This window comes from Cornus florida, unplaced genomic scaffold (genome assembly GCF_030987335.1).
Source record: "Cornus florida cultivar Cherokee Brave unplaced genomic scaffold, ASM3098733v1 CherokeeBrave_3.0.0_Hap2_Chr02, whole genome shotgun sequence".
NCBI lineage: Eukaryota > Viridiplantae > Streptophyta > Magnoliopsida > Cornales > Cornaceae > Cornus > Cornus florida.
In genome coordinates, this window is record NW_026775572.1 from 87,291,163 (window position 1) to 87,363,251 (window position 72,089).

Genomic DNA, 72,089 nt, shown 5'->3' on the forward strand with positions numbered 1-72,089 from the left:
CCATATGAATGCGGTGCATACAAATGGAGGGGTCAATTCCCTTCAAGTCAGCCACTGCCCAGCCAATAACTTCTTTGTGCTTTTGTAGCACCGCTAAAAGGTTGGTTTCTTGGTCCTTTAGAAGATCCGATGCAATGATGACCGGGAGAGTTTGATTTGAACCAAGGAATACATACTTGAGATGGGCCGGGAGCGGCTTAAGCTCAAGTAGTGGTGGAGATTTCAGAGACGGAACTGGAGGAGTAGTGGAAAGCTGAGGAAGCGGCTCTCTTGGAATTTTCCAAGGGGGAATATCCCTAATAGCGTCAACATCAAGCAGAGAATTAACTTCTTGGATGGATTGGTCAATATCAAAGTTTAAGAAGTTGAAATGAGACATGCAAGTTTCAAGGGGGTCCTTGCTTAGAATGAAGGGGAGAGATTCTTCAAGCACTTCATCAATGACATTAACAAGAAAACAATCATCCTCATTGGAAGGATGTTGAGTTGCATGAAAGATATGGAGTTTGACTTGCATGTTTCCAAAAGCAATGTCCATCACCTCGGTTCGGCAATTAATTGATGCATTAGCCGTAGCTAAGAATGGCCTACCAAGGGTCACCGGAATATGCTTTTTTGGATCGTGGACCGGTTCCGTGTCAAGAACCACAAAGTCTATCTGGAAGTAGAATTTGTCCACTTGGATGATAACATCCTCAAGAATGCCTCGTGGATGCTTGACCGATCTATCGGCAAGTTGCAAAATCACGGAAGTCGGCTTCAAATCTCCCAGGCCAAGCTGTAAGTAAACTGAGTATGGAATTAAATTCACACTAGATCCTAAGTCAAGGAGGGCCCTCTCGATTTTGTTGTCACCAATAACACAAGTGATTGTGGGGGCACCCGGATCCTTATACTTTGGAGGAGTGCTATGCTGAATGATAGCACTAACATTTTCAGTTAACCTCACTTTCTTTGGCAAATGAATTTTAGAAGTGCGCTTTTGAGTGCACAAGTCTTTGAGAAATTTCGCATAGGGAGGGATTTGCTTGATAGCATCCAAGAGGGGCAAGTTGATCTTCACTTGCTTGAAAACTTCCCACATGTCTTGAATTTTATAATTCTTGTTCCTAATATGTGTTGACTCTTGAAGACGTTGCGGAAACGGAGCTTTTAGCTCATAAGTAGTTTCCATATTTGGGTTAACATGTGTGGGATTTCCGTGAATGGTATTTGGACGAGAAGAGCTTGGAATTTGATTGGAAGAGCTTGAATTTGGATTTCTCAAAGGAGGTTCTTTTCCATTTTTGTCTCCATCAACCTTGTTGTCAACCACTCTACCACTCTTACGGGTGGTGATTGCTTGAACATGCTCATGACTCGGCCTACTCGATGGAGGGGTTTCATCAATCGCATGCATCCCTCTAGGATTTTCAAATGGTTGAGCGGGAAGCTTACTCTTGTCCTTTTGAAGCAATTGGTTCACAGAGTTAGCTATTTGGCCCACTTGATTTTCGAGCTTAGCTATGGATTGAGTATGAGAGTGAACCATTTGAAGAGTAGGCTGCAAAGATGTCAAGAGTTGCTTGTTGGAGTCCATGATTTGCTTGTTTAATGACTCCATCATTTGCTTGTTTGCAGCCACAATTTCATCAGTTGGGTACACCGGAGGTTGATTAGAGACATTTGGATTATACGGAGGACGGTAGCTTGAGGAGGCTGGAAATTGCCTATTTTGAAATTGAGGAGGGGGCTAATTTTGATGCCCTTGATTTTGGAATTGGGAATTTTGCGGGGCTTGTTGCCGCCACGAAAAATTAGGGTGATCTCGCCATCCCGGATTATAGGTATTGGAATAGGGATTATTCCCGGATCTTGAGAACATGGCATTAGCTTGCTCTTCATTCGGATTGGAATATTGCTCCGGTGTGGGGCAATTTTCCGTGAGATGGAATGGACTAGTACGTAATGAGCATACCGAACTTGACGAATTTTGAGATAATGAAGGAGAGAGATGTGGTGCCATCAATTGATAGAATTTATGAGCTATGGCATCCACTTGGGATGATTCCTCCCTTATTGATTTTGGTTGACACGGGTTGGTGTTCTTTGCATTGGTTGAGGTCGGAGCCCTACGAGAATTACGTTGAAGTGAATTTTCGCTTAAATTCTCTAGTAGGGTGCAAGCCTCATCTACATTCTTGGACATGAACATCCCACCACAAGAAGAGTCAACCATAAATCTATGGGGTTCGGTTAAGCCAGCATAGAAAGCTTGCACTAATTGCCATTTTGGAATCAAATGATGCGGACATTTTCTAAGAAGGTCTTGTAGCCTTTCCCAAGTCTCGTAGAGTTGTTCTCCATCTGTTTGAGAAAAGCTAAGAATGGAACGCCTCATTTGGTTGGTTTTACTCACCAGATAATACTTCTTAAGGAATTCTTGCTGTAATTGAGCCCAAGAAGTGATGGAATTTGGAGTGAGTGAGTTTAACCAATACTTTGCCCTATCTTTTAAAGAAAATGGGAAAAGATGCAGATGGAGTGCATTCTCAGGAAAACCTCTCAACCGGATGGTCGAACAGATTTCAAGGAATTCATCAAGATGCTTATACGGATCTTCATTATCAAGGCCATGGAAAGATGGAAGCATTTGAATGGTACTTGATTTGATCTCATATTGAGCCGCATCAATGTTTGGCATCCCTATGCATGAAGGTGAAGCATATGTAGTAGGGATGAAATGGTCCCTGAGAGTCATTGGCTCTTCATTTAGAATTTCGGCCCTAATTCCCTCATTTCTAACATCTCCTACATTTTCAGCCATTGTGTTAAATTTAGTTTCAAGCTCTCTTACGCTAGAAGATTCCCTAAGGTTTCGTCTAAGAGTTCTTTCAAGTGAATTTATGTCAACTGGCGAGTTAAGAGTTGGTAGGGAGAGCGATCTACGGCCAAACATCAACAATACATAATGCTATCAATGCTACTATTCATCATTCACAACTCCACATACGATGTTCCCATTCTCCTCAATTATCAAGACAGAATTTAAATGGCCATGACAAGGACCGATGCTTGTACACGAAATTTAAACAAGATAATAGCCTCAACTAGGGCTTTAAAACTAAATTATCACTAAGGTTAACACATGCACAATATATTACAAATTCGAAACTAGAAGGTCAAGAAACTTACCTGGAGTCCCCTAGACTTACAAATTTGCTAGCGTTCCCTCAATGAGCCCCGAGTTCCTAGAATCTCACACAACTTACAACAACAGAATTGTCAAAACCACACAACAAATATTCACAAATCATAATATTAACAATCAAACCAAAGTTAACCCTAGAACTTCGGTTGCTAAACCGTTTGCAGTCCCCGGCAACGACGCCAAAAATTGATCGGTTGAGTCGATTACAATTATAAATCAACCTTCGCAATAGCACGAATCATTGTAAAATAGGGCTATTGGTCGGGTAAGTCGAACCACTGGGACTGCACTAATCTATGGCAACCTAAGTGTCTAGAGTCTTTTTAGAATGATACAGGGTGTTCATAGAGGATTTGTTGGTTGTCACTTAAGATATGAAATTAAGGTGCATAAATTAGAAGTTTACAAAAGTTTAAGAGAGATGAAATACAAGTACAGAGGACTAGGGAAGTGAATCCGCCTCCATCCCTATACACATGCTAGATTAGAGCTAAATTGGGGAAAACAATATATATTATGGTCATGATACATAGCAACACTTGGTTGCCATAATATCCTCAAGAAGTTCATTAAATCTGAAGCAAGTATGATCCATCAAAGGTTAACATGTTTAGACTACCTAACTAAGGTGCATCTTAACCACATTTACTTGAATGAAAGACTATCAAGCCCTAGATAAAATGGTGAAGCACATAAAGGTAAGAAATAAGCATAAATCATCAAAGGTTTCACCTAAGCAATGATCTATCAAAGTCCTTATCAACATGCCATTAAACCATTTCATAACCTTGCTTCCATTCTCACCATGAAAACTTAAGCAATATGATTAATATAAGACATCATCTAAAACAAGATAATCAACTTAAAGAAATCATCCATACATATATCAACATTCATTACAAGAAATGAAGTGCTCTTGGTTATGAAAAGACCATAAAAATATACATTGTAATCCCCAAAATATAACCTAAATTAGAACATGCTTACAAGGGAGGGGCCTCATCACCTCTCTAGATGGAGGTTTAGTTACCCATGGGAGCCTTAGAAGAAGGAAGAAGCTTGGTTGCAACCTCCATTTTCGAGCTCCCTTTCCTTGGCTTCAAGAACTCTATCTTTTTCCTCCTCTTTCTCTCTCCACAAATCTTGCTAAGATGAGATATGATGTTATGTGTGGTCCTCTTCCTTTTGTAGACATTCCTCTCCACCAAACAAGGCTCAAAACCCCACCAAAAGACATCTCCAACCAACCCATAAAGATGGAAATCAGAGATGAGGGAAACAAGGTGCAAGTGGGCTGAAGTGATGGTTCTCGGAGAGTAGTCTGCCCATAGTTCGAGCGCTCGAACTAAGCACTTCAAGCGCTCGAAGTTAGACCAGTATACTCCTTCCTCTTGACCTGTTTTGCACTACTTTGGTAGAATAGCCATAACTTTCTGCTCCGAACTCCAAATGATAAACTGTTTGAAGATTTGGAAAGTTAATTCAAAGCTCTAAATATGTCATGTTTAATGGAAGTCCAGTTCTCAAGTTTGATTGGTAAAAAATGGCGAGCAAAGTCAGATTCCACTGCTGCCAAAACTTAGCCTTGAGCACATTGCTATTCAAAGATTGAATAAAACACCATTTTTGCTCCTTTTTGGCCAATGAACCTGAAAATATATAAAAACGTGCAAATAAAGATAATTTATAAAGAATAATCAAATAATGGATTTAACTAATGCAGCTAAAGGCGCTTGAATATGCAATATTCGGCGCTTATCAAGCCTCACCAGTTTCAAGAGAGGGAAAGACAGCGTCCTACGCTAAAGGAGTTAGAGAAGAAGGAATACCCCTTCCCTGATTCCGATGTCCCTGGCATCTTGGAATGTTTACTCGAAAGTAAAGTTATAGAACTCCCTGAATGCAAACGCCCTCAAGAAATGGGACGTGTCAATGATCCAAAATACTGCAAATACCACCGTATTATCAGTCATCCAATTGAGAAGTGTTTTATCTTCAAAGAGGTGGTGATGAATCTAGCAAAACAGGGAAAAATCTTGTTGGACACGGATGAAGTTGTAACTTCAAATCATACTACTACTACTGTGACAACCTCTGTCGTGGGGAGTGCTCATTCTCAACCTTCAACTTCTGAGATGTATTGCACAACCATCCAGTTTGGGTCATTGGAACCAATCCCCATCTCTCTTGGCAAAGGGAGTGCACTTGACGTTTCAACCTTTGGAAGGGTCTTTCCTCAAGACGATGAAGAAGGATGGACTTTGGTGACAAGAAAGAAACCACGGAAGTAACGAGCTGACATTTTTCAGACTAGTTATTCTGACAGGGGGCAAAGGAAGAAGAAACATCAATATCGCCATAAGCAGTCTGGCCATAAAAAAAAAATGGGTCAAGAAGACACAGTCAACCAAACACGCCTCTATAAGCCAAAGGATCCATAAGCCTATTACTTTACAAGAGTTCTTTCCAGAAGGATATCTAGATGACAAAGTTGTGACAGCTTACATGGTTTCAATTAAAACGAGCCTTGATGGTGAGAATAGCAAGGATCAAGATAAAACCCAAACTGTGGAGAATCATGCAAAGGACACTGCCATAATTGAAAAGTTCGATGATGATGAAGTAGTTGGAGGTACACTGGATTCATGTTATGCACCAATTATTTTCACTGACGAAGATCTTCAGTTGGGTTCGAAGCCGCACAATTGTGCTCTTTTCGTTTCCAGTTACATAAAGGAACAAAGAATTACTCGAATTCTTGTTGATGGTGGATCAGCGGTGAATCTCATACCAAAATTTATGATGAAAAATCTTGGCATCACAGTCGACGAGTTATCTCATAGCCGTCTTATTATTCAAGGTTTTAACCAAGGAGGACAGAGAGCTATTGGCATGATTCGGGCAAAACTAATTATTGGTGAGCTCCAACCTAAAACCTTATTCCATGTTATTGATGCAAAGACATCCTATAATTTGTTGTTAGGAAGGCCTTGGATACATGGTAATGGTGTCATTCTGTCGACTTTTCATCAGTGCTTCAAATTTTACAAGAATGGCGTACAAACAATTATGGCGGACCATAAACCATTTACAGAAGCAGAATCTCATTTTGCCGATGCCAAGTTCTATATTGATCCTGATACACCTTCGGAAGTACCCATCCCAAGCCATCCATCTACACAAGAGGTTCAATCTACAAAAACAAAAGAAGCGTTAAGTGATCCATTAGATGTTTCAGTGACAGACATTGTAAAGGTAGCTAAAACAAGAGAAGTCTCGATAAAAGCACATCGGACGAAACCTATTTTAAAGTATGTTCCAAAATCTCAATGACAAGAAGGGCAGTCACCTGTCATTGAGATACTTGAAACCAAGGAATTTAAATTGAAGATGACACAAACCAAAGAGAAAGAAGATATGCAAAAGCTGAAAGGAGAGTTAACCTTTCCTCTCACCAAGATTCAAATGTCTTCGCCTTCCAAGCCTCCGTTAAAAGGGTTCATGCGGCCTTCTCAATCTCTGGTCAATCATGGATCACTTCCAAAACAAAGGATTGATGAAGGATTCGATCCTAAAGCATACCAACTCATGGCTAAGTCGGGGTATGATTTTACAAATCCTGCAAACCTTGGAAAACTAAATTCAGAGGTCACCGGTGAGAAAATGCATGGCCTCAATGAGACACAGAAGAAGTTGAAAGATCAAGGGCATAAAATCATTCCACCCAAATCGGTCTTCGACTGTATTGGAGCTCCATATAATCGAATATCTGTATTCAATAGGTTGTCAAGCCAAGAATCAAATATTTCAAGTTCTCATGTCAGTAGTTTGCCTTGTGCCTCTGTTTTTAATAGAATGAGCTTTCATGACCAAGGAAGAAAATCTCCACAACCTCAACCTCGAAAGTCAGTATTTTCTCGAATTGGTACTATCAATGATGCACCGCTAAAAAGGAGCAAGAGTGGGAAATCAGAGGAAACAAGCATTGACATGGTGAACAATAGTGAAGTTCAGAGCCTAGTGCCCTTGCGAATGAAACGTAAGATAGAGGTAGATGTCACCAATGATGTTACATTAAAAGCTAGAAGGCGAACCGTTGTATTCACTAATCAAGCAAAAGAAGTGGAAGACATTGGCGAATCATCTTGTGTTACTTCATACCACATCACTATTGAAGAGGAACCTGACGCTGAACAACTAGATGACATCGAGAAAGCTCCATCAACACTAGAAGACGGGGGGCAGGCTACCGTTGATCAACTCAAAGAAATCAACTTAGGGACTGATGATCAACCCAGACCAGTTTTCATTAGTGCATTCCTAAGCCCCTCAGAAGAAAATGATTACTTTCAATTGTTGTCTGAGTACAAGGATTTCTTTGCTTGGACATACAAAGAGATGCCCAGTCTTGATCCTAAAATTACAGTGCATAATCTCGCTGTCAAACATGGGACACGTCCGATTAAGCAGTCTCAACGTTTCTTCCGTCCAGAGTTAGTTCCGAGGATAGAGGAAGAACTCAACAAATTGATTGAAGTAGGGTTCATTTGTGAGGTCAAATATCCAACATGGATTTCGAGCATTGTTCCAGTGAAGAAGAAAAATGGACAGATTCGAATTTGTGTGGACGTTCGTGATTTGAATGAGGCATGCCCAAAAGATGATTTTCCTCTTCCCATCCCCGAGCTCACTGTAGATGTAACCACGGGGCATGAAGCTCTCTCATTTATGGATTGTTATTCCGGGTACAATCAGATAAGGATGACTCTGAAAGATGAGGAGCTAATTGCTTTTCGCACTCCTAAAGGTATATATTGCTACGAAGTTATGCCCTTCGGACTCAAAAATGCGGGAGCAACATACCAGCGTGCCATGTAAAGGATCTTCGATGACATACTCCACAAGATTGTTGAATGTTATGTTGATGACTTGGTGGTAAAGACGAAAGAGCGAAGAAATCATTTACAGGATCTACGTACAGTTTTTAATCGCCTCCGAAAATATCAGCTCAAGATGAATCCCCTTAAATGTGCATTTGGTGTGACTTCAGGAAAATTCCTGGGATACGTTGTACGTCATCGTGGTATTGAGATTGATCCTAATAAAGTTAAGGCCATTCAAAAGATGCTGCCACCAAAGAATTTGCGTGAGCTTCGAAGTTTACAAGGTCAACTTGCGTTCATTCGTCGGTTCATCTCAAATTTGGCTGGCCGTTGTCAGCCTTTTAACCGACTCATGAAGAAAGACGCCCCATTCATCTGGGACAAAATCTTGCCAAAATGCTTTTAATAGCATCAAAAAGTACCTTCTCAATTCTCCGGTATTGGGAGCACCTGTACCTGGAAAGTCGCTCATACTTTACATTGTTGCGCAAAAAGAATCGTTAGGTGCCTTACTTACTCAGAATAATGAAGAACATAAAGAAAAGGCATTGTATTACTTAAGTCGCAGACTCACCCCAACGGAGCGAAATTATCCTCCAATTGAAAAAACATGCCTCGCACTTGTCTTTGCCTCTAAGAAATTGAGGCATTATTTCTTGGCTCATACGATACATCTTATTGCAAGAGCTGATCCTTTCAAATATGTCATGTCTAAACCGGTCCTTTCCGGACGCTTAGCGAGGTGGTTAATTTTGTTTAATGAATTTGAAATTGTTTATGTGCCACGAAAAGTAGTGAAAGGACAAGTCTTAGCAGATTTCTTAGCTGACCATCCTATTCCAGCCGATTGGGAAATTTCTGAAGATTTTCCCGATGAAGAAGTCTTCCTTGTGGATATCCTCCCTCCATGGATGATGTTTTTCAATGGGGCAGCACGATTAGAAGGGGCTGGAGCAGGCGTAGTTTGTGTTTCTCCATAAAGACATGTTATTCCACACTCTTTTGCACTCGCTGAAAACTGCTCAAATAATGTAGCTAAATATCAAGCCTTGATCATCGGCCTTCAAATGGCAAATGAGATGAAGATCACGGATCTCGAAATATATGGAAACTCTAAGTTGGTGATTAACCAACTTCTTCAAGAATATGAGGTTAAGAAAGATGATCTAGTGCCGTACCATCATTATGCCTCTTGTTTGTTGAAACGGTTTGATAGTGTCATGTTAGAACACATTCCGAGGAAAGAAAATCGGATAGCGGATGCTTTGGCAAATTTAGCTACAACATTAACATTAATTTATGAGGACCTAGTTGATGTTCTTGTATGTCAACGATAGGTCTTGTCACAAGTCTTGGAAGATAAATGTGAAGAAAGTAATTTGGTTTCTTGCTGGACACAAGAGGAAGAAGACTGGAGGCTCCCTATCATTGATTATCTGGAACATGGAAAGCTTCTCGAAGACATACGCCACAAGACTGAAATACGAAGACGAGTACCTCGATTCATCTATTACAATGATACGTTGTATAGGCGTTCATATGAGGGCCTTTTCCTTCGCTACCTCGCAAATAATGAAGCCACCCATGTAATGAAGGAAGCACATTCTGGGATTTGTGGAGCCCATCAGTCTGGACCAAAACTTCATTTTCGCGTCAAAAGAATGGGTTATTATTGGCCCACCATGGTCAAAGACTGCTTGGAGTATGCGAGGAGGTGTCAAGCCTATCAATTCTATGCTAACTTCATACACCAACCACCGGAGCCGTTACACCCTACTGTGACGTCATAGCCATTCGATGCATGGGGTTTAGATGTAGTGGGTCCTCTAGAAAAGTCTTCAAAGGGCCACTTGTATATCTTGGCTGCCACTGATTATTTTTCCAAATGGGCGGAAGCTGCACCCTATAAGCATGTGAAAAAGGAAACAGTGGTTGATTTCATTAAATCTAACATTATCTATCGATATGGTGTTCCTCGATACATTATCATTTATAATGGGACGAATTTCAAAAATAGTTGGGTAACTGACCTTTGTGAGAAGTTTGGTTTCAAACAATGTAAATCGTCCATGTACAATGCCCCTGTAAATGGTCTCGCGGAAGCATTCAATAAAACTCTTTGTGAGTTATTGAAGAAAGTAGTCAACCAGACAAAGAGAGATTGGCATAAGTGAATGGAAGAAGCATTGTGGGCATACCGCATTACACATCGTACACCTACTCAAGCGACTCCGTATTCTCTTGTCTATGGCATAGAAGCGGTTCTTCCATTGGAACAACAGATCCCTTCGTTAAGGATTGTCATACAGGAAGGCCTTACAAGTGAAGAAAATGCCATCTTACGTCTTCAAGAACTGGAAGCATTGGATGGGAAGAGATTAGAAGCTCAACAACAGTTAGAGTGTTATCAAGCTCGACTTTCTAAAGCATTCAATAAGAAAGTTCGACCTCGGTCATTTCAAGTTTGAGACTTAGTATTAGCTGTTCGGAGACCAATTATCATGAATCGCAAGGGAAGTAAATTTATATCTAAATGTGATGGACCATATGTTGTTCGTGAAGTTTATACTAATGGCGCATATCTCATTATTGATGAAGACAGAGTAAGAGTGGGGCCCATTAATTGCAAATTCTTGAAGCGCTACTACCCATAAAGGCTATGCTCCTGATCGTATGAGCTTAAACTGCACTATGCTCCTGACCCGCATGAGCTAAAACTGTGTACGGCCCCAAAAAAAAAAAAAAAAAAAAAAAAAATTTCATATCCCTTTTGAACTACGTGATGACTTGATCCCTCATTTTGGGGTACGTAGGCAGCTTAGAATTTCATTCTAAGTTCAGTATGATATATATATATATATATATATATATATATATATATATATATAAATATATATAATATAAAAAAAAAACTCACTCCTGGCCCGCAAGAGTATAAACTGTGAATGGCAAAATAAACAAATCAAATTCATTACTTTGTCATAATAAAATGATATTTTATTACAAGGTATGTGAAAAAAAAAAAAAAAAAAAAAAAAAAAAAAAAAAAAAAAAAAAAACTTCTCATTAAGGCAACAAAGGGAGATCCTCAATTTCAGTTTGAGTATTTTGTAACAGTTTCTCCATGAAATTCAAGGCTTTTATATCATCATCAGTGACAACGGAGGTCTCTTCGATTGAATGTTGTTCCTCCTTGAATTTTGCAATGTTAGTTTTTCTATGGAGAATTCGGTTATTAGCTTCTTCAATGGTAGCTTTATGTCTTTCCATACAAGCATGCAAAAGTTCGATTTCTCTCTCACAATTATGCAGAGCTTCTTGAGCTGATTGAACTTGTTTCACGTCTGCACAATCTAAAGCAAGAGTTTCTTTAAGGTGAGAACCAACATCGGCTAAACATCGAGAGCGTACTTCTTCAGATAAGGCATGATCATGCTTGAATCGAACTTTGTTATATTCTTCACCATTCTGAATGTATGCATCAATTCTATGGCGGAACTCTGGAAAATCCACACATTGTTTAGAAATTTCAAGAAAGATCTCATCAAACTTTGGTTTAAGAGATGGAATCTTCGAAAGTGGTGTACACCTCACTTTACTCTTAATGATATTCCCAAATGCTTTGGCTGCCGTGTGCTTAATCTCATAAATGGCACTCCTCGGGTCAAAAGTAGTTGCAGAGGGTGTGATTCGGTGAGATGTCTGGGCATCCCTAAGGTGATGACTCTTAGTCGATAATGCAGTAGCAGTTACAGGAATCTCTTCAACATTCATAATCATTTGTTGGCTTTGTACATCCTTTTCAGTCAAAGAGGCTTGGGGTTGTGACTGCGTTTCAAGGGACTCCACCTCTTGTAAGAGAGGGTCGTTCTCATCTTGAGTAATTGCACAGTTTCTTTTAGCTGCTAAATCAAATGCATATGGTCCATAAATAGATTCCTCACTGTATACAGGATTAGTAACCATAACAACATCTTCTCCAAGAAATCCTTCATTGCCTTTTGTCTGAAAAAAATTGAGATAATGAAAAAGAAAAACAAATAAATAAATAAAATAAAAAAATTCGTTACTTGGATGGGTTCCGAACTGCTATTAACTCCTTTAAACAAGCGGTCTAAATTATGAGGAATAACAACCCGATCATATGGGAAGTTATTTACACCTACATGTTTCCAGTTACGGTCTTCATTGTCAGTTTCTTTATCTGAATGGACTAACAATTGAGAATGTTGTCGAAATTCTACTGGTGACAGAAATTACTCCGTTGGTGGGTCTGCATTGATATTGTTGATCTTGTGAGTTTCAATGGCTTCTTGTCTGCAATGAGAGTTCGATTTGAGTCTACTAATAATGACTTTTCTAACTTTGGCTGGCGATTCCTTTGGAGAGATTGTACACTTAGTCGACAATGAAACCAGTTTTTTAAATGGATCAACGTATACGTTGGACCACCATTTAGCATATACTTTGGTAATTGAGGACTTCTGGTGACTAGATGTTGAAGGAAGCAACGCGTCGCAACCAGAAGAGTAATGAACGGAGGAAGTCCAACACTTTAAGAGTTCTTCTAAGGTACAATTACGAATATCATTCTTCAATTTTCCAGGAACATCTTGGTGGTATCCAAATTGTCGACTAAATCTATGTGGACTATATGGCTCAATGATAAGACGGTCTTCTTGGCGCAATGTCAAATAACATGATTGAAGACTGATTAGGTAGTCAGAGTCAAGCTTTATCATTTGGCCATTATCCACAATGAGTCGCTGTTTTAAAGATCTTTTAGACAGATTAGTTAAAATTACTCCTTCATATGATCTGAATAAATTTTGTGCTTCAAAAACGTCAAAATATTTTGCTCCTCCTACTCCTGCATATAATGTCATTCGAGGCCAGTATTTGGTATGGGGAACGGTGAAATTAGTTTGAAAATAATCACTCAACCATCCGAATACATAGTGTACAGGAAATATCGCAGAGCAATGTCCAGGATCTGGTGAGGAAACAATCTCGTTCAAACCTCTATAAATACTGGCCAAAACTGGGATGGAAAGACAAATATTGCAGCCATCTGCTAACATGCTGGCAACTTTGAAGGTTCCAGGACGAATCACGTTACCAGGGTGTGCAAGCAAGGTGAATTTACAGAGCCAACATGCTAAAAAAGCGGCTAGATAAGTGGTGTCTCTCGATGCTTCATCTACACCAAGGTTAATAAATACTTCATTCTCTTTGGTGGACATTGGCCGAACAGGAGGGATTGCACCAGAAGGGTTCTGAGTTTCCTTTGGATGATAAACTTTATTTTTTTTTCATTCTCTTTAAGGGATTAGCATGCCTTGATGTACCTTGAAACCAGAAACTAATCCAGTCAGATATCTTCACATTCTGTTCTCCTTTGTACTTTTTGCGGAGTCTGTGGAGAGCCAAAAATAGATATTGACAACTCAAGGGGAGAGAACGTTTGGTGTTGCCAGCTCTCGAGAGTTCATCTGCACACGGAATGACTTCATCATAAATTCTTCCTTGATGGGGGAGACCGCCTAGCTCATATAAATCTCGAAGGGGAATAGATAGCTCGCCAATAGAACAATGAAGAGTATTAATGGCTGGGCACCAACATTCGAGGAATGCTTTGAATACCTCTTCATGGTGATTATATTAAAACAGGGAGGTGAATAGAGCACCATATAGATTTTGTTTTAATAAGAAGTCATTGAAACGCTCCAAGACATCTTCTAACCATTCCCAATATAGTTCGGTGTGCGGCAATTCAGCAGAAGGTGTACAGGGAATACTCCATGACACTTTCTTCGCTTGAACATTGTGACCCAATAGTGAAAACTGGTTCTCCTCAACTATTCTGTCATGAAGTGGAGAATTTAATATCAAGGCCTCCGAGACAAGGGATTCTTCATTAATGTGATCAAGACCAAAGTTGGTAAGGTCGCCCGTAGCCTTGCGTGTCCAATGAGAAGAACATTGTTCATTGTCGGGATTAGGCATTTGAATGCATGTCCAATGAAAAGAATAATGTTTATTCTCGGGATCAGGCATATGAATGGCATCGCGACCGAGAAGTGAATCGAATACGCTTAATGTGGTTCCTTGGCTTCTTCGACAATTTTCGCTCTCTAGGATAGTCACCTTTTGTTTCATAAAACACTTGAATGCCACCATGATGGAATAATACACAAATTTTGAAGCTCGATCAATGTTATGAAGAAGGAAGATTTCAATTTCTGATACGGTTGGTGTAATCAAGTTGTTATATCCAATCAAGTCCTGAAAAAAAAAAACAAAAAAAAAAAAACAAAAAAAAAAAAAAAAAAAAAAAAATTGATCTCTTTGTTGGGTTTATTTCCTTCTATATGGAGGAAAGCCCAAGTGGGTTTTATTAAAAGCCCAAAGCCCAGCCTTTAGGGAAAAGAAAACCCTAAGGAAGCTAGTATAAAAAGAGAGAGAGGTTAGCCGCAAGTAAAAGAACAAAGAGAAGAAAAACGCAGGTTTTTTCCATTCTGCCTAGGTTTGTTCAAATGTCCGAACCTGCTTCGTCCGTGGTCCGATCAAGCTAAAATTAGAAAGACAGGTTCAGGACTCAGTGACGCAAAATCTGAACGGTCAAGATTGGATTTTGAGCTCTGTAACAGTGATTCGTGCCCGTGAATAGTAACCTGGTTTTGGTAGAAAATGCAGGTTTTTTCTATTCTGCACAGATTTCATCAAACATCCGATCCCTCTTCTTCCGTGGTCCGATCAAGCTGAAATTTGGAGGAGAGGTTCATAACTCAATGAGTTAAAATCTGAACGATGAAGATCATATTTTGAGCTTGGGAACAGTGATTCGTGCCCATGAACAGTAACTGGATTTTGGTAGAAAAACGCAGGTTTTTTCTATTCTGCCTAGATTTCATCAAATGTCCGATCCTGCTTCATCCGTGGTCCGATCGAGTTGAAATTTGGAGGAGAGGTTCATGACTCAATGAGTTAAAATCTGAACGGTGAAGATCGAATTTTGAGCTCGTGAACAGTGATTCGTGCCCATGAACACAAGAAGAGTGGAGGAGGAAAAAAAAAGAAAAAAAGAAAAAAAGAAAAAAAAAAAGAAAGAAAAGAAAATAAAAGAAAAAAAAAGAAAAAAAGAAAAGAAAGAGAAAATAAAGAACAGTCATACCTATGTGTTTAAGCAGATGCCGCAATCCCACACACAATCTTTAAAGGCTGCGATCTTACAAGTCCTTCAGAGCTGATTGAAATTGATGTCAAAATCCTATGACTTGGGTGATATATATATAGGCAAGGGATTTGTATAAATTGGAAAGTAAAATTTCCGAAGTGGGATTGGAAAGGCAAAAAAATAAAAATAAATAAATAAATAAAAGAAGAAGTTGGATACTTCAAGTCCCACTTGAAAAAGGAAACAAGTCTTGTTAAGCTTGGGACTCAAAGTGGGGGCAATTTGTAGACACTAAAATTTTAGTGGACTTTGATTTGGATAAATGGACCCATTAAATATGGGCCTAATATTTAATTAAGTTATTTAATTAGCCCACACTTGGTCCATTTAAAATTATTTAATTAGCCCAGCCCAGATGGTTAAATAAAAAGAATAATTATTCTTAAATAAAATATATTTGGAATAATTATTTTTAAGGATAATTATCACAATATAACCGGCCTGGCCCAGTTATAATTTTATCCTTATCAGGAGATGACACGTGTCATCATCCTATTAATCCAAGAAGCCTATAACTAGAGGCCTGGAGGAAGAATGAGGGGGTACAAAAATTTTGCATTCAGAGATCCAAAATTCCAGAGAGAAATACAGAAGCTCTCATCCCCTACATCCAAATCCAAAGGCGAAAAACACCAAGCACATCAAATCGTGCCGGTCTTCATCAAATTCCATAGTGATCAACAACAAGCACATCAAATCGTGTCGTTCCTCACCCAAATTCTAAGACGATTCAAGAACAAGCTCGTGCAGCCCTTGGATCTAACCAACAACAAAAAGGAGATAGAATCAAAGGACCATTCTTTTTGTAAAGAATATTGCAAAGGATTGTACCCCATCTTTATTTATTAATAAAATTATATTTTGCCCATTTTTTGTTTCTATTGCAGACTTACAAAATTTGTGTGTACAGAACTTAAGTAATATAAGACTTGTATTCTATCTCCATGCAATTTCTTGTGTTTCCTAACCGTTCTCCAAGTAGAGTTCACATTGCCTAGTTCATTTCCGGATTCTTTTACTTACACATATATATATTTTTATTGTTGTTTTAAGAATGAAGAGTTTGATGCTTTCATAATTGGCATTTTGTACTTTGCATAGCCACATCGATTCACTGGTTTCTTTGGCAGTTTTTAATGTGGATAGCTTCACAAATTTATTAATCTCTTATGTACTTTTGAAATGTCAACAGTCCACTGGTGCCTTCATTGCTGTGTCAAGGCATGCAAGTGCAAGTCCTTTGCCACCTTCTATTCTTAGTCGCGGTGTTGGTTGGCAGGTAAAATTGACTTAGTGATAATTTTGTTTGTATTTTTGCCTTTATTAACACCTCAATGCTAAGCCTAAAAGACTCTATATATGGCACAATTTTCCACTTAATTTTTACATGGGCTGCTTCCAAAATGAATAATTAGAATTAATGGCCTACTCAATATCGTTGAACCTCCCCCCAACTAAAAAGAATGGTATCATCTGGCATAGTAGCGGCATTTAACTAAAAAGATGGCTCTTTGTCTTGAAATGATGGGAAACTAATCTGCCATGTCACTTTGAATGCGATTCTTTTTGTCATGAATTATGTTCATAAAGTACTTCTCCAAATTTGACTCTGTAATTGTTAACGTCCTGTGTGTTCTAATCATCTTAATTCTGTTCTTTATCGAAGGGAGTGGCGGGCATATTGTTCTCTGGAATAATTGGAACTAGGATTGGATCCTCAGTATCAGTGTAAGATTCTTGTGCAATAAATTTGTAAATTGTGTTGCAAATTTTCTTTCTTAATCAGCAGGGGAATAAAACTTGATTTTTCCTCCCATTCTACAGTGAAAATGCTGGTTTGTTAGCATTGACACGTGTTGGCAGCCGAAGAGTTGTTAAGATATCGCTGGTTTCATGATTTTCTTTTCCATACTTTCTTAAGTTAGGTGTTATGATGTCCAAATAATGCTAATAATCCATAGTTTAAGTGTTTAACCCATAGTAAATAAACCTTCATTTCCAAGTACATTTGTTAACCATAATTTACTATTCAGGGAAATTAAAAGCTGTCTTTGCCTCAATCCCAGCACCAATCATTGTAGCTCTATATTGCCTTTTCTTCGCCTACGTGGGTACGTGTTACCAAATGAAGAAGTCCCTATTTTATTCTAATTTTTCTTCTCAAATCATGAAGCAGTTCAAGTTCAATAATTTTTCTTTAATTGTGAATGAGTAGGTTAGTTTCCTCCAGTTTTGCAATTTAAACAGCTTTAGAACGAAGTTCATCTTAGGCTTCTCGGTTTTCATTGGCTTATCAATACCAATGTATGTCAACAAGTATATAGCAGTTAACAGTTATGGTCCTGTCCACACCGGAGCAAGATGGGTATATGCAACTACCTCTGTCCTCTCCATAACCTTAAATCAGCTTCTTATTTCTTTATTAATTTGGTCACATCTAAGGTTAGACTTCTTATTTGACAGTTCAATGACATGATCAATGTGCCTTTCTTGTCGGAAGCATTTGTTGCCGGCATGTTAGCACTTTTCCTAGATGTCACACTGCATCGCAAAGACACTGTTACTAGGAAAGACCGGGGCATGCATTGGTGGGACAGGTTCTGGTCATTCAAAATGGATACGAGAAGTGAAGAGTTCTATTCCCTGCCCTTCAATCTCAACAAGTTTTTCCCATCAATGTGATTCTTGGGTTGTAATTTTTGAGGCAGTGTGATCCAAGTCATGAGCTAGCCGCCAATAGCTCATTGTGGGTAATTTTACTTTGATCATCAATTTCTTTACTATATTACTTCACCTCTTTTTCATTTTAGTCTTTAATACAAAAAAAACTATGTTTAGTATAGATGAATCTCTTGTTCTCACAACATTATCTGGTGAGCAGTTTTTTCTGATGTTCCCCTTTTAATCTTCTGAAACAAACAAAAACAAAGACATATATCTATCTATCTATATATGCTAATACTTTTTCTTAGGAATCTGGAAATGGATGATTTCGTTTATGTACTAGTATTTTCGAGAAGGTACATCTTGCTTTTACTGTTTGGCCAGAACCTGAAACTCTATAAAGTTTCTCTTTCTTCTAATCACTTCCTGATGCTCCAACTTTTTGGCTTTTCTGATGAGTCTTTATAATGTCTTATTTTCTTTTGCACTAGCCAATACATTTTCTGTCCTTACCTTGCAAATAATCCCATGGTAGAAGGCACCAAGTAGTGTCGTCAATCTCTTTAACCTTCTTAAAACCAAAACCACCTCCTTTCTTGGAAGAGAGATAGTTGATCGGTTCATATTGGTTCTAATGTTGTTGGAAACATGATAATTGGAATGGCTCCAAGTTTTCTAAAAATTGATTCAATCTGAATATTGTGCACCTCTAGTTTTTTTAGTTTTGTATAATAGTTTCATGCACTTTTCAGGAACTGAGCGACTTAATTATTTTCTGCCAAGTTAAGTCATGCCAATTTTGGTAGCTCGCTAATTTTCAGAAGATTGTTACCTGAAAGTCTTTTGTTGTTTAGAGCAATGTCGAACAAATTGGCCAAATATTTAATTTTCGAACATATCCAAGTCGAAGAGCTTGATCAAGTTACCAATAGCGGATGGAATGGATCCGAAGATTTTGGGTATGTTTGTGTCATAGGACAGATGGCTAAAGATTTTGGAACCCGTTTTGACCATCAAAAGGTTAAACGGGCAGGTTGACTAGTTTTTTTTGGATGATTTTGACGAATCCGTTTTTGACCTAGAAAGAGCCCAGTTTGATCATAAACGGCCCAACTCGCAAAATCGGCGGCAAAGTTGTCGAGGTAGAGTGCCTTTTGGCCGAATTCAATCGTTTAGGGCTCAGGTTTTTCGTTTTCCCAATTTTGAATATTTCAAGATTTTCGTTAGAAGACTGAATGGATTCAATTCACTTTCCTTTTTTGTAGTTAGCTTTCTTTAGTAATTATGTAGGTTTTTTTCCTTATTTTTACAGAATTACGTTGCAAGCTTCCTTACGTTTTTAGGGTTTATTTTATGTTGTTAGGATTTTTATATATTTATAAATACATGTATAACAGAAATCTCTGCGAATTCTCTTTTTCTTTGTGGATTCAAGGTACCACCTTGTGGATTTAAGGTAACCCTCGTTCCTTGTGAACATTTATCGTTTCCGCTTTCATCAGTTTGGTATAGTTTGTTAATTACAATATTAGGAGCAGGCACAATGTTAGACTAAACAGACAAATGAACCTCTTTCTTCCCAATACTCTACATTTCGTAACGTTCTAAGTTCGTTTTCCAAAGAATGACAACAAATACTGATGAGCGCTGAAAAGTGCGCATTTAAACCCCTTAAGCTTAGGTATTCTAGGACCTTTATCTATCTTACTTTCCCGTTTTAGACTAATTTCGTGTTGTTGCCCTTTTTAGGTGCTTATCCCCAAAAAAGCTAATTCAGCCAAATAAGAGCTTAAAAAAAGCTAACTCAAGCTAGATGGAAGAAAGGGGCAAAGTGGAAGCAGATTAAAGCAAAGTGTGGAAATTCAACATGTTCGATCGATCTTAAGAATACTTCGATCGATCGAACTTTGTGGGATCTAATTCGATCAATCGAAAGTCCATCGATCTAGACATTTCAAGATGGATCCAAGCTCTTTTGTCCTTATCCAAAGATCCCACAAAGTTCGATCGATCGAAGTATTCTTGAGATCGATCAAAAAGATTCCATCTTATCCTGTTGTACCACCCCACCTACCACTTTTGTCTCTTTCCCCAAAATATCTCAGATCTGTCCTTATCCAAAAAGGCGCCATCATGGGAGGATCGATCCAACCAAAGTTCAATAGATCTTAGCCAAGTTCGATTGATCTTAGCATAGGTTTGATCGATCGAACCCTCTCAAGTGCGATTTAAATCAATTTCCAACTCATTAAAAGTTGTCTCATGGTGCAATCATTAGAAGAGCCCTTGTGTACGAGCCTAGACCATTGGGTGTGATATTTGAGCTACCTATATAAGGATTATGAGCCACTTTTATGAGGAGTTCTTGGAGAATCCCTAGATACAACATTTGATATTGTCTTATAGAGGAAGAAAAGAGAAGAGGAGGAGCTTAGAGACACATTCTTGGAAGGTTTTCCATCTACTTCAAGAAGAGGAACACTTCTACCATGGAGATAGCCCTTGAGGGTTAGAGGACACCATCCATGAGTGGCTAAACATCCTCTTGGGGCTAGAGTTAACCCTAAGCATGCTTTCTTTACCTTGATTTATGTATTTTTTAGGGGATTTGGGTTGTAATACATGTTTTGACATCTATATATACGTAGATCTTGTTTATTCAATGATTTATGTGGTTTAATTCTTCCAATTGATCATTTCATTCTATCCATATGTCTATGTATGCTAGAATAGATGTTCATGTGTTTATCTCTATCTCTTCTGTTATTGATGCATGTCTATGTGTGTTGATGCTATAGATCTAGAGATTGTCAAGACATAGTGCTTAATAGAATGCTCTTGTGGTTTGTTTGATGGTTCATACTCATTTCTTGATGGATTGTGCTTCTCCTTTGGTTTAATTAGTTTAATTTTCATGTCATTAGCTTAGATGTAGTGTAGTTACCTTAGTTGTTAAATGGGAGGACAATTTATGCTTGTTGTTTGATGTTCCATACTTATGAATGCAAGTATTATATATCTCTAATTATGTGATGTGTTTAGATTGTGAGCTTAAAGGAAGGATTAATGGCTTAGTTTGATATATTGTGCTATTCATTGTGTTGTGTAGACAATACATACTTAATTGGTCATCCATACTTGTTAAAACAACCACACACACTCACTATTGTTACAACATATGTTTTTCCCCTCATTAATTGTGAATTGAGTGTATAGAAAGGTGATGCTTAGTGGTGATCTCTAAGTCCTAAGACATCTTTCTCTTGTTTTCTCTATCCTTTAATTACTTGTTTTATATTGAGCTTGTTTAATCTTAATTGTAGTTTAATCAACCAAACAACCTACCTTTGATCACTCGACCTACTAACCTTAAACATTATTTCCATTACTAGTAGCCCTATAATCCCTTGGGATGATCCCTATTCACCTTTGCTACATTTGTAGTAGTGGTAGTGGTGGTTTTTATAAATTTAAACTTGATCCAAAAGGCTTTTCTTGAACCGTACATTCACTACATTAGTTTGGCGTATTGGAATGGCCACCGTCAAACACATTAAATTTCAGCAACACACTTATTTATGCCCTATATTGTCTTCTTGCTGCTATGAAAGGAGGTACACATGGAGGCACTTAAATTTGTCTTATGATATGTAATATAATGCAACATATCTTACAATCTATGAAGCACCGGCCGACACGTGGGAATGGGCTATCGTACCGGTGTCAGACACGTGTCCGACACTAACACGAATGTCCGAAGCTTGGGCACGTGTCCAACACCTCAGAGGTGTCTTATTTTTAATTTTTTTTTTTTAATGCCGAACATGGCAAAGGACATGCCGGCGACACGGGGTTCAGATTTTTTGTCAAAAAAAAAAAGACGTGTATTGTTGTGTATATTCATAGAAAGACAGATTGAGGGACAAAGATGGAGGAGATGAAAAAGTCAGTTCCAAGATAAGAGAGAACTTGCATTTTTAGACTTTTGGCCGAAGAAAAGTTCTAACTGCTGCTTTACGATTAATTCCTGTTGGAAGCATATGTTTCCCCTCTACCGTCTCATTCCCTAAATATATCCACTTAAAAAAGGTAATAAAAACCCTAGGGAAGAGAGAAGTGATAAGATTGCAATCTTATGTTTTAGAACTAGTTTGGTTATAAGAATAATAATTCTACTTTTAGATACAAATATGTACCTCCTCCTTTATTTATTTATTTTTATATTTTCAAGGTATTGGGCCTATACTTTTCAAGAGAATGATGGGCCTAAAAGTTATGTTTATTAAATATAAATTAGAAATTGAGTAAAAATAATATATATATATATATATATATATATATATATATATATTATAATGTATATTATTATTTTATTACTGTATCATTATCGTGTCTATATCCGTGATCGTGTCCTGGTTTTTTGAAATTTGCCGTATCGCTGTATCCGTATCGTATCGTATACGTGTCCCGTGTTCGTGCTTCATAGCTTATAATAATCTTGATATCATCCTCACAACACAAGATAAGCAGGGCAATAAAAACTAAAAAGATGCAAAAAACCTCAAGAAACTAATATCAAATAGTTGCCCTATTGTAATCATGTCGAATGGATTTCACAGAGTTGGCCTTCATTGTGATACCTCTGTGGAGACTTTTCCCATTATTGGCCATGCAAAAGCTAGCTTGGTGATTGTACACACAAATTTCGTAGTCTGCAAATAAAGAACGAAAGATAGGGCAAATAATAATTTATTTATTTATAAAAATTGAGTACAATCCTTTGAGATTTTCTTTACAAAATAAAGAAAATAACCTCTGATTCAATCACCTATATTGGTTGGATTCAAGGGCTGCTAGAGCTTGATCTTGAATCGGTTTATTGACAATCTTCTTTAAGTATTTGTAGTTGAGGAAGATCGCCGATGATTTCTAATCGAGGGCTGATGAAGCTTGATCTCGAACAGTATTGTTTGGTGATTCTTTAAACTTGTTAAATCGCAAGAAAAGAACGGCACGATTTTGATGTGCTTGTTGTTCTTTGTTAAATTTGAGGAAGAACAACACAATTTGATGTGTTTGTTGTTCTTTGTTGAATTTGAGGAAGAACGGCACGACTTTGGATTATATGTGCTTGTTGTTCTTCGTCTTTAGAGAATTTGTGGAAGAACGGCACGACTTTGGTTGTACTTGTTGTTCTTTGTTGTTAAATTTGGTGAAGAATGGCATGACTTTGGATGTTCTTCTTGTTCTTCACCTTTAGAGAGAATTTATTGAATTTGGTGAAAAATAACACGACTTTGGATGTGCTTGTTGTTCTTCACCTTTAGAGAGAATTTGTTGAATTTGATGAAGAACGGCACGGCTATGTATGTGCTTGTTGTTGATCATCGTGGAATTTTAATAAAAAACGACATGATTTGATGTGCTTATTGCTCTTCGTCTTCAGGTTTGGATGTTGGGGATGAGTATTAGTAGAATTTATGTATTTCTCTCTGGAATTTTAGATTTTTAGAATTTTCAATTTGTGTCCCTCTCGATTTCTAGCCTTTTGGATTTCTGAGTCTCTCAATTTCTGGACCTTCTAAATTTCTGAGTCTCTAAATTTCTCTCAATTTCTGCCCCCTTCCTCCTTCCTCCATGCCTTTATTTATAGGTTTCTTGGATTAATAGGATGATGACATGTGTCCTTTATTGATAAAGACATAATTATAACTGGGCTGTGCTGGTTATATTGTGATAATTATCCATAAAATAATTATTCCAAATATATTTTATTAAGAATAATTATCTTTTTATTTAATCAGTTGGGCTGGGCTAATTAAATAATTTAAGTTGACCAAATTTTGGCCAATTAAATAATTTAATTAAACATGAGACTCATATTTGATTGGTCAATTTGCCAAAACAAAAGTCCATGGAATTTTAGTGTCTACAGTGATAAAGACTAATTCCTCAGCCATTTGTTCCATTAGAGGTGAAAGACATTGATCCAACACATGTTTAAAATTTTAAAAGTATATCCCGGACATGCAATGTCGGTGGTGGTGGTGGTGATGATGATGATGTTACTGATGAAGATGATTGAGAGGAGATAAACTCACCCGGATGCTTTCCCACGATCACTTTCAGCGTTAGCACTCCAAAGCTATAAACATCGTCTTTCTCATTCACTTTCATTGTGTAAGCAAGCTCTACAAATCAATAAAAATGGATAAGAAACGTAAAAAGAAACCTGCCAATACTTTTTTTTTTTTCTTTCTTTCTAATAATCATTATTTAAACTGCATAACTATTGAATATAAAAAAGTGAGGATGAAGTTAAGATTAAGGATCAAGAGGTTATTTAGACTCAATTATCTATTATGAAGGAGAAATTGAAGACAGGAAGGGTGGTTAAATAGAGGAGTGCATCTAGTATATTGTGTGATAAGGAAGGTTCTATAGAACAATTATTAAAACAGTCGTTCTTTATGGAACAAAATGTTAAGCAGTAATGAAACAACAGATGCATAAAGTGAATGTGGCGAAAATGTGTTAAGATGGATGTGCATTAAGATAAGAAAGTAGCACCAACTAGAGATGAAATCGGTTATGATGGTTTCGACATGTTCATAAAAGACCTTTTAAGTGCTTCATTAAGAGGAGTGCATGACATGGTCCATATTGAGGGTAATGCTAGCAGAATGGGAAGACGAAAGTTAACATGGGTAGAGTTAGGCAAGAAGGATATGATAACAGGTGGTTTGGTTTAAGCTTTGTCGTTGCATAGAGTGGAAAGAAAAACATTTATTCATGTAGTTGAACCCAAATAATTGGCATAAAGGCTATGTTTGTTGTTGTTGTTGTTGTTATTGTTTAACTTTAGTACACAATATTCATTATTGTACATCTAACAAGTGATAAAAGTATACAGAATTAGGACATCGAGAAACTATATAGTACATGTTTAAGCCAAAACAATATTTCCAGTTTAAAAATATGAAGATTGTAAACATCTAATGTATGGCCTTGGTTCATTCAATCAGCTATTTAAAATGAATAGTTTTAACAGAAGATAAAAAAAAAAAAAATACCTGGAGCAGCGTACCCAAAGGTCCCCCACAAATGAAGTCCAATTGGAAGAGTATGGATTTAGAAGCCTAGTAATGTCAAAGTCAAAGATGTGAGCTACATATTAAGAATCTAATAAAACATTCTTTCTTGATATGTCTCGGTGAACTATAAGAGATGAACAATAATGATGCATATAACATAAAGCATCTGCCACGTCTTTAACCACATTCACTCTGTTAATCCAACCACACTCCTACAAGGTTTGTTCTCAGAATGTTTTGCAAACTTCCCCCTTCAAAGTACTCGCGTACAAAAAACGAGTATCATGGGTAAACCAGTAAACGGATTAGATTCGGACCGGATCAGGCTTGATCCGACCTGAATCCGATAAGCATTTTAGTCGATCTGATCCGATCCGATAATCCGACAGATATTTTGTAAGTTAATTTGAATATAATTTGTAAACAAATGGATATTCGATCCGATAATCCAACCCAATTCGATAAAAATGTAGGTTTTTTATATTAAAAAAAAAAAGAAAAAAATATAAATTAATGTCAAAAGAGAATAAAAAATACAAGGGTTAAGTGCATTAAACCCCCCCTTCAACTATGAGGTAATTGCAAGAAACCCTCCCAAACTAAAAAATACCCCCAAACTATAAGAGTGTTGCAAGTAGCCCCATAACATCAAAGAACCGTTAGCTACAAAATGAAGTTACCATTCTGCCTATTAACTAACCTACTATCCAAGTCATCATATCTTAATCCAATAATTTTGCGGACATAGCAATATATATATATATTCCCCTCAACACAGCGTATATAGGTAATTAAAGAGGCGCGTGCCCCACCTTCGCTCCCTGTCTCGTACACAGGTACACAATGACTCTATTTTTACTCCCGACGATCGTCACAACCAGCTGCGGCAACCAGCTGCAGTTTACCTGTGTACGCATCTAAACTACAACCATGGAATTTACCGGTGAGGACGAACAGCTGTCTTAAAGCTATTTTATTGGTGAGAAGCGGCGAGCTGCTTTTACTGGTTAGAAATGGTGAGTTTTATTTCCTACGGATAAGACTGAATTGGTCGACGATGAAACTACTAAATGGTGGGGAAGAGGACAGTGAGATTGTTCAGCCTGAATGGAACGTCTAGTGTGAGGTGGGTTGTGACTGTCGCCATGCTCAGGGGCGGGTCAAGCCTTAGACGAGTTAGGCGGTCGCCTAAGGCCCCAATCAATAAAAAGGCCCCAGAATATTATAGTTGCCTTATATATATAATATATTGTAATTATTTCCTTATTGAACACTAATTTTAAAAAATTTATCCCCTAAAATAACTCTTTTTTTTTTTTCTCTCTCTCTCTCTCCTTATCATCATTCCGCATTTTCATTAAATTTTAACCAAGAGAGAAATTATTTATCTCCTAAAATATCTCTTTTTTTTTTTTTTAATCTGCTAAAATATCTCATTAATATTTTATTTCTTTGTCTATCTTATACACGGTTTTTTTTTTTTTTTTTTTTTTTTTTTTTTTTTTTTTTTTTACACCAGCACTATATATATTTAATATTTTTTAGGTAAGTTGAACGATAATAAATATTTAGCTGTTGTATGGGGAAGCCAAAAAACTCTCCATATTCTATTTTTCTAGATTTTTATTTTATTTATTTATTTATTTATTTTCTTATTCCTATTCCTCACGTTCATTCTGATTTCTCTCCTCTCTTAGCAAACTCAGTAAGTTCCTTATAAGATACCAAACTCAATAAGTTTCTTATAAGATACAAGTAATCTCCCTTCTCGATCCTCTCTCTTTACATCTTTACAATTTTCTTTCTTCTCGACTCAATATTCATTAGTCTCGAATCTCAATTTGAAAGCACTCTTCTTTTATTGAAGAATTTGCAGCAGCATTGAATTGGGGCTTTCTAAAGCAGGTTATATTGTCCTTTTTTCTTTAATTATTTTTTAGTTTTACTAACTTTTGTTATTATAAATTTGTATATATCTATATTTTTCATATATTTGTATATTTGTTTGTGAGTTGTGAGTCTTGTGATTATTTTTACCCATATTTCTTAATATGTCGACTAGAAAGTAAGAATCCGGATTTGAAAAACTTAAAAAAAAAAAAAAAAAAAAAGAAAAAAAAGAAGAAGAGAAGAATAGATAAACTAATTTAATCTCAAAAGGGAGCTATTGATAAATTTGTTGCAACTAATAATTAAAACCTAACAAAAATTTAGGTGAAAGTTCAGCAAACGAACAATCAAATCATCTAAAAGAATTAAAAGATTATACAACAGTGAAAGAAAAAAATACTAGTAACTTGATTCACAATAATAATCAAGAACAACAAAAAGAATTGGAAGAAAGTGAAACAAGTAAACAAAAATCATATCCTAAGACTATTTCCCACAAATATATATGATCTTGGGAAAAATATTGATACAAAAGTAAGAGATTTATTAGTAAAAAATGGTCCAATTAGATTTAACCACACTTGAATATAAGAATTAGTAAGTTTTCATCGCAAAAAGTAAGAAGGATAATTTTTAATTAATTATTATTTAATAATTAATATATTACATATTATAATATGAAAAGGCCACTTTTTATTTTTCGCCTAAGGCCCTGAGTTACATCGAGCCACCCCTGGCCATGCTTCAATAGTTCAATGGAGGACGACAGGTTAGCTAACACCTAGTCTTCGGTCACTTCCAACAATCTGCCGCCCTTCTTTTTAGCGAAGGGTGGGCCATGGATCATTAACACTAATGTCCTTATCAGAGGTGGAGAAGATGGCAGTGGCGGCCTTGAGGTGGTGCATAAACATGCGGCTGTTTTGTTGCTTAATCAATCCAAAACATTTATCTCTCCAGCGCACGCTCTTTGGTGACCAATCACGAGTATCGACAACCCAATCACAACACCCTAAATTCTAGCCTTAAGAACCTACAAAAATATACAAATTCAGTAGCAAAGTTCAAAAATCCAGTTGTCGTCATGGACAGACGGTGGTGCCATGGACAGATGGTGAAGGTAGTTGGGGAGAGAGGGCGGCAGATGCAGGGAACGTGTGTTTATATATATATATATACACGGAAGAGAGGAACGCTTGTATATATATATATATATATATTTCTATATAATATTTATTTAATGGTCATAAGGCTATTTTTGTCTTTTAAAATTTTTGTCAAGTTAGAGCATCTTTAACCCACCTCTTATTTGGGATGCTAATTTAAAATATGGCAGGTGGGCTTAAAGCTAGGCTCTCCAATGCAATGCTATTTGGGCCGCTATTTTTTAACTTTGTTATTTTTATGCCAATTGTAGCAAAACAAATAGCAATTGCTAGTTGGGCTGGGCTACAGAAAAGAAGGGACGGCTCCAATTTCGCCTGTCTTTGTCTAGGGCAACACAGAGAGAGAGAGAGAGAGGAGAACGGTGGCAACAGAAATGGAAGAGACTGGCCACCAACGGCAAAAAGTTAATCTCTTCCTCATCGTTGTCTCTCCGATTCGTCGTCGGGTCACCGTTAATCCATTGCTCTTCCACATCGTTGTTCGACTCATAAACCCCATTTATGGTTAGACTCAATAATCCACCGAAATTGGGGAAACGCAGACCACTCGCCGAACCCCCTCGTGTGCATTTGCAGCGGCAGATCGAGAACAGATAGAGAGCGTTGCTCAATGAATTAGAGGTACCTCTTTCTCTCTCTCGCTCTCTATACATATGCGTGTATATTCCCTAATGTTTTTAAACAATGCTCTCTACTTTTGCACATCTTCTACGTTCATTCAATTTCATTGAACCACCATATCGTTATCATTATGTATACTTTATATCAAAATGTTATCTGATATGGGTTGATATCGTTTGGATCTTCTTATCTTCAGTTCTGTATTTTTTTTTTTAGAGCTTTAAGATTGGCTAGAACAAAAGAGAGAATTTGAAATGATAAGTGATCAGGGGCTGAACCGAATCATAAAGTTTTTAAATTTGCTATTTTCGAGTAACAGATTTGGATTACTCATAACTCAGAAGTCTGATTAGAAATTGTTTATTTTATTTTTTTGTAGTCATGTACTATGAATCTTGGTTTGGTTTTTGGTTTCTGAGATGGGTGTGCATTTTATAATGGGAAAGTCTGAAACCAGTTGCATGAATAATTATAATGGTCAATCTCTTCTCTGTATGATGAGGATTGAGAAGAAGAGCATAAGCAAATATAATTTAAATAAAAGCATTTGCATTAGCAGTTTAATTTTTGTTTCTTTTAAAATGTTCTTTACAACTTGAAGCTTCCAACACACTATCAACAACTCAGTGATATTAACTGATGGTATGGATTGAGTTGCTTAAAAAAAAAAAAAAATTGGAGCTTTACATGGTGGGAATGGTAGTTGAAAAAGAATAGTGATTGTGTCAAAAAATAGCATTTTGCATGAAATACACCATTGCAGCAGAATTGCTAAAATGTAACATTTTGACACTGTAGCACTGTCAAAATATAAATTTGGCATTCGAATTTTGCATTTTAGGGTTGGAGATGCTCTTGGCCCTTTCTTGGCTGTTAAATTTTGGATGGCCAATTAATAAATTGCAACAAATGAAATAGTTTAGGGGGTTAGGTGTTTTCTTGGGGGTTTTTTGAAAGAGAGGAGAAAGTTTAGGGGAGTTTAATGCACTTAACCCAAAAAATAATGATTATAAGAAAAAGATATAAAACAAAAAATAAGTAAAATATGAAAGTAAAAGAAAAAATATATATTTACTAAATATGAAAGGAAAAGAAAAGAAAAACTATTTACTCTGTGTTAATGAATAAAGAGTATGATATTTTTAGTATGTATATAAAGAGAATTATTAGCATGTGGATGATAACAGAACACTATTGTATATATAACATGATGATTTTTTCTGGATTTTAGGGTTACCTCTAATACAATTCTAATAGGAGTATTGATATATATATATATATATATATATATATATATATATATTGTTGGAAACGGCATTAGAAAACGCAAACTTTGGAAGGATTTTTAAAAGATTCCGCTAAGAATTTTTGCGAATCTATTGACGAGCGCGTTCCTCTCTGCGAGGAGATGAACGTGGTATATTTATTTTCTCAAATCCGTTTCCGGGTGAATGAGAAATTGGCTCCAAAGTAAGTGATTTATAAAGCCTAAATGGGTGTGAATAAAGTGGGAAATGCTTGTCCCACATCGAAAAAGTAGCAAAGCAACCTTGAGTATATATATGTCTAGTATGGGATTTGGGTTTGGGCCCAAGGGCACCCAAGTTTTTAAGAGGGGGAGGACCTAGGCTAGCCTGGATCCGAACCAACTACCACACACGCGCGCGCCGCCCGCCCGACCCGACCCGGTCCGGTTCGGGCTTGGGCGGGGCTTAATTGTAAAATGGGTCTAACCTCTGGGCCTGTGTGGTTGAAATTTATTTTATTTGTCTACTGGACTTATTTAAGTGGGCTTGCGGGTGGAGCACGCTGGGTTGGGCTGAATTAATGGCCGAAGTTTGCTTGCTAGGCTGGATCGGATTAATCTGTTTTGGGTTTAAATTCAAATTAAAAACCATAAAACAGTTTTTGTTTGAACCAAGGGTTGCACCTTTTGAACCTAAATCAGTTTTGGCTTTCTAATGTCTTATTGGTCCACAATGGTTGCATCCATTCGGAATATGGGTGCACCCATTTGGAATAGGCACCATTAGGCCTATAAATAGCCCTCCTTGGATTCATTTCAATATACCAAATTCAGAACAAAATCTTCTCTCTTCTGAATTTACTTCTCCCTCTTTTTCTTTTATAATCTGTTTGGGTTCGACCCTAATCAATTGGGTTCAAACCTTAGGGATTCTGTTTGGGTTCAACCCTAACTAATTGGGTTCGAACCTTAGTCACTCACTTCGAGTCCGAATCCGAGTCTGAGAGTACTTCACCGAGCCGGTTCGCCTATTCCATTGGTTTGAAGTGCTACTACCAAAGGAAGAAAAGTCGTTGTATCCTGGGAGATAGACGCCGAAGAGTCCGTTAGCAGCGTAGCAGGGCGTATCTGTCTTAAGGCTATAGAATTAAATTCTAGCCTCGACTTTAACAGGTTCTTTTATTTTATAGTTTTATTTTCTTGATATTAAACTATATAAATATATATAGATTATTATAATAAATATTATATTTACAAATAATATTTAAATAAATTATACTATAGTATATGATACATATTTGCTCCACAGTCTTAACATATATATATATATATATATATATATATATATATATATATATCTAAATATATAAAATTATTGATAAATAATTATATATATATAATTTTAATCGGATCGGATTATTATCGGATCAAATTGGATCAGCATAATTCATATCCAATTTGTTAAGTTAACGGATTATCGGATTCGGATCGTAATCGAGTTATCAAAATTTTTGTTTAATCCATATCCGACTAATCGGATCAGATTCAGAATGAATCTGTATTTGGATCCGCTCCATTGATAGGTCTAGTCATGGGTGTGAACAAAAACCATAAAGTTTCACAATATTTCGATGGCGTATCTCTGTTAATGTTTAGATTTCACTTGAAAAACCATTCCAATCGATCATTAACTTGTTGACCATCTTTCGGGGCATGAAGTTTCTTTACAACAACAACTTAACCACTAGACAATTGAGCTTTATAAACACTTGCTGATCTTTCTACCCCAACTCAATGATCAAAGATGAAGTCCCTTATCGCTTCAATGATGTTCTCATACACCATTTTTCCATCGTAGCTTTATATTGCAAACAAATTCTCATTTTCTACGCTACCTACTTTTGGGTAAAGAAGTTAGAAAATCCCAACAACCATGAATGGAAGAAGCAAAATGCCTGAAAGAAGAATTATAATCAAAATCATAAGTTTGTTCCCATTCTCTTCCTTATTAACATCATTGTTCATTGTGGTGGCACAAGCCTTCAAACCAGTGGCATTGCCGCACAAACCTTTATTATTTGTGAATGCACTAAATGTACAGAGCCTTTTAGAAGGCTTTATTTTTCGGAACAGGACCTTCTAATTGATTATATGATACATTAACAAAAGTCAAACTTAACATACCATAAAACAATGAATGGAATAGAACCAGAGAGCTAGATTATTACGGGAGAGATTCAATGCTTCTAACTTCCAATTGTCCAAGTTGGTGTGGTATTGCCCATTTTAGTAAATTATGGCTGAAGTTAAGATTTTCAAGAGAGTGTAAATTGCATATGTGAAAAGAAAATTCAGGTACAAGAGTTTGACGCACTCCCCTAATCGTTAAGACGTCTCAAGGATGAAGGCGTATATTACCAATTGAGATGGGTAGCTGAATTAGGGATGTGTGTGCTCTGGTAGAAGGAGGACTCGTGACCACCTTTGTGTGCGATTTACATGAGATACCCACTACACGGTTGAGTCTGCTTTAATTCGATGAGAGTCTTTAGTGAGTATATTTATATATACTTATCAACTATGTAGCTATTGCATGAGTTAGCTATACATGTGTAGCTTCTTTAAGTCTCTATTTGGGTTGTCGTAGAAACGACTTGCTGTGGGTTTTGACCCATCATTGTTATATTTTTCAGGTTCTCGTTAGTAGCAGGATTAGCAGTTGTTCGTGCAGATCAAAGACTTGACATGATCACTCTTTCGGTGTAATTGACGTATGATTTTATCTTCTGATTAGTTATTTCAGTTTTTACTCTTTCGGTGTAATCGACGTATGATTTTATCTTTTGATTAGTTATTTCAGTTTTTAGACATTTATTATTTTCAGTTCTGGGATTTTATTAGAGGTTTATGTTTGAGGAATCCCGAGTTATATTCTATGGATTTTATTATTTATCTTTGAGGATTAAAAGATTTTATTCACAGAGGATTTATTCATTTAATTATTTAGTTTCCGTTCAACGATATTATTTCTTTATTTACTTATCTTTTTGTATTCCGTGTTCGTTTATTACTTTAATTGTTTGATATTCCTCGGTCTCAAGCGCGAACCTGATCAACCAGTGTCCCAGAATCGAGGGAAATCACAGTTGGTATTAGAGCACTCCAAATTCAAGTGTCTCTAGGATTCTTTCGTTATAAGACTTTCGCGTTATGTACTCTTTTACTTAGAGCTTAAGTTTATAATTCATTGTATTCCTTTACGGTTCGTTGTAATTGTATTAACTTCTATCTTTCTATGTTAATATAATGGTTAACGCTGGAAGTAGACGGGAAATGTAGAGAACAAGGCTGCAAAGGAGAGTGGCACATAGGCAATGAAATCTCCTACGACGTTAGTGTGTTGCAGAGGAACGACAACGACCCTTATTTTGGGAGGAAGAGGAAGAGGTTCCTATAATTCAGGAGGAGGAACAACAGACTCAGAAGTCTTAGGATCAGGGCTATAACGAAAGCAGGGATCTAAAGTATTCTCCTTAGATGGCTGATATCATTGCTCAGTCTATAGCAGCAGGTGTAGCAGCTACACTTTAGAATCAGCCACATATTAAGCAGGCACCTGTACCAGTACCAGTGGTTCAGACTAATCATTGGGAGAAGGCTACGAGTTATTTCACAAAGGGGAGCCCACCTAAATTTTCAGGCTCCACTGATGTGCAAGTAGCTCATCATTCATCTACACCTCGTGCAAAAATAATAAAAACCTGCAAATTCTTAATAAAAATGATATAGTAATTAGCAGGGTCGAATCACTCTCAAACTAGATTCCGAACATAGTTTCAAAACATCAATTAAAAGGGATGGCAAAGAATTTTTTTAAAACAATTTTTGAATGCTTGAATAATGAAAATAAAATAAAACAAATAATAATAAGATTAAATAATTTTTTTTTTTTTTTCAAATAATGGGAAATGTCTCGAGGAATGAGAATCCATCACCACAAATCCATATAAACAAATTTCTTTTATTCTTGTCAATTTTCCTTTTATAACCAATTCACTTCATCAATCCAATTACAACTTGGAAAGATAAAGGAAAATATAAAATTAAACAATACTTGCTTATATAAGAGAGAACATTTTTATTTAATCTGGTAAATGTTTAGTAAATAGAAGTAGACATTCTCCGAATTACCATTAATTGGCAAACACAAAGAATCTTCCCTTTGATGTTTTTTCATAAATCGTTGGAAACCATTTTACAAAACCTTTTTGAATAAAATCTTTCAAAACTTTCACATCAATTTTTTTTCGTTAGTCATTGGAAACCATTTTAAACATCCTTTCTAACCCACGAACCCAACCAATCATTAACATATTTCAAGGAAATTAATATATAACATCATCATCATAACATGCTTTAAAGCAAATACGTCAAATCATCACATTTATTGCATGAATTATGTAAGGCACAATAATTTCAACAACATCAAATTGCAAATAACAAAACCTTGACATATATCATACTTTTCAACAAATACACAAAATAGAAAACTCACAAAAATCAAAGAAATTGCAATTTATACTTCCCTACCTCAAAAGACAAAATTCAAGCTCAAGATTCATATCCAAAATCCCACCAAAATGATGCACGTAGGTTTTATTTTATTTTATTTTATTTATTTATTAATTTATTTATGGGTTTTCACATAAAGCGATTTTTATATCTTTTCTTGTTCTTGAGAGGGGCCTCTTGCTTGAATTTATATTTTAATTTTTACAAATCCTAAGAACCTTTTTCCAATTCCAAAACATCATATAAATTTAATAACAAATCCAACACAATAAATCTGAACATTTACTATACAATTTTTTTCCCCTTAAAGTGAAAATTTTTATTAAACAAAAACAATAAAAATACATCAAGGCAAGACTAATAACTCTAAAAAACAAAATAAAGGAAAAAAAAAAAAAAAAAAAAGAGAAAACAATTTTTTAGATAGTCAATCTCAACGTTTTTTGGTTCTTAGATATTGGTCATTTAAAGTCATTTTTTTAGTTGATTTTTTTTGCTTCTTCAATGCTTGAGTTTGAATATTAATGATTTGTTCTCTTTTTGCAATCTTTACTACTTGTCTTAGATATCGAAAATTTAGAGTCAATTTTTTAGTTGAGTTTTTTTGGTTGGCTGGGCTTCTACGAAATTGTCCTCTCTTTTTTTATTTTTCATTTTTTCTTTTTTCATTTCTGTTGTTTTTTAGAGTTCTGTTTATTGTACTTTATTGTTTTTGTTTAATAAAAATTTTCCCATTTAGGGGGGAAAAAATTAGCAGAGTAAAAGATCAGATTAATTGTGTTGGATTTGTTATTAAATTTATATGATGTTTTTGAATTGAAATAACATTTTGAGGATTTGTAAAAATTAAAATATAAATTCTGGTTGGGTGGATTTTAATTTTATTGAAGAAGAAGCGTAAGACTTAAAGAGGCAACATGGTTGTGGGGGTATTATTGGCATTAATTTAACAAGGGGCCGTACAATCATTGCAAGTTTGTAACAATATATAAAGGAGAAGAAGTTGGCTTTCTCAGCCAATAGGAGACTCGACTGTCAAACAACAGTTGCTTGGGCGGTTAGCAAAACCCATAATATTATTTATCCTACATCTTTGGATATGATGGTATGTAATCACCATTTTATCCTGTTACGATTCTACGCAAAATAAAAGATGAGACATATATTAAAAAACATGACATTTTTTTCTCTCTCTCTCTCTCTTTTTTTTTTTTTTTTTTTTGTAAGTTCTATTTCACTCGTCTAAAAATATTTCGAATTTAGTGTCATGCTGATTAAAAATTTTAAGTTGGTTTATCAATCTCATCTACTCATATAATATAACACAGAACTATTCAATAGCAACATAGGACATGGATATATAAACTTGGCTAAAGTAGAAAGGGTAACACCAAACATTCATGTTTCAAAAATAATATTGAGAAGAAAAATGAAAGTTCTCCAAATAATAAAGAAATATTCCAATTTTGAGAAAATACCATTAGAATGCAGTGACTGAACTAAATAAGTGGTGTTCCTATTTCTAGCATTCTTTTCATTTTAAATACTAATTGAATTTTCAACAATGAGTATGTGACACATAAGTGAAAAAAAGGTGATTGACAATAACTTAAAGTTGACACATTTACTTATGTGTTGTTTTATGATTGACCTAAGACCAATAGTTCCGAAATTATGTAATAACTTTTTAACTCGCTGAGTTTGAAAAATTAACTAATGATTCAATCTCAACTTGAGAAAACAAGATTATGTGCCACTTTGTGATTGATCGGGATAGTTGAGTCTCGCGGTTTTTTTTTTTTTTTTTTTTTTTTTTTTTTTTTTCAAGTCGGGGAAGTATAGAGAGTGAAAAATGAGAGTTTTAGAAAGAGATAGTGAGAGGAAGAAGACCTAAGAAGTATTTTTATAATTTTATAATAATTATGTATTTTTAATTTAGCATTAATAATAAGGTCAATTTTTTTTTTTTTTTTTCACAATTTAATTAACGGATATGGGCCAAGGTGATGAAAAATTTTAATTTAGGGAGAGATTTAATTTTAGTTGGATATTTTAGTCAATTTTTTATTTTAAATTTTACAGGAAAGTGCTTGGCACACGCCTAAAGGAAGTACGAGTTATCCACATCAAGCGATTTTGATATCTTTTCGTGTTCTTGAGAGGGGCTTCTTGCCTGACAATCTTGAAATAACTTCCAGATTGTTATTTCGAGTTGGACGGTGACCAGCTGGATCAAGAAAAGTTTGCTTGGGTGGATGGATTTTTTGATATTGAGAAACCCCTCAATATGCCATGTCCACAACTTTTGCAGCAAGTAGGGAGCTAGTGTATTTACAGTATCATTAGAATAGTCCCAAGTTTTGCAGATTTTGTCTTTGTTTAGAAGGGTGTGTGTATGGATAGTGAGTGATTCCCTTGGTTTTCCTGTGCTATTAGAGCCGTCCAAGGGTTTGATTATAAGAGGCATTTACTGTGATTGAAGCGATTGAAGGAAACCGCCTGATCAACGTGATTGAAGTGCTAATTCATCGGAGTCCTCCTCCTGTCACCAGAATGTATGGTAGTATTAACGGTTACCATTTGTAACGTTGAGCTCATCAATTGGGCTATTTCTGAGGCCTGTACCTTGGGCTGTTGTACGTTCTTATACTATGGGCCCATTGGTTAGCTATTGCTAGCCTTGTATTTTCTCATTTTTTAATCAAATTTAACTTTCAAAACAAATGAGGCAATTACTGTTGCAGTGTCTTTATATCACCCCTTTATTGTTTCAAGCTTATTATGTGATTTGGCCAAAAGTGTGTGCGCATGAATGTGACAATTGACCCCCAAAAAAAATAATGTATGAATGTGGCATGTCTTTTGGGTTGATTATGTGCTCTGTTTAGAATGAATAGCACATGATTGTTTCTGCTTTGTTCATACATATGATTTTTTTACATTACTTGATCTAATATTCATTGCACTCACATTGGAAACTGTCTTAGTCTATCCACATATAATTAAATTCAAATCGAAAATATTGATGGAAAATATTCACGACAGCTAATAAGAATTGTAATTCTACCACATTAATATGAACTCTGCCCTATAATATTCCCTTGCAAGTTGTGACAGATGTTAGAAAATCTGTAGTTAGAAACCCCCAATAACATATAATATAAGTATTTCTTGAAATGCGGCTGGAAATATAAAATCACTGTTGATAGTATTTTCAACAAAATGTCTCTATAATGTTTCACTTTGGTATTTTCGTATTGCTTGGCACTTGATATAATATATGTAATATATGTTTTGTTATTTTTTCAATTTTTTCATTTTTTTGCACACCAATCTGCTTTGTCACCGTTGGCTGTTGATTCTTGAATTGGATATCTATGTCACAAAAATGTATGGAGATTGGATTGCCACAGCTCATATTTCTAGTTATTTTTTCCTAGGTAATGTTTAATTGTGTATTGCTTTTCATTGCAATAGTCTAGATTTCGATCTTTAATTGTGGCGGGCATATTGTTCTCCGGAATAATTGGAACTGGGATTGGATCCTCAGTATCAGTGTAAGATTCTTGTGCAATGAATTTGTAAATTGTGTTGCAAATTTTCTTTCTTAATCAGCAGGGGAATAAAACTTGATTTTTCCTCCCATTCTACAGTGAAAATGCTGGTTTGTTAGCATTGACACGTGTTGGCAGCGGAAGAGTTATGAAGATATCCGCTGGTTTCATGATTTTCTTTTCCATACTTTCTTAAGTTAGGTGTTATGATGTCCGAATAATGCTAATAATCCATAGTTTAAGTGTTTAACCCATAGTAAATAAACCTTCATTTCCAAGTACATTTGTTAACCATAATTTACTATTCAGGGAAATTAAAAGCTGTCTTTGCCTCAATCCCAGCACCAATCATTGTAGCTCTGTATTGCATTTTCTTCGCCTACGTGGGTACGTGTTAGCAAATGAAGAAGTCCTTATTTTATTCTAATTTTTCTTCTCAAATCATGAAGCAGTTCAAGTTCAATAATTTTTCTTTAATTGTGAATGAGTAGGTTAGTTTCCTCCAGTTTTGCAATTTAAACAGCTTTAGAACGAAGTTCATCTTAGGCTTCTCGGTTTTCATGGGCTTATCAATACCAATGTATTTCAACGAGTATATAGCAGTTAACAGTTATGGTCCTGTCCACACCGGAGCAAGATGGGTATATGCAACTACCTCTATCCTCTCCATAACCTTAAATCAGCTTCTTATTTCTCTATTAATTTGGTCCCATCTAAGGTTAGACTTCTTATTTGACAGTTCAATGACATGATCAATGTGCCTTTCTTGTCGGAAGCATTTGTTGCCGGCATGTTGGCATGTCGGAAGCAAAGACACTGCTACTAGGAAAGACCGGGGCATGCATTGGTGGGACAGGTTCTGGTCATTCAAGATGGATACGAGGAGCGAAGAGTTCTATTCCCTGCCCTTCAATCTCAGCAAGTTTTTCCCATCAATGTGATTCTTGGGTTGTAGTTTTTGAGGTAGTGTGATCCAAGTCATGAGCTAGCCGCCAATAGCTCATTGTGGGTAATTTTACTTTGATCATCAATTTCTTTACTATATTACTTCACCTCTTTTTCATTTTAGTCTTTAATACAAAAAAACCATGTTTAGTATAGATGAATCTCTTGTTCTCACAGCATTATTTGGTGAGCAGTTTTTTCTGATATTCCCCTTTTAATCTCCTCAAACAAACAGAAACAAAGACATATATCTATCTATCTATATATGCTAATACTTTTTCTTAGGAATCTGGAAATGGATGATTTCGTTTATGTACCAGCATTTTCGAGAAGGTACATCCTGCTTTTACTGCTTGGCCAGAACCTGAAACTCCATGAAGTTTCTCTTTCTTCTAATCACTTCCTGATGCTCCAACTTTTTGGCTTTTCTGATGAGTCTTTATAATGTCATATTTTGTTTAGCACTAGCCAATACATTTTTTGTCCTTACCTTGCAAATAATCTCATAGAAGAAGGCACCTAGTAGTGTCGTCAATCTCTTTAACCTTCTTAAGACCAAAACCACTTCCTTTCTTAGAAGACAGACAGTTGATCGGTTCAGATTGGTTCTAATGTTGTTGGAAACATGATAATTAGAATGGCTCCAAGTTTTCTAAAAATCGATTCAATCTGAATATTGTGCACCTCTAGCTTTTTTAGTTTTGTATAATAGTTTCATGCACTTTTTAGGAACTGAGCTACTTAATTATTTTCTGCCAAGTTAAGTCATGCCAATTTTGGTAGCTCGCTAATTTTCAGAAGATTGTTACCTGAAAGTCTTTTGTTGTTTAGAGTAATGTCGAACAAATTGGCCAGATATTTAATTTTCGAACATATCTAAGTCGAAGAGCTTGATCAAGTTACCAATCGCGGATGGAATGGATTCGAAGATTTTGGGTATGTTTGTGTCGGAGGACAGATGGCTAAAGATTTTGGAACCCGTTTTGACCATCAAAAGGTTAAACGGGCAGGTTGACTAGTTTTTTTTTGGATGATTTTGACGAATCCGTTTTTGACCTAGAAAGAGCCCAGTTTGAGCATAAACGGCCCAACTCGCAAAATCGGCGGCAAAGTTGTCGAGGTAGAGTGCCTTTTGGCCGAATTCAATCATTTAGGGCTCGGGAATTGTCTTTTCCCAATTTTTAATATTTCAAGATTTTCGTTAGAAGACTGAATGGATTCAATTCACTTTCATTTTTTGTATTTAGCTTTCTTTAGTAATTATGTAGGTTTTTTTTCCTTATTTTTTACAGAATTGCGTTGCAAGCTTCCTTACGTTTTTAGGGTTTGTTTTATGTTGTTAGGATTTTTATGTATTTATAAATACATGTATAACAGAAATCTCTGCGAATTCTCTTTTCTTTGTGGATTCAAGGTACCACCTTGTGCATTTAAGGTAACCCTCGTTCCTTGTGAACATTTATCGTTTTCGCTTTCGTCAGTTTGGTATAGTTTTTTAATTACAGTATTAGGAGCAGGCACAATGTTAGACTAAACAGACAAATGAATCTCTTTCTGCCCAATACTCTACATTTCGTAACGTTCTAAGTTCGTTTTCCAAAGAATAACAACAAATACTGATGAGCGCTGAAAAGTGCGCATTTAAACCCCTTAAGCTCAGGTATTCTAGGACCTTAATCTATCTTACTTTTCCGTTTTAGACTAATTTCATGTTATTGCCCTTTTTAGGTGGTTATTCCAAAAATAAGCTAATTTAGCCAAATAAGAGCTTAAAAGAAGCTAACTCAAGCTGGATGGAAGAAAGGAGCAAAGTGGAAGAAGATTAAAGCAAAGTGTGGAAATTCAACATGTTCGATTGATCTCAAGAATACTTCGATCGATTGAACTTTGTGGGATCCTTGGATAAGGACAAAAGAGCTTGGATCCATCTTGAAATATCAAGATCGATAAACTTTTGATTGATCAAAGAATACTTCGATCAATTGAAAATTCATCGATCTAGACATTTCAAGATGGATCCAAGCTCTTTTGTCCTTATCCAAAGATCCCACAAAGTTTGATCAATCCAACAATTCTCAGATCGATCGAAAAGATTCCATCTTATCCTGTTGTACCACCCCACCTACCACTTTTGTCTCTTTCTGTAATAACCCTTATTTTAAAAAGGATAAAATTGGATAAAATTATAATTTCAATTATTTTTATTACATTTTTTTTTATGTGACTAGTTATTTAGGTGTGTAATTGTTTTACTTTGTTAATTGATTTAATTGTAGTTATGTGTGTTTTGTTTGTTTAATGTTTAAATTGTTTTAAATTGAATATGTATTTATATATGTTTTTATTTGGATTAATGTTAATTGAATTATTTGTAAATTTAAGTTTTATTGATTAATGGAAGTTGGGTTTGAATAGTAGTGATGGACCAACCGTTTGGGTCTCATGGATTATTCGGATAAGAGGGGGATGGGTACAGTATTACCCATGGAAGTATATACATGTATATTTGAGTATATCTATATATAGGGTTAGTTTAATTGTTAGTATTTATTAATAATTAAACTGGTGTTATCAATCCTAATTTAATATGTATTATAATTTTAGGGTTTTGTTTTATTCTCACGAGTTTTTTCGGCTCCTTTCAGAATTTCAGAATTCTATTTAGGTTTTCTTTAAACCTCTATAAATACATCATTATATTTTCTTAGGGTTTTTGGAAAAATAAAGACAAACCCTATTTTCAAACCCTATTCACGTACAGTGAAAATACAGAGAGTTGTAGAGTGCAAACAGAGAGAGGGTTTGAGGAAAACAGAGTAACCTAGGTGAGGGTTTTGGTTGCAGTTTAGGGTTTGAACTTAGGGGAAGGGAAGGCTGAGCAGTAGAGGGTGGAGTTGACAGTACTCGGATATCGTCGGAAAGCTTAGGAGACGGCGACATGGTTTTGAATCCAAAACTGTAAAGGCAAGTTCTATCTTCCTCTTTCCCTTTGGGCCATGTTCTGTGCACCTAGATGATCTCTAGGGAATAACTAATCAATGATTGAAACCTACATCTTTATTATATGCTTGGGTGATAGTCTGTTTGTTTTAAAATCCATTATATTTACAATTCGTGTATATTTGTTTCAGTATCCTGTACGTTAAGTATATTGATTATGTTGTAAATTTAGTCTCTATATTTGATTGCAACTTTTGTAAACACAATATAGGAACACTACTGGGGTTATACAAAGCTTATAGGGATGCTATTACTCTATTTTAAATACGTGTTGCAATCCGTTCCGTTTCAATTTGCATATGGTTCCAGTGTTCATACTAACAGCATGTTAAGTTGGGTAGCAAACTTAAGCTTTGTAATTGATTTAAATTGCTATAATCAAACCTTGGGGATGCTATCAGGAGGGTGTTAGATCCTTTAGATCAGTTTAAGAAACAAGCAGAGGGGTAGGAATTGATCGGAGAAGGAGCAGATTGACGGAAACGGAGCAGAGATGAACTGGAGGCTCTCAAAAGGGAGAGAGCTGGCTCTAGAAAGTCAAGAGCCGGCTCCCCTTCAGCAAGAGCCGGTGCCTAGGGAATTGGAGCCGGCTCTAATAGGGGAAGAGCCGGCTCTTCCATTCTAAGAGCCAGCTCCAATTTGTTTTACGTCCAGAAAGTGTTTTCTAGGGCTCTGTTTGGTGTTTTGAGACTGTTTGAGCTTCTGAGTGATTCTAATGAACTGTAGGGACTTAACAGAGGATCTAAGTAGTTAATTCTAAGTGTTATTAAACTTATTGTTGCATAGTTTAAGTCTCTAAGACAAAGGATGTAGCAGTGTAAAAATATACAACGGTGTATACTACTAACAGAAGAAAGGAACTAAATGGCTTGATTAAATTTTAGAAATTTAATGAGACTTCACGGAGGGATTAAATAGTTAATTTTTGGGTGTTATTAAGACCCTAAATTGATTTAAGGTTAATTCTAAATTAACGGATCAAACTGTATAACACTTATGTACATTGTATACGGTTAGTGGATAGATGAAGTTTTAAATACTTAAGCTTATTTTTAGGCATTCCAGTGGAATTTAATATATTTATAAAATGGTTTTAAATATATTATAGGGTCATTGATGTGTTAGATGTGATCTATGCAGGCTCTGGATGTTAGTTGTTGATTTATTAAATCATCTCCTACAACTATATGGTTAATTGTTTGGATTTAAATTGCTGAAACATTTAAAAATCTTCTGTAATTAATTGGATATTGGTTTTGGATTTTAAATTGCTGTACTATCATTCATAGTCTGTAATTTACATGGTTTTGGTTTTAAGTTGTTGAAATACTAAATACTATTCTGCAACGATGTGGATGGTTGGTTTTGGACTATAAATTACGCGCTTATTATTTATGCCTTGTAATTTACCTGGATATGGGGGATTGTATGCACCGGTATGGGACGGTGGCATACTAGGTATGGTTTAGCTCAAAATGCTAATTCCTACCTTATGGATTTTAATTGGTGAACAGCTTTGCCTGTTCTATCAATTATATGGATTTTGTGGATTGTATATACCGGTATGGGACGGTGACATACTAGGGACAGATTGATTCAAAATACTCAGTCCTACCTATTTTGGGAAGAAGGGTATGAATTATAAAAACATAATTCTCCTTATATTTAAGTCTGTGCAGTTGAATAAACTGAACGACTTACTGGATCTCTTATATAAGTCTGTGCAGCTGAATAAGCTGAACGATTTATTGGAGTTCCTATGGATGGATTTGAATGGACTTTAAATATATGGTTATGGTACCACGAGATGAGCTTGAGTCTCAGACTCGTTGGTTAGGACGCGTATATGCAGTGGATGCGTAGCTAGCTATAGTAGGTTGAGGTGTACCCTGTTAGGTCTAGGTACTCATGCCCACCTTTGGGTGCGTTTTCGCATGTTACCTTCTATTCAGGTTGAGACCCCTATTGTAGTTCAGTGAATGTCCCATAGTTTAGATATATATATGTATGAACTAGATAGATATTGTGAGGTATCTACGGTGTATCTGCGTATCGGGTCACTGTATGGATTGCAGTTAGATTAGAACTTGCTCGTGGGCCTGACCCACTCTTCTATTATTCTTTACATGTGTTCGTTAGTTCCAGGCTGCAGAGCTTGATCGTGCTGAGCAGATACAGTTGTTCACTCCACCGATGACATAGTAGTATATTTTGTGTGTAGACTTGGGTTTTGTTTCCCGTCTTTTGAGTTCAGTGGGTTATTATAGGGGTCCACTAGATGGATTCCCGAGTTGTATTGGAGAACGATATGTGTTCGTAGTGAATCAGTTGTATCTGAAATATTTTATTTATCAATGGAGTTATTTTTCTGAGGTTTTCAAATATTGGATTACTCTTTTAGTTTTCATTTCAGCAAATTTTATTTATCTCTGTTGATATAATTATTCTGTGTTCGATTATTGCTAATTGTTTTGATATCCTCGGGTAATCGGGCGTGGGCCTGGCCAACCCGCATCCGGAAATCCGGGGGTGTCACAGTTGGTATCAGAGCCCTCCAGGTTCTAGTGTCCTTAGGAGTGTTTTTGTTATAAGACTTCCGCGTTGCGTCTCTTAAAACTTAGAGCCATATTAGGATTGGTTGTACTCTACTTACGGTTCGTTAGGAGGAACGGATGTCAATTATATTCCATAGTTATGGAATGGTTGACACTAGGAGGAGGATGGGGCCCAGGACGAAAGCAATACGGACCTAACGGAGTAAAGGAGTATGTTGTCGAGTTCTTTGCAAGAAACAGAACTTAGGATCGAAGGTTTAGTTCTAAGATTAGCATTGCTTAGAAAGTGTACGCCAAGGAAGGATTAAGGTATAGGTGGTAGGTCACCGTTTATTGGGACCAACACAATTTCAGTTGTGTTCAAAGAGGAGAGAAGCGAAGAGTAGGATTCTTAAGAGGATCTTAAGGAAGGAGATTTCGGCGTATCCAAGAAAAGGGATACTAAAATTTGAGGATGACGAATCGCACAAGTGTGTTTTCATTCACCAGTAGTATAGTAAGTGATACTCTAGTAGAGTTGGTGTGAACCAATCTACATATGGATGAATTTGTGTATCATGTCTTAAGGAGTTAATTGAAAAGTACTCTTTGGGAGTTTGGGAATTGGATGGAGTTCTTGTCAGAACAAAGACGTGATTTTATATCACATTCTGGAGCGTATGGGAATTAAGATGTAACGTGCTAAGTTGCTTTATAAAGCCACGATAGAGGGTTTGCGTATTAGGTGGATGAGGGCTAAGCCATTTGATATTTTCTTAAGCAAGCGAATGTGCAGTTAAGCTATGGTTAATGATCAGTTTCAGGGTTAGATAATTACCAACAAAACTATGGAACGGACTTTTGCAAACTTGAGTTCAAAGGAGGTTTTCTTCTCTGGAATGGAGGATGTTTTAATTAGGAATTGTATTTTGGTTGTTTTGTTGCATTGTGTGTATCTATGTGGTTGATTTTGTTATTTTGTGTTACAATTTGTTGTTACCTGTGTTATCGTTGATAGTTATGTGTTTCATTTCTGTTAATTGGCTCCGGATTTGGAATAGGATTTGGTAGGGGCACAAGTATATCAGCCAACTATTATTGTAATAACCAGGAATAATAGCGCTATATGCGCTAGGATTTGTGGATATAGTGTCATAGGATTTGGTAGATATCTAGGAGTCTAGCCAATCTTTTGGACTTGGACGTGTAACAGGATGGTATGTTACATAGGATGGGATAGTTGAACTCTCAATATGTGTCAGCTATCTTAAAATGATTAGTTTGAAATGCTTCACACTAGATAGGGATTCGTTTTTACAACACCCTAGGATTAGTGGATATCATTATGATTGTGGTCATGGGGTTGTGGTAGATAAAGACCACTGTAATGCCACAATGGTTTGTAAAAGGGTGTGGGAGGTGTAGAATCTCTTCAGGGAAATTTCTGAGATGATCACCAAAACGGAAGTAGAGCCGATACACAGAGGCAAAGTCCACAACGGAACGAAAATGGATTTTAAAATAATTCAAGGTTTCGTGAATTCCGAGGATGGAATTCCATTTGTTAGGGGGGAAAAATGTAATAACCCTAATTTTAAAAAGGATAAAATTGGATAAAATTAGAATTTCAATTATTTTTATTACATTTTTTTTTATGTGACTAGTTATTTAGGTGTGTAATTGTTTTACTTTGTTAATTGATTTAATTGCAGTTATGTGTGTTTTGTTTGTTTAATGTTTAAATTGTTTTAAATTGAATATGTATTTATATATGTTTTTATTTGGATTAATGTTAATTGAATTATTTGTAAATTTAAGTTTTATTGATTAATGGAAGTTGGGTTTGGATAGTAGTGATGGACCAACCGTTTGGGTCTCATGGATTATTCGGATAAGAGGGGGATGGGTACAGTATTACCCATGGAAGTATATACATGTATATTTGAGTATATCTGTATATAGGGTTAGTTTAATTGTTAGTATTTATTAATAATTAAACTGGTGTTATCAATCCTAATTTAATATGTATTATAATTTTAGGGTTTTGTTTTATTCTCACGAGTTTTTCCGGCTCCTTTCAGAATTTCAGAATTCTATTTAGGTTTTCCTTAAACCTCTATAAATACATCATTATATTTTCTTAGGGTTTTTGGAAAAATAAAGACAAACCCTATTTTCAAACCCTATTCACGTAAAGTGAAAATACAGAGAGTTGTAGAGTGCAAACAGAGAGAGGGTTTGAGGAAAACAGAGTAACCTAGGTGAGGGTTTTGGTTGCGGTTTAGGGTTTGAACTTAGGGGAAGGGAAGGCTGAGCAGTAGAGGGTGGAGTTGACAGTACTCGGATATCGTCGGAAAGCTTAGGAGACGGCGACATGGTTTTGAATCCAAAACTGTAAAGGCAAGTTCTATCTTCCTCTTTCCCTTTGGGCCGTGTTCTGTGCACCTAGATGATCTCTAGGGAATAACTAATCAATGATTGAAACCTACATCTTTATTATATGCTTGGGTGATAGTCTGTTTGTTTTAAAATCCAATATATTTACAGTTCGTGTATATTTGTTTCAGCATCCTGTACGTTAAGTATATTGATTCTGTTGTAAATTTAGTCTCTATATTTGATTGCAACTTTTGTAAACACAATATAGGAACACTACTGGGGTTATACAAAGCTTATAGGGATACTATTATTCTATTTTAAATACGTGTTGCAATCCGTTCCGTTTCAATTTGCATATGGTTCCAGTGTTCATACTAACAGCATGTTAAGTTGAATAGCAAACTTAAGCTTTGTAATTGATTTAAATTGCTATAATCAAACCTTGGGGATGCTATCAGGAGGGTGTTAGATCCTTTAGATCAGTTTAAGAAACAAGCAGAGGGGTAGGAATTGATCGGAGAAGGAGCAGATTGACGGAAACGGAGCAGAGATGAACTGGAGGCTCTCAAGAGGGAGAGAGGCGGCTCTAGAAAGTCAAGAGCCGGCTCCCCTTCAGCAAGAGCCAGCTCCTAGGGAATTGGAGCCGGCTCCAATAGGGGAAGAGCCGGCTCTTCCATTCCAAGAGCCGGCTCCAATTTGTTTTACGTCCAGAAAGTGTTTTCTAGGGCTCTGTTTGGTGTTTTGAGACTGTTTGAGCTTCTGAGTGATTCTAATGAACTGTAGGGACTTAACAGAGGATCTAAGTAGTTAATTCTAAGTGTTATTAAACTTATTGTTGCAAAGTTTAAGTCTCTAAGACAAAGGATGTAGCAGTGTAAAAATATACAACGGTGTATGCTACTAACAGAAGAAAGGAACTAAATGGCTTGATTAAATTTTAGAAATTTAATGAGACTTCACGGAGGGATTAAATAGTTAATTTTTGGGTGTTTTTAAGACCCTAAATTGATTTAAGGTTAATTCTAAATTAACGGATCAAATTGTATAACACTTATGTACATTGTATATTGTTAGTGGATAGATGAAGTTTTAAATACTTAAGCTTATTTTTAGGCATTCCAGTGGAATTTAATATATTTATAAAATTGTTTTAAATATATTATAGGGTCATTGATGTGTTAGATGTGATCTATGCAGGCTCTGGATGTTAGTTGTTGATTTATTAAATCATCTCCTGCAACTATATGGTTAATTGTTTGGATTTAAATTGCTGAAACATTTAAAAATCTTCTGTAATTAATTGGATATTGGTTTTGGATTTTAAATTGCTGTACTATCATTCATAGTCTGTAATTTACATGGTTTTGGTTTTAAGTTGTTGAAATACGAAATACTATTCTGCAACGATGTGGATGGTTGGTTTTGGACTATAAATTACGTGCTTATTATTTATGCCTTGTAATTTACCTGGATATTGGGGATTGTATGCACCGGTATGGGACGGTGGCATACTAGGTATGGTTTAGCTCAAAATGCTAATTCCTACCTTATGGATTTTAATTGGTGAACAGCTTTACCTGTTCTATCAATTATATGGATTTTGTGGATTGTATGTACCGGTATGGGACGGTGACATACTAGGGACAGACTGATTCAAAATACTCAGTCCTACCTATTTTGGGAAGAAGGGTACGAATTATAAAAACATAATTCTCCTTATATTTAAGTCTGTGCAGTTGAATAAACTGAACGACTTACTGGATCTCTTATATAAGTCTGTGCAGCTGAATAAGCTGAACGATTTATTGGAGTTCCTATGGATGGATTTGAATGGACTTTAAATATATGGTTATGGTACCATGAGATGAGCTTGAGTCTCAGACTCGTTGGTTAGGACGCGTATATGCAGTGGATGCGTAGCTAGCTATAGTAGGTTGAGGTGTACCCTGTTAGATCTAGGTACTCATGCCCACATTTGTGTGCATTTTCACATGTTACCTTCTATTCAGGTTGAGACCCTATTGTAGTTCAGTGAATGTCCCATAGTGTGGATATATATATGTATGGACTAGATAGATATTGTGAGGAATCTACGGTGTATCTGCGTATCGGGTCACTGTATGGATTGCAGTTAGATTAGAACTTGCTCGTGGGCCTGACCCACTCTTCTGTTATTCTTTACAGGTGTTCGTTAGTTCCAGGCTGCAAAGCTTGATTGTGCTGAGCAGATACAGTTGTTCACTCCACCGATGACATAGGAGTATATTTTATGTGTAGACTTGGGTTTTGTTTCCCGTTTTTTGAGTTCAGTGGGTTATTATAAGGGTCTACTAGATGGATTCTCGAGTTGTATTGGAGAACGATATGTGTTCGTGGTGAATCAGTTGTATCTGAAATATCTTATTTATCAATGGAGTTATTTTTCTGAGGTTTTCAAATATTGGATTACTCTTTTAGTTTTCATTTCAGCAAATTTTATTTATCTCTTTTGATATAATTATTCTGTGTTCGATTATTACTAATTGTTTTGATATTCTCGGGTAATCGGGCCTGGGCCTGGCCAACCCGCATCTGGAAATCCGGGGGTGTCACACTTTCCCCAAAATATCTCAGATCTGTCCTTATCCAAAAAGGCGCCATCATGGGAGGATCGATCCAACCAAAGTTCGATAGATCTCAGCCAAGTTCGATCGATCTTAGCATAAGTTTGATCGATCGAACCCTTTCAAGTGCGAATTAAATCAATTTCCAGCTCATTAAAAGTTGTCTCATGGTGCAATCATTGAAGGAGCCCTTGTGTACGAGCCCAGACCATTGGGTGTGATATTTGAGCTACCTATATAAGGATTATGAGCCACTTTTATGAGGAGTTCTTGGAGAATCCCTAGATACAACATTTGATATTTTCTTATAGAGGAAGAAAAGAGAAGAGGAGGAGCTTAGAGACACATTCTTGGAAGGTTTTCCATCTACTTCAAGAAGAAGAACACTTCTACCATGGAGATAGGCCTTGAGGGTTAGAGGACACCATCCATAAGTGGCTAAACATCCTCTTGGGGCTAGAGTTAACCCTAAGCATGCTTTATTTACCTTGATTTATGTATTTTTTAGGGGATTTGGGTTGTAATACATGTTTTGACATCTTTATATACATAGATCTTGTTTATTCAATGATTTGTGTGGTTTAATTCTTCCAATTGATCATTTCATTCTATCCATATGTCTATGTATGCTAGAATAGATGTTCATGTGTTTATCTCTATCTCTTGTGTTGTTGATGCATGTCTATGTGTGTTGATGCTATAGATCTAGAGATTGTCAAGACATAGTGCTTTATTTGATGGTTCATACTCATTTCTTGATGGATTGTGCCTCTCCTTTGTTTAATTAGTTTAATTTTCATGTCATTAGTTTAGATGTAGTGTAGTTACCTTAGTTGTTAAATGGGAGGACATTCTATGCTTGCTGTTTGATGTTCCATACTTATGAATGCAAGTATTATATATCTCTAATTATGTGATGTGTTTGGATTGTGAGCTTAAAGGAAGGATTAAAGGCATAGTTTGATATATTGTGCTATTCATTGTGTTGTGTAGATAATATATACTTAATTGGTCATCCATGCTTGTTAAAACAACCACACACACTCACTATTGTTACAACATATGTTTTTTCCATCATTAATTATGAATTCAGTGTATAGAAAGGTGATGCTTAGTGGTGATCTCTAAGTCCTAAGATCTCTTTCTCTTGTTTTCTCTATCCTTTAATTACTTGTTTTATGTTGAACTTGTTTAATCGTAATTGTAGTTTAATCAACCAAACAACCTACCTTTGATCACTCGACCTACTAACCCTAAACATTATTTCCATTACTAGTAGCCCTATAATTCCTTGGGACGATCCCTATTCACCCTTGCTACATTTGTAGTAGTAGTAGTGGTGGTTTTTATAAATTTAAACTTGACCCAAAAGGCTTTTCTTGAACCGTACATTCACTACATTAGTTTGGCGTATAGGAACGGCCACCGTCAAACACATTAAATTTCAGCAACACACTTATTTATGCCCTATATTGTCTTCTTGCTATTATGAAATGAGGTACACATGGAGGCACTTCAATTTGTCTTATGATATGTAATATAATGCAACATATCTTACAATCTATGAAGCACCGGCCGACACGTGGGAATGGGCTATCGTACCGGTGTCAGACACGTGTCCGACACTAACACGAATGTCCGAAGCTTGGGCACGTGTCCAACACCTCAGAGGTTTCTTATTTTTAATTTTTTTTTTTTAATGCCGGACATGGCAAAGGACACGCAGGCGACTCGGGGTTCAGATTTTTTGTCAAATAAAAAAAAAAAAAAAAAGAGAACGTGTATAGTTGTGTATATTCATAGAAAGACAGATTGATGAACAAAGATAGAGGAGATGAAAAGTCGGTTCCAAGAGAAGAGAGAACTTGCATTTTCAGACTTTTGGCCGATGAAAAGTTCTAAAATAGCCAGCTACTTTACGATTAATTCCTGTTGGAAGCATATGTTTCCCCTCTGCCATCTCATTCCCTAAATATATCTACTTAAAAAGGTAATAAAAACCCTAGGGAAGAGAGAAGTGATAAGATTGCAATCTTATGTTTTAGAACCAGTTTGGTTATAAGAATAATAATTCTACGTTTAGATACAAATATGTACCCCCTCCTTTATTTATTTATTTTTATATTTTCAAGGTATTTGGGCCTAAACTTTTCAAGAGAATGATGGGCCTAAAAGTTATGTTTATTAAATATAAATTAGAAATTGAGTAAAAATAATATATATATATATAGATACATATATATTATAATGTATATTAATATTTTATTACTGTATCATTATCGTGTCTATATCCGTGATCGTGTCCTGATATTTTGAAATTTGCTGTATCGTTGTATCCGTATCGTATCGTATACGTGTCCCGTGTTCGTGCTTCATAGCTTATAATAATCTTGATATCATCCTCACAACACAAGATAAATAGGGTAATAAAAACTAAAAAGATACAAAAAAGCTCAAGAAACTAATATCAAATAGTTGTCCTATTGTAATCGTGTCGAATGGATTTCACAGAGTTGGCCTTCGTTGTGATACCTCTGTGGAGACTTTTCCCATTGTTGGCCATGCAAAAGCTAGCTTAGTGATTGTACACACAAATTTCGTAGTCTGCAAATAAAGAACGAAAGATAGGGCAAATAGTAATTTATTTATTTATAAAAATTGAGTACAATCCTTTGAGATATTCTTTACAAAATAAAGAAAATAACCTCTGATTCGATCACCTATATTGGTTGGATTCAAGGGCTGCTAGAGCTTGATCTTGAATCGGTTTGTTGACAATATTTTTTAAGTATTTGTAGTTGAGGAAGACCGCTGATGATTTCTAATCGAGGGCTGATAAAGCTTGATCTCGAATAGTATTGTTTGGTGATTCTTCAAACTTGTTAAATCGCAAGAAAAGAACGGCACGATTTTGATGTGTTCGTTGTTCTTGGTTAAATTTGAGGAAGAACAGCACAATTTGATGTGTTTGTTGTTCTTTGTTGAATTTAAGAAAGAACGACACGACTTTGGATTATATGTGCTTGTTGTTCTTCGTCTTCAGAGAATTTGTGGAAGAAGGGCACGACTTTGGTTGTACTTGTTGTTCTTTGTTATTAAATTCGGTGAAGAACGGCATGACTTTGGATGTTCTTCTTGTTCTTCACCTTTAGAGAGAATTTATTGAATTTGGTGAAGAATAACACGACTTTGGATGTGCTTGTTGTTTTTCACCTTTAGAGAGAATTTGTTGAATTTGATGAAGAACGGCACGGCTATGTATGTGATTGTTATTGATCATCGTGGAATTTTTATTAAAAACGACTTGATTTGATGTGCTTATTGCTCTTCGTCTCCAGGTTTGGATGTTGGGGATAAGTATTGGTAGAATTTATGTATTTCTCTCTGGAATTTTGGATTTTTAGAATTTTCAATTTGTGTCCCTCTGGATTTCTGGCCTTTTGGATTTCTGAGTCTATCAATTTCTGGACCTTCTAAATTTCTGAGCCTCTAAATTTCTCTCAATTTCTGCCCCCTTCCTCCTTCTCCATGCCTTTATTTATAGGCTTCTTGGATTAATAGGATGATGACATGTGTCCTTTATTGATAAGGACATAATTAGAATTAGGCTGTGCTGGTTATATTGTGATAATTATCCGTAAAATAATTAATCCAAATATATTTTATTAAGAATAATTGTCTTTTTATTTAATCAGTTGGGCTGGGCTAATTAAATAATTTAAGTTGACCAAATTTTGGCCAATTAAATAATTTAATTAAACATGAGACTCATATTTGATTGGTCAATTTGCCAAAACAAAAGTCCATGAAATTTTAGTGTCTACAATGATAAAGACTAATTCCTCAGCCATTTGTTCCATTAGAGGTGAAAGACGTTGATCCAACACATCTTTAAAATTTTAAAAGTATATCCCGGACATGCAATGTCGGTGGTGGTGGTGGTGATGATGATGATGATGATGATGTTACTGATGAAGATGATTGAGAGGAGATGAACTCACCCGGATGCTTTCCCATAATCACTTTCAGCGTTAGCACTCCAAAGCTATAAACATCGTCTTTCTCATTCACTTTCATTGTGTAAGCAAGCTCTACAAATCAATAAAAATGGACAAGAAAAGTAAAAAGAAACCTGCCAATACTTTTTTTTTTTTTCTTTCTTTCTAATAATCATTATTTAAACTGCATAACTATTGAATATAAAAAAGTGAGGATGAAGTTAAGATTAAGGATCAAAACGTTATTTAGACTCAATTATCTGTTATGAAGGATAAATTGAAGACAGGAAGGGTGGTTAAATAGAGGAGTGCATCTAGTATATTGTGTGATAAGGAAGGTTCTATAGAACAATTATTAGAATAGTCATTCTTTATGGAACAAAATGTTAAGCAGTAATGAAACAACAGATGCATAAAGTGAATGTGGCAAAAATGTGTTAAGATGGATGTGCATTAAGATAAGAAAGTAGCACCAACTAGAGATGAAATCGGTTATGATGGTTTCGACATGTTCATAAAAGACCTTTTAAGTGCTTCATTAAGAAGAGTGCATGACATGGTCCATATTGAGGGTAATGCTAGCAGAATGGGAAAACGAAAGTTAACATGGGTAGAGTTAGGCAAGAAGGATATGATAACAGGTGGTTTGGTTTAAGCTTTGTCGTTGCATAGAGTGGAAAGAAAAAAAATTATTCATGTGGTTGAACCCAAATAATTGGCATAAAGGCTATGTGTGTTGTTGCTGTTGTTGTTATTGTTTAACTTTAGAACACAATATTCATTATTGTACATCTAACAAGTGATAAAAGTATACAGAATTAGGACATCAAGAAACTATATAGTACATGTTTAAGCCAAAACAAAATTTCCAGTTTATAAATATGAAGATTATAAACATCTAATGTATGGCCTTGGTTCATTTAATCAGCTATTTAAAATGAATAGTTTTAACAGAAGATAAAAAAATAAAAAATACCTGGAGCAGCGTACCCAAAGGTCCCCCACAATTGAAGTCCAATTGGAAAAGTATGGATTTAGAAGCCTAGTAGTGTCAAAGTCAAAGATGTGAGCTACATATTAAGAATCTAATAAAACATTCTTTCTTGATATGTCTCGGTGAACTATAAGAGATGAACAATAATGATGCATATAACACAAAGCATCTGCCACATCTTTAACCACATTCACACTATTAATCCAACCACACTCCTATAAGGTTTATTCTCAGAATGTTTTGCAAACTTTCCCCTTCAAAGTACTCGCATACAAAAAACGAGTATCATAGGTAAACCAGTAAACGGATCAGATTCGGACCGGATCAGGCTTGATCCGACCCGAATTCGATAAGCATTTTAGTCGATCTGATCCGATCCGATAATCTGACGGATATTTTGTAAGTTATTTTGAATACAATTTGTAAATAAATGGATATTCGATCCGATAATCCGACCCAATTCGATAAAAATGTAGGTTTTTTATATTAAAAAAAAAAAAGAAAAAAAATATAAATCAATGTCAAAAGAGAATAAAAAATACAAGGGTTAAGTGCATTAAACCCCATTCAACTATGAGGTAATTGCAAGAAACCCTCCCAAACTAAAAAATACCCCCAAACTATAAGAGTGTTGCAAGTAGCCCCATAACATCAAAGAATCGTTAGCTACAAAATGAAGTTACCATTCTGCAAATTAACTAACCTACTATCCAAGTCATCATATCTTAATCCAATAATTTTGCTGACATAGCAATATATATATATATATATATATATATATATATATATATATATATATATATATATATTCCCCTCAACACAGCGTATATAGGTAATTAAAGAGGCGCGTGCCCCACCTTCGCTCCCTGTCTCGTACACAGGTACACAATGACTCTATTTTTACTCCCGACGGTCGCCACAACCAGCTGCGGCAACCAGCTACAGTTTACCTGTGTATGCGTCTAAACTACAACCATGGAATTTACCGGTGAGGACGAACGGCTGTCTTAAAGCTATTTTATTGGTGAGAAGCGGCGAGCTGCTTTTACTGGTTAGAAATGGTAAGTTTTATTTCCAACAGATGAGACTGAATTGATCGGCGATGAAACTACTAAATGGTGGGGAAGAGGACGGCGAGATTGTTCAGCCTGAATGGAACGTCCAGTGTGAAGCGGGTTGTGACTGTCGCCATGCTCAGGGGCGGGTTAAGCCTTAGACAAGTTAGGCGGTCGCCTAAGGCCCCAATCAATAAAAAGGCCACAAAATATGATAGTTGCTTTATATATAAAATATATTGTAATTATTTCCTTATTGAACACTAATTTTAAAAAATTTATCCCCTAAAAAAACTCCTTTTTTTTTTTTTTCTTTTTTTTCTTTTTTCTCTCCTTATCATCATTCATGCATTTTCATTAAATTTTAACCAAGAGAGAAATTATTTATCTCCTAAAATATCTCATTTTTTTTTTTATCTGCTAAAATATCTCATTAATATTTTATTTCTTTGTCTATCTTATACACGTTTTTTTTTTTTTTTTTTTTTTTTTTTTTTTTTTTTTGTTTACACCAGTACTATATATATTTAATATTTTTTAGGTAAGTTGAATGATAATAAATATTTAGCTATTGTATGGGGAAGCCAAAAAACTCTCCATATTCTCTTTTTCTAGATTTTTATTTTATTTATTTATTTATTTATTTTCTTGTTCCTATTCCTCGCGTTCATTCTGATTTCTCTCCTCTCTTAGCAAACTCAATAAGTTCCTTATAAGATACCAAACTCAATAAGTTTCTTATAAGATACAAGTCATCTCCCTTCTCAGTCCTCTCTCATTACATCTTTACAATTTTATTTCTTCTCGACTCAATATTCATTAGTCTCGAATCTCAATTTGAATGCACTCTTCTTTTATTGAAGAATTTGCAGCAGCATTGAATTGGGGCTTTATAAACCAGGTTATATTATTCTTTTTTCTTGAATTATTTTTTAGTTTTACTAACTTTTGTTATTATAAATTTGTATATATCTATATTTTTCATATATTTGTATATTTGTTTGTGAGTTGTGAGTCTTGTGATTATCTTTACCCATATTTCTTAATATGTCTACTAGAAAGTAAGAATCCGGATTTGAAAAACTTAAAAAAAAAAAAAAAAAAAAAAAAGAAGAAGAAAAGAAAAAAAAAAGAAGAAGAGAAGAATAGATAAACTAATTTAATCTCAAAAGGAAGCTATTGATAAATTTGTTGCAACTAATAATTAAAACCTAGAAAAAATTTAGGTGAAAGTTCAGCAAATGAACAATCAAATCATCTAAAAGAATTAAAAGATTATACAATAGTGAAAGAAAAAAATACTAGCGACTTGATTCACAATAATAATCAAGAACAACAAAAAGAATTGGAAGAAAGTGAAACAAGTAAACGAAAATCATATCCTAAGACTATTTCCCACAAATATATATGATCCTGGGAAAAATATTGATACAAAAGTAAGAGATTTATTAGCAAAAAATGGTCCAATTAGATTTAACCACACTTGAATATAAGAATTAGTAAGTTTTCATCGCAAAAAGTAAGAAGGATAATTTTTAATTAATTATTATTTAATAATTAATATATTACATATTATAATATGAAAAGGCCACTTTTTATTTTTCGCCTAAGGCCCTGAGTTACATCGAGCCGCCCCTGGCCATGCTTTAATAGTTCAATGGAGGACGACAGGTTAGCTAACACCTAGTCTCCGGTCACCTCCAACAATCTGCCGCCCTTCTTTTTAGCGAAGGGTGGGCCATGGATCGTTAACACTAATGTCCTTATCGAAGGTGGAGAAGATAGCGGTGGCGGCCTTGAGGTGGTGCATAAACATGTGGCTGTTTTGTTGCTTAATCAATCCAAAACATTTATCTCTTCAGCGCACGCTCTTTGGTGACCAATCATGAGTATCGACAACCTAATCACAACACCCTAAATTCTAGACTTAAGACCCTATAAAAATCTACAAATTCGGTAGCAAAGTTCGAAAATCCAGTTGTCGTCATGGACAGACGGTGGTGCCATGGACGGATGGTGAAGGTAGTTGGGGAGAGAGGGCGGCAGATGCAGGGAACGTGTGTTTATATATATATATACACGGAAGAGAGGAACGCTTGTATATATATATATATATTTCTATATAATATTTATTTAATGGTCATAAGGCTATTTTTGTCTTTTAAAATTTTTGTCAAGTTAGAGCATCTCTAACCCACCTCTTATTTGGGCTGCTAATTTAAAATATGGCAGGTGGGCTTAATGCTAGGCTCTCCAATGCAATGCTATTTGGGCTGCTATTTTTTAACTTTGGTATTTTTATGCCAATTGTAGCAAAACAAATAGCAATTGCTAGTTGGGCTGGGCTACAGAAAAGAAGGGACGGCTCCAATTTCGCCTGTCTTTGTCTAGGGCAACACAGAGAGAGAGAGAGAGAGGAAAACGGTGGCAACAGAAACAGAAGAGACCGGCCACCAGCGACAAAAAGTTAATCTCTTCCTCATCGTTGTCTCTCCGATTCGTCGTCGGGTCACCGTCAATCCATTGCTCTTCCTCATCGTTGTTAGACTCATAAACCCCCTTTATGGTTAGACTCATTAATCCACCGAAATTGGGGAAACGCAGACCACTCGCTGAACCCCCTCGTGTGCATTTGCAGCGGTAGATCGAGAACAGATAGAGAGCGTTGCTCAACGAATTAGAGGTACCTCTTTTTTTTTCTCTCTCTCTCTCTCTCTCTCTCTCTATACATATACGTGTATATTCCCTAATGTTTTTAAACAACGCTCTTAACTTCTGCACATCTTCTACGTTCATTCAATTTCACTGAACCACCATATTGTTATCATTATGTATACTTTATACCAAAATGTTATCTGATATGGGTTGATATCTTTTGGATCTTCTTATCTTCAGTTCTGTATTTTTTTTTTAGAGCTTCAAGATTGGCTAAAACAAAAGAGAGAATTTGAAATGATAAGTGATCAGGGGCTGAACCGAATCATAAAGTTTTTAAATTTGCTGTTTTCGAGTAACATATTTGGATTACTTATAACTCAGAAGTCTGATTAGAAATTGTTTATTTTATTTTTTTGTAGTCATGTACTATGAATCTTGGTTTGGTTTTTGGTTTCTGAGATGGGTGTGTATTTTATAATGGGAAGGTCTGAAACCAGTTGCATGAATAATTATAATGGTCAATGTCTTCTCTGTATGATGAGGATAGAGAAGAAGAGCATAAGCAAATATAATTTAAATAAAAACATTTGCATTACCAGTTTAATTTTTGTTTCTTTTACAATGTTCTTTACAACTTGAAGCTTCCAATACACTATCAACAACTCAGTGACATTAACTGATGGTATGGTGGGAATGGTAGTTGAAAAAGAATAGTGATTGTGTCAAAAAATAGCATTTTGCATGAAATACACCATTGGAGCAGAATTGCTAAAATGTAACATTTTGACACTGTAGCACTGTCAAAATATAAATTTGGCATTCGAATTTAGCATTTTAGGGTTGGAGATGCTCTTAGCCCTTTCTTGGCTGTTAAATTTTGGATGGCCAATTAATAAATTGTAACAAATGAAATAGTTTAGGGAGTTAAGTGTTTTCTTGGGGGTTTTTTGAAAGAGAGGAGAAAGTTTAGGGAAGTTTAATGCACTTAACCCAAAAAATAATGATTATAAGAAAAAGATATAAAACAAAAAATAAGTAAAATATGAAAGTAAAAGAAAAAAAATATATTTACTATAATATGAAAGGAAAAGAAAAGAAAAACTATTTACTCTGTGTTAATGAATAAAGAGTATGATATTTTTAGTATGTATATAAAGAGAATTATTAGCATGTGGATGATAACACGACACTATTGTATATATAACATGATGATTTTTTTTTTTATTTTATGGTTACCTCTAATACAATTCTAATAGGAGTATTGATATATATATATATATATATATATATATATATATATATATATATAATTATTGATAAATAATTATATATATATAATTTTAATCGGATCAAATTATTATCGGATCAAATCGGATCAGCATAATTCATATCCAATTTGTTAAGTTAACGGATTATCGGATTTTGGATCGTAATCGAGTTATCAAATTTTTTGTTTAATCCATATCCGACTAATCGAATCAGATTCAGAATGAATCAGTATTTGGATCCGCTCCATTGATAGGTCTACTCATGGGTGTGAACAAAAACCATAAAGTTTCACAATATTTCGATGGCGTATCTCTGTTAATGTTTAGATTTCACTTGAAAAACCATTCTAATCGATCATTAACTTGTTGACCATCTTTCGGGGCATAAAGTTTCTTTACAACAACAACTTAACCACTAGACAATTGAGCTTTATAAACACTTGCTGATCTTTCTACCCCAACTCAATGATCAAAGATGAAGTCCCTTAATGCTTCAATGATGTTCCCATACACCATTTTTCCATCGTAGCTTTATATTGCAAACAAATTATCATTTTCAACGCTGCCTACTTTTGGGTAAAGAAGATAGAAAATCCCAACAACCATTAATGGAAGAAGCAAAATGCCTGAAAGAAGAATTATAATCAAAATCATAAGTTTGTTCCCATTCTCTTCCTTATTAACATCATTGTTCATTGTGGTGGCACAAGCCTTCAAACCAGTGGCATTGCCGCACAAACCTTTATTATTTGTGAATGCACTAAATGTACAGAGCCTTTTGGAAGGCTTTATTTTTCGGAACAGGACCTTCTAATTGATTATATGATACATTAACAAAAGTTAAACTTAACATACCATAAAAAATGAATGGAATAGAACCAGAGAGCTAGATTATTATGGGAGAGATTCAATGCTTCTAACTTCCAATTGTCCAAGTTGGTGTGGTATTGCCCATTTTAGTAAATTATGGCTGAAGTTAAGATTTTCAAGAGAGTGTAAATTGCATATGCGAAAAGAAAATTCAGGTACAAGAGTTTGACGCACTCCCCTAATCGTTAAGACGTCTCAAGGATGAAGGCGTATATTACCAATTGAGATGGGTAGCTGAATTAGGAATGTGTGTGCTCTGGTAGAAGGAGGACTCATGACCACCTTTGTGTGCGATTTACATGAGATACCCACTACACGGTTGAGTCTGCTTTAATTCGATGAGAGTCTTTAGTGAGTATATTTATATATACTTATCAACTATGTAGCTATTGCATGAGTTAGCTATACATGTGTAGCTTCTTCAAGTCTCTATTTGGGTTGTCGTAGAAACGACTTGCTGTGGGTTTTGACCCATCATTGTTATATTTTTCAGGTTCTCGTTAGTAGCAGGATTAGCAGTTGTTCGTGTAGATCAAAGACTTGACATGATCACTCTTTCGGTCTAATCGACGTATGATTTTATCTTCTGAATAGTTATTTCAGTTTTTAGACATTTATTATTTTCAGTTCTGGGATTTTATTAGGGGCTTATGTTTGAGGAATCCCGAGTTATATTCTATGGATTTTATTATTTATCTTTGAGGATTAAAAGATTTTATTCACAGAGGATTTATTCATTTAATTATTTAGTTTCCGTTCAACGATATTATTTCTTTATTTACTTATCTTTTTGTATTCCGTGTTCGTTTATTACTTTAATTGTTTGAGATCCCTCAGTCTCATGCGCGGATCTGATCAACCAGTGTCCCAGAATCAAGGGAAATCACAGTTGGTATCAGAGCACTCCAGATTCAAGTGTCTCTAGGATTATTTCGTTATAAGACTTTCGCATTGTGTACTCTTTTACTTAGAGCTTAAGTTTATAATTCATTGTATTCCTTTACGGTTCGTTATAATTGTATTAACTTCTATCTTTCTATGTTAATATAATGGTTAACGCTGGAAGTAGACGGGAAATGCAGAGAACAAGGCTGCAAAGGAGAGCGACACGTAGGCAATGAAATCTCCTACGACGTTAGTGGGTTGTAGAGGAACGACAACGACCCTTGTTTTGGGAGGAAGAGGAAGAGGAAGAGGTTCCTATAATTCAGGAGGAGGAACAACAGACTCAGGAGTCTTAGGATCAGGGCTATAACGAAAGAAGGGATCCAGAGTATTCTCCTTAGATGGCTGATATCATTGCTCAGTCTATAGCAGCAGGTGTAGCAGCTACATTTCAGAATCAGCTACATATTAAGCAGGCACCTGTACCAGTACCAGTGGTTCAGACTAATCATTGGGAGAAGGCTATGAGTTATTTCACAAAGGGGAGCCCACCTAAATTTTCAGGCTCCACTGATGTGCAAGTAGCTCATTGTTCATCTACACCTCGTGCAAAAATAATAAAAACCTGCAAATTCTTAATAAAAATGATATAGTAATTAGCAGGGTCGAATCACTCTCAAAGTAGATTCCGAACATAGTTTCAAAACATCAATTAAATGGGATGGCAAAGAATTTTTTTAAAACAATTTTTGAATGCTTGAATAATGAAAATAAAATAAAACAAATAATAATAAGATTAAATAATTTTTTTTTTCAAATAATGGGAAATGTCTCGAGGAATGAGAATCTATCACCACAAATCCATATAAACAAATTTCTTTTATTCTTGTCAATTTTCCTTTTATAACCAATTCACTTCATCAATCCAATTACAACTTGGAAAGATAAAGGAAAATATAAAATTAAACAATACTTGCTTATATAAGAGAGAACATTTTTATTTAATCTGGTAAATGTTTAGTAAATAGAAGTAGACATTCTCCGAATTACCATTAATTGGCAAACACAAAGAATCTTCCCTTTGATGTTTTTTCATAAATCGTTGGAAACCATTTTACAAAACCTTTTCGAATAAAATCTTTCAAAACTTTCACATCAATTTTTTTTCGTTAGTCATTGGAAACCATTTTAAACATCCTTTCTAACCCACGAACCCAACCAATCATTAACATATTTCAAGGAAATTAATATATAACATCATCATCATAACATGCTTTAAAGCAAATACATCAAATCATTACATTTATTGCATGAATTATGTAAGGCACAATCATTTCAAGAACATCAAATTGCAAATAACAAAACCTTAACATATATCATGCTTTTCAACAAATACACAAAATAGAAAACTCACAAAAATCAAAGAAATTGCAATTTATACTTCCCTACCTCAAAAGACGAAATCCAAGCTCAAGATTCATATCCAAAATCCCACCAAAATGATGCACGTAGGTTTTTTTTTTTTATTTATTTATTTATTAATTTTTTTTATGGGTTTTCACATAAAGCGATTTTTATATCTTTTCTTGTTCTTGAGAGGGGCCTCTTGCTTGAATTTATATTTTAATTTTTACAAATCCTAAGAACCTTTTTCCAATTCCAAAACATCATATAAATTTAATAACAAATCCAACACAATAAATCTGAACATTTACTATACTATTTTTTTCCCCTTAAAGTGAAAATTTTTATTAAACAAAAACAATAAAAATACATCAAGGCAAGACTAATAACTCTAAAAAACAAAATAAAGGAAAAAAAGAAAAAAGAGAAAACAATTTTTTAGATAGTCAATCTCAACGTTTTTTGGTTCTTAGATATTGGTGATTTAAAGTCATTTTTTTAGTTGATTTTTTTTGGTTCTTCAATGCTTGAGTTTGCATATTAATGATTTGTTCTCTTTTTGCAATCTTTACTACTTGTCTTAGATATCGAAAATTTAGAGTCAATTTTTTAGTTGAGTTTTTTTGGTTGGCTGGGCTTCTACGAAATTGTCCTCTCTCTTTTTTTATTTTTCATTTTTTCTTTTTTCATTTGTGTTGTTTTTTAGAATTCTGTTGCTCTTGTCTTATTGTACTTTATTGTTTTTGTTTAATAAAAATTTTCCCATTTAGGGGGGAAAAATTAGCAGAGTAAAAGATCAGATTAATTGTGTTGGATTTGTTATTAAATTTATATGATGTTTTTGAATTGAAATAACATTTTGAGGATTTGTAAAAATTAAAATATAAATTCTGGTTGGGTGGATTTTAATTTTATTGAAGAAGAAGCGTAAGACTTAAAGAGGCAACATGGTTGTGGGGGTATTATTGGCATTAATTTAACAAGGGGCCGTACAATCATTGCAAGTTTGTAACAATTTATAAAGGAGAAGAAGTTGGCTTTCTCAGCCAATAGGAGACTCGACTGTCAAACAACAGTTGCTTGGGCGGTTAGCAAAACCCATAATATTATTTATCCTACATCTTTGGATATGATGGTATGTAATCACCATCTTATCCCGTTACGATTCTACGCAAAATAAAAGATGAGACATATATTAAAAAACATGCCATTTTTTTTTCTCTCTCTCTCTCTCTCTTTTTTTTTTTTTTTTTTTTTGTAGTTCTATTTCATTCGTCTAAAAATATTTCGAATTTAGTGTCATGTTGATTAAAAATTTTAAGTTGGTTTATCAATCTCATCTTCTCATGTAATATAACACAGAACTATTCAGTAGCAACATAGGACATGGATATATAAACTTGGCTAAAGTAGAAAGGGTAACACCAAACATTCATGTTTCAAAAATAATATTGAGAAGAAAAATGAAAGTTCTCCAAATAAGAAAGAAATATTCCAATTTTGAGAAAATACGATTACAATGCAGTGACTGAACTAAATAAGTGGTGTTACTATTTCTAGCATTCTTTTCTTTTTAAATACTAATTGAATTTTCAACAATGAGTATATGACACATAAGTGAAAAAAAGGTGATTGACAATAACTTAAAGTTGACACATTTACTTATGTGTTGTTTTATGATTGACCTGAGACCAATAGTTCCGAAATCATGTAATAACTTCTTAACTCGTTGAGTTTGAAAAATTAACTAATGATTCAATCTCAACTTGAGAAAATAAGATTATGTGCCACTTTGTGATTGATCGGGATAGTTAAGTCTCGTGTTTTTTTTTTTTTTTTTTTTCCATCTTCAAGTCGGGGAAGTTTAGAGAGTGAAAAATGAGAGTTTTAGAAAGAGATAGTGAGAGGAAGAAGACCTAAGAAGTATTTTTATAATTTTATAATAATTAAATATTTTTAATTTAGCATTAATAATAAGGTCAATTTTTTTTTTTTTTTTTTCACAATTTAATTAACGGATATGGGCCAAGGTGATGAAAATTTTTAATTTAGCGAGAGATTTAATTTTAGTTGGATATTTTAGTCAATTTTTTTATTTTAAATTTTACAGGAAAGTGCTTGGCACACGCCTAAAGGAAGTACGAGTTAAGGATTCTGTTGGGTAAGGGGTTTATGTTGAATGTGCCAGCTCAGCACAAGTACTCATTTTGACCGTTGGGGGAAAGGTGAAGCTAGAGTGAGAAACAAAATATAGAGAGAGAAAGTAAAGAAATAAAAGTAGTCCGTACGTAAGAAACAGATAGAGAGAGAGACGGACAGAGACAAGCAAGGTTTATCTCTGATGTGAATTCGAAGCTAGGGTTTTAGAATTGAATTTCGATTCGGATAGTTTCTACTTCTTCTCAAGAACGGGTTTTGCGAAGAGAGTAGCGGAGAGAGGATTTTATGTCTTCGGCGTTACGATTTTGTGCCCCGATTTGAATTATTGTTGACTGGGGGCTCTCTCTCTTCGGCGTTCTTCGCTCTCTGAAGATTTTGGGGTTTATGCCTTTTTGTTGGGGGTTTTGATTCCAGGACGGATTTGGGTTTTTTGGGGGTTTCCACATCAAGCGATTTTGATATCTTTTCGTGTTCTTGAGAGGGGCTTCTTGCCTGACAAATCCCTGATCGGTCTGTTTTCCTTTCCTTTCTTGTGTTCCAAAGTCGATATTTTGAGATGGTGTTTTCTGAGATTTCTGATAATCGAAGACTGAAATCGAGGAAAAGGAAAATAAGGGTTTTTTGTTACGATGAGGATGGCACCGACTCTTCTAATGATGAAAGTCTTGACGAGCCCAAGCGTTTTATTAGAGAAATTTATCTCCCACTTGGTGGTATTCAGCAGAAAACAGATGGCTGCAAAAACCCTAAAAAGAGGGTTTTGACCAATACTTCGAACCAACAGGGACAATCTGGCTTGAAATACAGAGGCGTACGACGGCGGAAATGGGGCCGATGGGCTGCTGAAATCCGGGATCCCTTCCAAGGAAAGAAGGTTTGGTTGGGTACTTTTAATACTGCTGAAGAAGCTTCAAATGCTTATGATAAGAAGCGGCTTGAATTTGATTCTTTAAAGGCCATTTCTTTCCCCAAGAAGAGTTGCAATCAATCTTCTTCGATGGCCTTCTCAAATTATCAAAAGCCCACTTTTTCTGAGGAGTCTTATAGTACAATGTCGCAGACAACTTCTCCGTTGTCTGTCCTTGAGATGGAGTCTTCAAGTACAGCCCCTGCAGTGAAAGATGCTTGTGTTAGCACCATTCTTGCTGAACAGAAAGATTTGGCTTCGCACATCAACGGTATTGGCACCAATGTTCAGCAAGAAGAGAAAGCTTTGGCTTTGAATATGAATGGCAGATGCTGCAATGATACAACGAAATATGTTGGTATTGGCACCATAGCTGGTGAGCAGCAAGTGCCCAATTTGGTTTCTGAGGATGCCCCATTGATGTCTCTTCCAATTGGGGAGGGCCTGGACTTAGCACTGGAGCTAGAGTCAATCTTTGCTGACAACGGTTTTGGCCAGTATTTAAGTGACAATCTTGACTATATTGGAGGACCCATTGAACTTCCAGATTGTTATTTCGAGTTGGACGGTGACCAGCTGGATCAAGAAAAGTTTGCTTGGGTGGATGGATTTTTTGATATGGAGAAACCCCTCAATATGCCATGTCCACAACTTTGGCAGCAAGTAGGGAGCTAGTGTATTTACAGTATCATTAGAATAGTCCCAAGTTTTGCAGATTCTGTCTTTGTTTAGAAGGGTGTGTGTATGGATAGTGAGTGATTCCCTTGGTTTTCCTGTGCTATTAGAGCCGTCCAAGGGTTTGATTATAAGAGGCAATTACTGTGATTGAAGCGATTGAAGGAAACCGGCTGATCAACGTGATTGAAGTGCTAATTCATCGGAGTCCTCCTCCTGTCACCAGAATGTATGGTAGTATTAACGGTTACCATTTGTAACGTTGAGCTCATCAATTGGGCTATTTCTGAGGCCTGTACCTTGGGCTGTTGTACGTTCTTATACTATGGGCCCATTGGTTAGCTATTGCTAGCCTTGTATTTTCTCATTTTTTAATCAAATTTAACTTTCAAAACAAATGAGGCAATTACTGTTGCAGTGTCTTTATATCACCCCTTTATTGTTTCAAGCTTATTATGTGATTTGGCCAAAAGTGTGTGCGCATGAATGTGACAATTGACCCCCAAAAAAAATAATGTATGAATGTGGCATGTCTTTTGGGTTGATTATGTGCTCTGTTTAGAATGAATAGCACATGATTGTTTCTGCTTTGTTCATACATATGATTTTTTTACATTACTTGATCTAATATTCATTGCACTCACATTGGAAACTGTCTTAGTCTATCCACATATAATTAAATTCAAATCGAAAATATTGATGGAAAATATTCACGACAGCTAATAAGAATTGTAATTCTACCACATTAATATGAACTCTGCCCTATAATATTCCCTCGCAAGTTGTGACAGATGTTAGAAAATCTGTAGTTAGAAACCCCCAATAACATATAAAATCACTGTTGACAGTATTTTCGACAAAATGTCTCTATAATGTTTCACTTTGGTATTTCTGTATTGCTTGGCACTTGATATAATATATGTAATATATGTTTTGTTATTTTTTCAATTTTTTCATTTTTTTGCACACCAATCTGCTTTGTCACCGTTGGCTATTGATTCTTGAATTGGATATCTATGTCGCAAAATGTATGGAGATTGGATTGCCACAGCTCATATTTCTAGTTATTTTTTCCTAGGTAATGTTTAATTGTGTATTGCTTTTCATTGCAATAGTCTAGGTTTCGATCTTTATACTTCTTTTTTTTCTCCTACATTAGAATCCTAAATCATCTTAAGCAGATTGGTGTTGTATCTCATCAGTGTCACACATCTTAATGTTTTCAGTTTATACCTCATCTAATGAGTGGGGAGAGGCATGTCTTTGACCGCTTTGCTGTTATATTCTCAGTGGTGAATGTTTGGATTTATGCTCACCTACTTACTGTGGGTGGGGCATATAAGAACGCACCTATAAAAACTCAATTAAGCTGCCGAACAGATCGTGTGGACTTATAGGTGCTGCTCCATGGTAAGGCTAGTTGTTTATCTTCTAATTGATGTTTATGATTCCTGTTATGATGCTTTATGTGATCATGTGTTCGAGACAGTATACTATAAAAGTATACTCAAATAGGAAAAATCCATGCTAGTTAGCCTACTTTATGCAATAAGCTAGAATAAAGACTCTGGTGAATGCAAGGTTTAGTTGTTCTCCTGATGACTTAAGGATGCATGGAAAACCATTGTGGGGTGTCATTGTTGATAGCTGTGACTTATTTTTCTTCTGGACATTTTCAGGATTAGAGTCCCATATCCATTTCAATAGGGAGCTCCCACATTCTTGTAGAGGTATTGTGCTTGTTAGTTGAAGCCTGAGATACATCATTAGACATTTGGATTGTTTCTCAGGGAACCATCAACTAGTCACTTCATATTGTTGTCTCCTGTTTTGTATCCGTTGCAGTATTTATGTGCTTGTGTCATGTTTAGTTTCTCTTCTTATGTAGCCGGTCCCACTCCCTAGATTGGAGGTTGGTTACGTTAGGTAGCTTGATAGTTAGCTTGAAGCAGTAAAACTTTTGTTTATTGGTTGAGTTGTTTCTACAAAATTTGTATGAAATATCTTATCCAAAGTTGTATTGACTTTTGAAGTAGGCACATTATTGCAGAATCTTTTTGATATTTCTATTGCAACACTTTCCTCCCTATTAATGGGATAAACCCTCACTTTTCTACATCCATCTTAGAACCTTATTACGAACCTAAGTAATATAATACTTGTATTCTATCTCCATGCAATTTTTTGTGTTTCTTAACCATTCTCCAAGTAGAGTTCACATTGCCTAGTTCATTTCCGGATTCTTTTACTTACACATATATATATTTTCATTGTTGTTTTAAGTATGAAGAGTTTGATGCTTTCATAATTGGCATTTTGTACTTTGCATAGCCACATCGATTCACTGGTTTCTTTGGCAGTTTTTAATGTGGATAGCTTCGCAAATTTATTGATCTCTTATGTACTTTTGAAATGTCAACAGCCCACTGGTGCCTTCATTGCTGTGTCAAGGCATGCAAGTGCAAGTCCTTTGCCACCTTCTATTCTTAGTCGCGGTGTTGGTTGGCAGGTAAAATTGACTTAGTGATAATTTTGCCTATATAAGCCTTCATTAACACCTCAATGCTAAGCCTAAAAAACTCTAGATATGGCACAATTTTCCACTCAATTTTTACATGGGCCGCTTCCAAAATGAATAATTAGAATTAATGGCCTACTCAATATCGTTGAACCTCCCCCCAACTAAAAAGAATGGTATCATCTGGCATAGTAGTGGCATTTAACTAAAAAGATGGCTCTTTGTCTTGAAATGATGGGAAACTAATCTGCCATGTCACTTTGAATGCGATTCTTTTGGTCATGAATTCTGTTCATAAAGTACTTCTCCAAATTTGACTCTGTAATTGTTAATGTCCTATGTGTTCTAATCATCTTAATTCTGTTCTTTATCGAAGGGAGTGGCGGGCATATTGTTCTCTGGAATAATTGGAACTGGGATTGGATCCTCAGTATCAATGTAAGATTCTTGTGCAATAAATTTGTAAATTGTGTTGCAAATTTTCTTTCTTAATTAGCAGGGGAATAAAACTTGATTTTTCCTCCCATTCTACAGTGAAAATGCTGGTTTGTTAGCATTGACACGTGTTGGCAGCCGAAGAGTTGTGAAGATATCCGCTGGTTTCATGATTTTCTTTTCCATACTTTCTTAAGTTAGGTGTTTTGATGTCCGAATAATGCTAATAATCCATAGTTTAAGTGTTTAACCCATAGTAAATAAACCTTCATTTCCAAGTACATTTGTTAACCATAATTTACTATTCAGGGAAATTAAAAGCTATCTTTGCCTCAATCCCAGCACCAATCATTGCAGCTCTGTATTGCATTTTCTTCGCCTACGTGGGTACGTGTTACCAAATGAAGAAGTCCCTATTTTATTCTAATTTTTCTTCTCAAATCATGAAGCAGTTCAAGTTCAATAATTTTTCTTTAATTGTGAATGAGTAGGTTTAGCAGGTCTCAGTTTCCTCTAGTTTTGCAATTTAAACAGCTTTAGAACGAAGTTCATCTTAGGCTTCTCGGTTTTCATGGGCTTATCAATACCAATGTATTTCAACGAGTATATAGCAGTTAACAGTTATGCTCCTGTCCACACCGGAGCAAGATGGGTATATGCAACTACCTCTGTCCTCTCCATAACCTTAAATCAGCTTCTTATTTCTCTATTAATTTGGTTCCATCTAAGGTTAGACTTCTTATTTGACAGTTCAATGACATGATCAATGCGCCTTTCTTGTCAGAAGCATTTGTTGCCAGTATGTTGGCACTTTTCCTAGATGTCACACTGCATCGTAAAGACACTGCTACTAGGAAAGACCGGGGCATGCATTGGTGGGACAGGTTCTGGTTATTCAAGATGGATACGAGGAGCAAAGAGTTCTATTCCCTGCCCTTCAATCTCAACAAGTTTTTCCCATCAATGTGATTCTTAGGTTGTAGTTTTTGAGGCAGTGTGATCCAAGTCATGAGCTAGCCGCCAATAGCTCATTGTGGGTAATTTTACTTTGATCATTAATTTCTTTACTATATTACTTCACCTCTTTTTCATTTTGTCTTTAATACAAAAAAACCATGTTTAGTATAGATGAATCTCTTGTTCTCACAGCATTATCTGGTGAGCAGTTTTTTCTGATATTCCCCTTTTAATCTCCTGAAACAAACAGAAACAAAGACATATATCTATCTATCTATATATGCTAATACTTTTTCTTAGGAATCTGGAAATGGATGATTTCGTTGATGTACTAGTATTTTCGAGAAGGTACATCCTGCTTTTACTATTTGGCCAGAACCTGAAACTCCATGAAGTTTCTCTTTCTTCTAATCACTTCCTGATGCTCCAACTTTTTGGCTTTTCTGATGAGTCTTTATAATGTCATATTTTCGGTAGCACTAGCCAATACATTTTCTGTCCTTACCTTGCAAATAATCCCATAGAAGAAGGCACCTAGTAGTGTTGTCAATCTCTTTAACCTTCTTAAGACTAAGACCACTTCCTTTCTTGGAAGAGAGACAGTTGATCGGTTCAGATTGGTTCTAATGTTGTTGGAAACATGATAATTGGAATGGCTCCAAGTTTTCTAAAAATCGATTCAATCTGAATATTATGCACCTCTAGCTTTTTTAGTTTTGTATAATAGTTTCATGCACTTTTCAGGAATTGAGCTACTTAATTATTTTCTACCCAGTTAAGTCATGCCAATTTTGATAGCTCGCTAATTTTCAGAAGATTGTTACCTGAAAGTCTTTTGTTGTTTAGAGCAATGTCGAACAAATTGGCCAGATATTTAATTTTCGAACATATCCAAGTCGAAGAGCTTGATCAAGTTACCAATAGCAGATGGAATGGATTCGAAGATTTTGGGTATGTTTGTGTCGTAGGACAGATGGCTAAAGATTATGGAACCCGTTTTGACCATCAAAAGGTTAAACGGGCAGGTTGACTAGTTTTTTTTTGGATGATTTTGACGAATCCGCTTTTGACTTAGAAAGAGCCCAGTTTGAGCATAAACGGCCCAACTCGCAAAATCGGAGCCAAGTTGTCGAGGTAGAGTGCCTTTTGGCCAAATTCAATCATTTAGGGCTCGGGAATTATGTTTTCCCAATTTTTAATATTTCAAGATTTTCGTTAGAAGACTGAATGGATTCAATTCACTTTCCTTTTTTGTATTTAGCTTTCTTTAGTAATTATGTAGGTTTTTTTTCCTTATTTTTTACAGAATTGCGTTGCAAGCTTCCTTACGTTTTTAGGGTTTGTTTTATGTTGTTAGGATTTTTATGTATTTATAAATACATGTATAATAGAAATCTCTGCGAATTCTCTTTTTCTTTGTGGATTCAAGGTACCACCTTGTGGATTTAAGGTAACCCTCGTTCCTTGTGAACATTTATCGTTTTCGCTTTCGTCAGTTTGGTATAGTTTTTTAATTACAGTATTAGGAGCAGGCACAATGTTAGACTAAACAGACAAATGAATCTCTTTCTGCCCAATGCTCTACATTTCGTAACGTTCTAAGTTCGTTTTCCAAAGAATGACAACAAATACTGATGAGCGCTGAAAAGTGCGCATTTAAACCCCTTAAGCTCAGGTATTCTAGGACCTTAATCTATCTTACTTTCCCGTTTTAGACTAATTTCATG

At 35.5% G+C, this 72,089-nt stretch overlaps 2 pseudogenes; both read left to right on the top strand.

Moving 5' to 3' along the window:
- The first annotated feature begins 13,665 nt into the window (after positions 1 to 13,665).
- On the top strand, positions 13,666 to 17,992 carry LOC132296507 (nucleobase-ascorbate transporter 6-like; annotated as a pseudogene).
- An 840-nt stretch (positions 17,993 to 18,832) lies between these two features.
- On the top strand, positions 18,833 to 39,058 carry LOC132296508 (nucleobase-ascorbate transporter 7-like; annotated as a pseudogene).
- Positions 39,059 to 72,089: the final 33,031 nt, after the last annotated feature.